The sequence below is a fragment of the Podarcis vaucheri genome (genome assembly GCF_965113315.1).
Source record: "Podarcis vaucheri genome assembly, chromosome: 7".
Taxonomy (NCBI): Eukaryota; Metazoa; Chordata; class Lepidosauria; order Squamata; family Lacertidae; genus Podarcis; species Podarcis vaucheri.
In genome coordinates, this window is record NC_138765.1 from 32517840 (window position 1) to 32577083 (window position 59244).

Below are 59244 nucleotides of genomic sequence, written 5' to 3' on the forward strand. Positions count from 1 at the left end.
AACATTCTCCAACTAGTGCATATCTCCAGATGCTTGTAAGCATTTATTAAGAAACCACTACACTGCCCTTGACCTAAAAAATGTCAGAGGCATTTACAACAAAATAAGGCGATATAAAACATAGTATGAAATAATATTTAAAACATTCATAATGAAAATTACATATTTATCAACTTAATTTTAAAGCGATTTGATCCATTAGCTCCGAAAAGCCTGATAAAAATGAGGCTTTTTTTTAACCTGGTGTCTGAATGACATCTGAATGACCAAATTTTGTGGAGGTGATGGGACGCACAATCAGGTTGCTGCCACTGCCAGGAAGCTGAGGGCCACCAAGAGACTGTGTACTCTCTGGCCTCCCAGAGAGAAGAACATGATGGGAAGTGGGGAGACCAGCCTGGCTCCATCCACGGGAGGCAAAGCTGCAGCTACTCCAACCCTGACTTTCCTCTTCCCTGTTTATACAGGGATGTCATTTTTGCATGGTGGTGTTTAAATCGGGAGCCTACAAGCAGGGCCTCCTCACTCACAATTCAATCTATGCCTAAAATTCAAATTGCAGGTGTTATTATAAGGAAATAATAATAATAATAATAATAATAATAATAATAATAATAATAATAATAATAATAGCAGCTGCCTGTCTTGGGGTAACTGAAGCGAGCAAACCCGCTCTTTCGGGATAGTTTTATTCGGACTTTATCCTCTTTCGTGCCTTCAACAGAGGTAAGCTAACAAGAGGAGGAATGAAGGAACAAACATGGCCCTATTCAGGGTGGGAGGAAAACGCACAAGGTAGAAGTTAAGCCTCTCCGCTAAGCCTCCTAGCTGTCCATGGCGGAGGCGTCTCCCTCCCGCCCCTCAGGGCTCCCTTCCTCCTCAGGACCTGCCGCCGCCCCCTCGACTCCCCCCACCGCCATTACCATTTTCTTGCTTTCCGCGCCCCCGCGGCTGCCCTGCCGCGCCATTCTGCCTCCTCCGCTGTTGTCGGTCTCCTCAGCCCGGCGGTTTGCGAAAAACGGGCCGCGGCGATCGGTACGACAATCCTCAGAGGGGGAAGGAAACCGCCCGGCCTTGACTTTTAAGTCGACGCCGCTCCTCCCACCCTGGGAACAGAACTACTACCCCCAAGGTGCACCGCGCGGACGCCCTGTTCCCGTTTCTCTCGCGCGGCATGCCGGGAAGCTAGAGGCTTCGCGCAAAACTACAGTACACTGTATTTAGACGGTTGCGTTTGGCAAAGGGCGGTTTGATTCCCTACCCAGCATGCTTTGGAGAAGGCCCGGGAGACGACGCTGTACTACAGCTCCCAGCATGCTCCTGTAGCCGCTTTGCAAAATGCCATATAGCCGTGCTCGGTTACCAATGTGAAGCTGAGCAGTAGAAAAACGGGACGCGTAGAGCGGCTCCACATTTCGCAGACGTAAGAAAAGATGTAGAGTAAACCATGTTATTTTCTCGACGGGTCATTTGCGGGTTAAATGGGAGAATCAGTGTTTTTTTTCCTGGGGGCAGAACAAAGGTCATAGTCATAGACATCAATAGAGAAAGACAAGATTTTAGCTTCCCTGTGCTCAGACAGCAGAGTATCCACCTAGAAACTAAAATAAGAACGAATAATTTTCTAGGTCGAGCAAAAATGTGATTTTGGAATAGTTGTTGGAGTTTTTTTAGGAATATTTTTTTTTAAAAAATTAAATCCTAAAATACTACTATTATTGGTAACACTATCACAACATGGTGATGATTTCGCCACTCTTAGAAATCACTGATACAATGTTGCTACTAACCTGTGACTTAAGTATTAAATAAATATGAGTGGGTGGGGACTTAAAGCACTGAGAAGGAAGTGTCCTGCTTATGTTGATTCCCATGCCAAATAAAATACTTAATGCATTCAAGACCAACAACAACCATGAAACAAGGACAGTTTGCTGCCCTTTTCATAACACCCAACACCAGGTGACGACCTTGTTCTGTCTTAATGTGGAGATGGGAAACCTGTGGCCCTCCAGATATGGCTGGACCACAATTTCCTTTACCCCTTGCCATAGTGCATTGCCTTGTTTGTTTAGTCGTGTCCGACTCTTCGTGACCCCATGGACCAGAGCACGCCAGGCACTCCTGTCTTCCACTGCCTCCCACAGTTTGGTCAAACTCATGCTGGTAGTTTCGAGAATACTGTCCAACCATCTCGTCCTCTATTGTCCCCTTCTCCTAGTGCCCTCAATCTTATCAGCATCAGGGTCTTTTCTAGGGAGTCTTCTCTTCTCATGAGGTGGCCAAAGTATTGGAGCCTCAGCTTCAGGATCTGTCCTTCCAGTGAGCACTCAGGGCTGATTTCCTTCAGAATGGAGAGGTTTGATCTTCTTGCAGTCCATGGGACTCTCAAGAGTCTCCTCCAGCACCATAATTCAAAAGCATCAATTCTTCGGCGATCAGCCATCTTTATGGTGCAAATCTCACTTTCATACATCACTACCGGGGAAAATATATTTAACTATACAGACCTTTGTTGGCAAGGTGATGTCTTTGCTTTTTAAGATGCTGTCTAGGTTTGTCATCACTTTTCTCCCAAGAAGCAGGTGCCTTTTAATTTCGTGGCTGCTGTCACCATCTACAGTGATCATGGAGCCCAAGAAAGTAAAATCTCTCACTGCCTCCATTTCTTCCCCTTCTATTTGCCAGGAGGTGATGGGCCCAGTGCCCATGATCTTAGTTTTTTTGATGTTGAGCTTCAGATCATATTTTGCACTCTCTTCTTTCACCCTCATTAAAAGGTTCTTTAAATCCTCCTCAATTTCTGCCATTCAGGTTGTGTCATCTGCATATCTGAGGTTGTTGATATTTCTTCTGGCAATCTTAATTCCAGCTTCAGATTCATCCAGTCCAGCCTTTCGCATGATGAATTCTGCATATAAGTTAAATAAGCAGGGAGACAATATACAGCCTTGTCATACTCCTTTCCTAATTTTGAACTAATCAGTTTTTCCATATCCAGTTCTAACTGTAGCTTCTTGTCTCACATAGAGATTTGTCAGGAGACAGATGAGGTGATCAGGCACTCCCATTTATTTAAGAACTTGCCATAGTTTGCTGTGGTTGATACAGTCAAATGCTTTTGCATAGTCAATGAAGCAGAAGTAGATGTTTTTCTTGAACTCTCTAGCTTTCTCCATAATCCAGCGCATGTTTTCAATTTGGTCTCTGGTTCCTCTGCCCCTTCGAAATCCAGCTTGCACTTCTGGAAGTTCTCGGTCTACATACTGCTTAAGCCTGCCTTGTAGAATTTTAAGCATAACCTTGCTAGTGTGTGAAATGAGTGCAATTGTGCGGTAGTTGGAGCATTCTTTGGCACTGCCCTTCTTTGGGATTGGGATTGTAGTGAAGTTGGGAAATCTTGGTGTGTCGGGTGCTGGTTCACATGGGAGTGAGGCATTGTGGAAGAGATAAAACTGTGGCTTTCTGGGGAATGGGTGTTTGGTCTCTTTAAATGTAAAGCTCCCTGTCTCTAGAGGTGTGAGTCAATTACATCTTGACTCTAGGCAGGATGAGATGTTATCTGATTTGTACACCCTGGTACTTTGCCTGGGGGCGTTTGACCAGTGCAAGGACTCTTGACTAATCTCTGTGTTTTGAACTATTGTTGCTGTGTGAGTATGGTTTTACTTAATTATATTTTACAATGTTTTTATTTTTTTGTCTGTAACCTAAGAAATGTGCAACTTTTTGAGTGGCTTTTTCAATAAACTTGGAAAGGGCTTTTTGACTTTGTGCCTTTGCTCGAAGCTAAACTGGTGCTTACCTTTTGGACACCTACCTGTTGAATTTCTGTCTGTGTCACGGTAAAGTTACTCAGGGCTGGGCAAACCCGGTAAATATCGAAGGGGGGGGGGTTCTCCTTCTTGAACCCCATTCGAGGGTGGCCCAGGAAAGGAGTGGTGGCAGCTCTACCGTTTGGCTTGTGATTTGAACACCTAGTATTCTCTCCCCCTTCCTGGCCAAGTCCTGCCAGTGTCTAAGAGGAATGGGGGGGGGGAGTGGATAGCCCTGCTTACTACAGGGATGTAGACTGATCTTCTCCAGTCCTCTGGCCACTGCTGATTTTTCCAAACTTGCTGGCATATTGAATGTAGCACCTTAACAGCATCATCTCTGAAAATTTTAAATAGTTCAGCTGGAATATCATCACTTCCACTGGCCTTGTTATTAGCAGTGCTTTCTAAGGCCCATTTGACTTCACTCTCCAGGATGTCTGGCTCAAGGTCAGCAACCACACTACCTGGGGTATACGAGACATCCATTTCTTTCTGGTATAGTTCCTCTGTGTATTCTTGCCACCTCTTCTTGGTGTCTTCTGCTTCTGTTAGGTCCTTACTCCAGTGTAAACAAGAAATGTGGATCCTATTGCCCTTGCTTACTTTTCCATCTGTATGATGAGATCATATGGCTTCAATTCCCAACATGGCTCACAAAGTTAAGTCTCAGTCTGATCTAACTTCAGTCCAGAGGTGGGAGCTGTTTTCTGTGAAATCTGCCTTGGAGGGAACATAGTCCTAAAGAAAGCAGGCCTATATTAAATATACTAAGGACATTGTAACAACATTTTCTGTTATAGGATCTTCTTTTTTCTGGGTAATCTTGGACCACTAAAAGCCATAATGCATTTCTTTTCTAAATGGCACATTTGTTTGTTATTCTCCCCCCCCCTAAAATTTATTTATTTTAAAAATAGTTAAGAAAAATACTGTGGGGTTTTTAAGGGCCAAGAAGAAGCAGAATGTTTGTAGCGTATGATACAATACGTGGTGTGACATCGGTGCAGCTCTGCCAACTAATAATGGAAGTTGAGGAGGAGGAGAGGCAAATCACATTGACTGTTTGTTTAATTTAACCCTAAGTGAAACTGATATCATTGAAACATACTATTTCACAGTACATAATTTACTTTATGAATTTTGCTGCCTCTGAATGTCATGATGGGCTTAGGTAGTTTTAAAAGTGGATTAGATGACTAAATAGAGAATAGATCTACCAGTGGCTACTAGTCATAAGGTCTCTGTCAAATAGCAGTTGCTGGGGAGCAGGAGTAAGCTATTGCCTTCATGCTCTGCTTCTGGGCTTTCCTGGGCTATATGATTGGCTACTGTAAGAAATAGGATGTTATGGTCATGGTTTGCATGCAAATGATCCCAGGTTCAATCCTTGACATCTTCTGTCTGAAACTCTGGAAACCACTGCCAGTCAGTATAGTACTGAGCTAGATGCAGGGCCAGCCATACCATTAGACAAACTGAATTAGCCGCCTCAGACAGCTTCTTTTGGATGTCATAATAGGGGCAGCAAATTGTCAGTTGTTTAATTTCTTATTATTGTAGTTGTACTCCCAAGGAGGGTGATAGGCACTTGTGGGGAGCTCTGCCTCAGGTGCCAAAATTCCTTGACTGGCCTCAGATGTTATGCACCATGAGCTGGAGGGGGAGGCATGGAGAACCATTTGCCGCTCGGCCTCAGGCAGCAAAATGTATTGGGTCTGTCCTGACTAGATGAATTTGTGGGCCAAATTAGTGTAAGGCAGCTTCCTGTACTCCTGCCTATTAAACAGGAGCAGAGTCTCCTTTCCCGTGAAAGGTGTATCTGTGCCAGTGGGGCTTATTTGGGAGGAGCAAAGGATTTTGTAGTGACAGAGAAAAGAACAGAATTCCTTAAACCCAAGTGATACCTCTTTTTTACACTCTCGTACTTTCCCAAGTGGTTGATACTTCAACTGTGTGCTTTTCTTAAGAGGAGAAACTTATTTCTTAATATTTAGTGCTGAGTCAAAAAAATAAATCCCATGATTTCCCCCATCCCCAACCATTCTCCATCACAATGGACATTAGACTAAGTCCAGTCTTTATTGAGCATTTTTTCTGATTTAAGTTATATAACGTTCATTCAAAATTCATTCTGATTTGATTGTGTGATGGTTAATCATCCCAGTTAATAGTTCATCTCACACTTTCAGTTCTTCCTCATCACTGTTCTAATTGCAACATTCCTTTAAAAGGGGGCAGGACGGGATTTACAGGAGCACTGTAATCCACTTTAATTATACTAACCCAAATCCATCCTGCAAAAGATGGACAGTCTGAAGGCAACCCTAGAGAGGGGCCTGCTTTGCATAATCACGAGCAAATTTATGACACCTCCTTGCTGCTTTCAAGGAAAGCTATCACAAGCATTTGATGGGTGACATTTGCCATAGTCTTCTGTGACAGCTGTTTGGCACGACAGGGGCACAACTGTCTCCTATAGATAGGAAAGGCAGAGCTGCCTCTATTAATAAAGTGTGGTGGTGTGAGGTTGCAAATTCATCCCATGGCTTTGATAACCTCAGAGCAAGGCCTCGCACCCGAGGACGCATGTATCAGAGCAGAGACAGGAGATGGGTGCCAGAGGGGCAGAAGGCTGTGTGTTTACTTCATACCACAGCCGTCCAAAATCTGCATCCAAAACAAGTTTAATTTTGCGAGCCGGTGTGGTGTAGTGGTTAGTGAGTTGGACTAGGGCCTAGGAAGACCAGGGTTCAAATCCCAACTCAGCCATCTAAATGATTCAATCACACTCATCTCCAAATGTGACTAGGAGAGAACAATGACTGCAGTTCTGGAGAGCTGCTGCCACCAGATTGGTAGATCTGCGGAGCTAGATGGACCAATACAGAGCTGCCATTTTGTTATGGCAAGAGGGAGACTGGTTTGGCTCCTTCCCTTTCCTGGTGTTAGCTCAGTTGCTCTTATGCCTGTTTTCCCTCTGCTTTCCTTTCCATTTTCCTTTTGTTTCATGCCTACTACGTAGATTGTGAGCCTGCAGATAGGAACCGTCTTATCTTTTAAAATTGTAGATGATGAGGATAGTGATTAGAGGAGTTGTTGTTCATAAGACCGTTCAAGTCCAAAGTTGGGTAATTACCCAACTATCCCTCTGCCTTTCTGGGTGACTGAAAAGCTGAACAGAAAAACTATCTTGCCAGTCCCCTAGATGAGGGGCCCACCCCAAACGGCACTTCATAGCTGCGCTTTAAGCTGCAATTGGTGCTTATACTGAACGGATACTCTTGACTCCCAAATGTTTAACTTGGGGGATTTCTGTTTATCACTGGATTTAACCCAGGATACTTTAGGGCTTTGCAAATCAACAATGGCTCACCTTTTTCTCTTGTGCAGCCAAGGAATGTTCCCTGGTCTTTGAAGAGTGGCAGAAGGCTGCAATACCACCATTAATATAGCCAAGGGGCCTTGCTGTTACATGGGGGGGAAATGTTTCTCTGTAATTTATGGGGCTTTTAAAATAGGTGGGGTCCTTTTTGTGCTTGACGAAAACAGCATAAGGAAGAAGGAATGCCAAATCAATGCATACCCTCCCCTTCTCCTCCAAAATAAATGAGTGGGATTGAAAACATAATGAGAATTTCCAGAGATGGGGGTGATGGGTGAGTTCCTCCTCTCTGTCAGTTTCCTCTGGGGAAGGGAGAGCTGAAGGGGATAATGGCATAAATGGGGGTGAACACTATAGAGAAAACACAGATGCAACTTGGTTTTTGCTGATGCTGCAAATAGCATTTAAATATATCTATGTATATCAGATTAGTTTGGTTGGGAATGGATTTTGGATTGGTTTTGTTAGTGTAGTTACATTATCCACACATCACAGCGGCAAGCAAGACTTTGAGCCACTCTGGTCTCATTTCTGTGGTATTTTTAATCGTCAGTCCAATACAGAGAACTGTCAAACAGGTAAAGAAGTACAGTGGTACCTTGGTTTAAGAACAGCTTAGTTTATGAACAATAACGCTGCAAACCCTGAAGTAGGTGTTTTGGTTTGTGAACTTTGCCTTGGAATAAGAACATGTTTCGCTTCCTGTTGAGTGTGTTCCATTTGTAAATTGAGTCCCCCACTGCTATGGGAAAGTACGCCTTGGTTTAAGAACACTTTGGTTTAAGAACGGACTTCTGGAACAGATTAAGTTCATAAACCAATGTACCACTGTACTTTCTTTCCTACGCTTGCCTTTTGCTGCTATGCTCAGAAGCTGTGAAGTTTAGGAGTTTAAAATATAAACTGCTATTCTCACAAAACTACAAAATGATACATTTTAAAATGACCATCGCCCAGCTGTAATGATATAAAAGAATATGGAAAATTGGATTTTTAAATAGGCAAAAATTTAATGTTATAATATATTAAGATCAAGGATCAGGATAATAAGGAGGGAAAGAAATTGCTGAATTAATTAACTGAATTGGAATACAAAAAAGGGAGGCATGAGGAGGTCAGGGAAACAAGGATATGAATGTAAGGTATGGAAAGGTTGAGCTTTTCTTTTTCTTTTTTTATCTGTGTACTTATTCTGTATTTTTCTTGTATTTTTATTTTTGTCTTTTATTCTTGTATTTTTCGTTTCTATGCAATTCCTTTGTCTGAAACTTTAATAAATATTTATTAAAAAATAAAATAAAATGACCATCACCACAGGTGAACTCTCCTTTGCTCAAGCAAAGATGGTCTTGGCTTTGTTCTCTCCCAGCTTGTAATGATAGTGCACAAGTGCTGGTGGTGGTCCAGACAAACCTTGTTGCGTTGTCCCCTGGGAATTACGTATTGATCTGAGCACCAACGATGGAAGAAAAATTCAACTGCCTTCCCCCTCAAAACATATATGGGAGCTAGAGAGGCTTTTAGATGTGGATGAGTGGCAGCAACCGAGAGAAGTAATAAGGAGAATTAACTTATTGTAAACATTACAGAATGTGCCCCTTCCAGCTTCTTTTCGTGGCCCTTTTGACTCTCCTCTGGACATACCTATCGCCAGCCCTGCTTCACACCGTCCTTTATTGCTTTTTACCTGGCTGGAAGGTGTCCTTGAGCTCTGATAAAGACTTGCTTGGTGGATGGAGGGCAGAGAGGGGTGTGTATAAAAAGTAGCCTAGTGTACAAAGGTAACTTTTACATCCATTGCTGGGAATCAGAAAGGGGGGGGGGGCTGTTTGGCCACTATGAGAACAAGAAGCTGAATTAGATGGGCCACTAGCAGCAGGGCTCTCCTTACATTTCTCTTGAGAAAAGAAAAATGAATAAGCTGATGAACATACCACACACAAATGATAATGCAGTGCTAATTCATATACATATGGCAGGCAGCCCACCTTGAAGTGTTGAGGAGGGAGAAGAGTGATGGCTGAGTCAGTAACTGGTTTCCACACCTGCCATTTCTGCACTGCAACTGGGCTCACCTCACAGCTGAATGGCGTGCCCTGACCTCTCTCTTTTTTGCTCCAGCTGCCGCCATTCCTTTTCTTGTTCTCCCCCATGCAGCCATTTGGAACTTTAGCTGGAAACTGTCAGCCTGACGGATGGCTCTTAGGGCTTTTGTTTTCCTTTTTACGCAGGTGGAAGCCTTTCTTTCTCACCTGCAGAAAATGCTGACAGTAAAACTGCAGTTTCCATTGTGGGTGAGGAACAGGCCAAAGCACGTTGACTCTGGTTCCTTTTGGCCAAGCTCAGGCTCCAAGGGTCTCGTCAAGTTATGGATATGCCAGAAGTCCTGGCTTCTCATCTAAGCAGCTGCGGGGGGCAAGGGGGGAAGCAGCTAGATCCCCCCAGCAGACTTCTGGAGTTTTCCATGCGCTACGTGTTGGCCATCCATTACTTCATAGCCATTCCTGCTGTCTGGCACAGAGAAAAAGCAGATGGCAAGGAACTGTGGCACTGTCAGATCCGATCAGACCCAGCTGGTGTTTTTACCCAGAGTTGGGGGGGGGGTGGATGTGATCTGGATTACATCCCAACCTGCAATGACCGTATCTGCATTGCGTGCAGAAGGTCTTAAGTTCAAACCCTGACATCTCCAGGTAGGGCTGTGAAGGGAGCACTGCCTGAAACACAGGAGAACCACTGCCAGTCAGTGTAGACAATGCCTGTCTCTCTTTCTGCATCCATTTTGTGTTATGCCACTCCATGGCAGCCATTTTGGGACTGGTGCCATGGCACTTTCTCAAAATTCCGAATGTGCCCACTGGCCTAGGAAAGCTGGTGACCCCTGCTGAACAGTCTAACATACTATTTCCATATCTTCCATATCAGCCAGCTCTGAGCCTTGAACCTTCCTGGATCACTGCTAGATGCAAGGTTCATGACAAAAATAGCCTCCCATTGGCTTCGTTGGGGGCAGTGTGAGGAGGTTAGTCCATGGGCCAGGGGCAGATCCCCCCTGGACCACATCTAGCCCATGGGCTGGAAGTTCCCCATCTCGGCTCTTACCATTATACTCGGACTCCAATGTTTGGCTGGCAGCAGCTTCCTCCAGCTCCACACCCGTGTAGAAGTGAAGCCAGAACAACAATTGCTTGAGATTGTGATCACAGCGACTGTTGTAAAAACCAAGCAGTCATTCCAGAGATGTATCCAAATTCAAACCTGTATTTCAGCCAAAATCTATTCATCATAACCAGAGTCACTTTCCAAACTGAGAGTGGAAGCCTGAATGTATAGAAACTATATGTTTAATGTACATGACATAATCCCCCAAGTTGGCAATCAGTTTCAGTTTCCAGAAAAGACTTGGATATTATCCTGCTTGAGCATGAAAGATTATCCTCACGTCCGTGTTCTTCTGGACCGTGGATTGGCATCTGTGGTGTGCTGGAGTTCGTTAGAGATGATAGTACAAAGTCTTCCAGCAGGAGAGTCTGACCTGGTGAGAAAAAAGACTTTGTTTACCCCTTGGAGGCAGAGAGATGGGGGAGGGGGGCTGCAAAAGCCCTTTTAATCATGCATTCATCATGATTTGCATTCATGTTGGTATTGGAGCAGCTACACACGATTCCACTTTCAGGACACTTTGGTGGCATCCAAACACGTATAAAAACCATTCTAAAAATTCTTTTTTAAAAAGCGTTTTAAAAAATGGATTGAATTTTCCATAAGGCTCACCATCGCCATCTAGTGTCACATTGTATATTGCACTTAAATGTTTTATTTGCAGCTGTATAGCTGAGTCCTTTGTACCTGCAAAAGTGTGGTGGACATACTCCTTTGTTTCCAATCAATGCATCACCTGCAAATTCCTGCTGAAATCCTGTACCTTTTTACACAATAAATGTTCTGGCTTATTTCTGAACCTGTTTTTGTTGCGCTACAGGGTAATTCTTGGGCCTGGAGGCGGCTTCTAGACCAAGCATCTGTTCTGTGGCAGATTCTTTTCCAAATGTTCACAGACTGTACGTTCAGCCCGGATAAGGAGCCTTGCAATTTAAAATGCTCTAGAGCTGGACAGAAATATTACTCCCGATGACCTCTAAATCAGAGTGATTATGCTAGCCAAAATATTTGTGTTTCAGGGATATTAATGAGCATAGCCACACACACAAACATCTCGCAAAATTTAAAATATGCAAGGGGCCAGTGATCCGGATGAACTATTTTGCAAGATATTTCTCAGGAGGAGGGGGAATAAAGGGCAGAATGGGCTGTTTAAAACAAGACTCTTGACCACTTAAAGGAATACTAGCTTATTAACTGTATACCCTTGAACCATCTCCATTTTACATAAATTTCATACTCCCAAAGCCTCAGCAAAAATACTTTTTTTTAATATATTGAAGGAAATGTGCGAAGCAAGGAGGCGACATTACAGAGGTATATAAAATTATGCATAGTATGAAGAAAGTAGATACAGAAATGTATTTCTCTTTCATAATACTAGAACTCCAAGATAACTAATAAGGCTGAACAGGGAAGCTGGACTATATGGGTCTCTGAGGTCCTTTATATTAAATGGAAGAAAATGCCATTTTAAAGTCTGTTTTCAAAGATGGACTTCAGTTTCATTTAATATCCCAAACTTTTGGGGGCCTACAACATTTCCCAGACTTTGGCCCAAGATGAAGTGACATAAAGACAGGATGTCCAAAGTGGGGGGGGGGGGGGGAGAGAGAAAGAGGCACATTGAATATGTAAGAAACAAATTCACCTGGGCAGAGATCCAAGTCAGAAAATATTGTTGCACGCCACCCCAGTCTCTGAGTGGTGCAAGATTCCAGGGGTTCCAAGCACTTACCCAAGGTTCAGTTTCTGTTGAATGAGGGATACCAGAGACTGTGGTGTCTTTATGCTATATGGTTTATTTACGCATACAGTGGACGCTCGGGTTGTGAACGTGATCCATGCGGGATGCACGTTCGCAACCCACAGCGTTCACAACCTGCAGTGGCGCACTTGCGCATGCGCAGGTTGCGATTCAGTGCTTCTGCGCATGCACAAAGTGCAATATAGCACTTCTGTGCGTGTGTGACCACCGAAACCCGGAAGTAACCCGTTCTGGTACTTCTGGGTTTCGGTGGTCCATAACCCAAAAAAATGCTACCTGAAGCATCTGTAACCCGAGGTATGACTGTATATGTAGCCTGAGCCTACGTTGGAGGGGCTCACAGCATTAACACCCTAAGAGGGTCTTGATTCTCTCATAGCCACAGCCTTGGATTCGAACAGAAATCAGACATGTCTCTCCCTCTCAGGCTTCTGCCTGCAGCCTGCTTCTAACTTCTAGTCCTCTCACACCCCTCAACTCTGGCTTTTGTCCTTCCAACTACTAGCCAGTTGAGGGAGGGGAGCCCACCTATTTTCCCTCTGGCACAGAGCTACTTCCTTCATTACCTTAACAACCTGTACCTAGGGGCCATTACCAAGAAGATTGCCTGGCTATCCCAACAATTGAATCCTTTTTGGATCCAGGAATTAGAAGGGACTCGGGAGGGATGCGGGTGGTGGGAGGGACAAGGGTGGCGCTGTGGGTTAAACCACAGAGTCTAGGACTTGCCCATCAGAAGGTCGGCAGTTCGAATCCCCGTTACGGGGTGAGCTCCCGTTGCTCGGTCCCTGCTCTTGCCAACCTAGCAGTTTGAAAGCAAGTGCAAGTAGATAAATAGATACTGCTCCAGCGGGAAGGTAAACGGCCTTTCCGTGCGCTGCTCTGGTTCGCCAGAAGCAGCTTAGTCATGCTGGCCACATGACCCGGAAGCTGTATGCCAGCTCCCTCGGCCGATAAAGCGAGATGAGCGCCGCAACCCCAGAGTCGGTCACGACTGGACCTAATGGTCAGGGGTCCCTTTACCTTTACAGGCATGCAGCCTAACCCCCCATCCCCAAACTCACAACAACGTAGAGCTGGGAATCAAATCCGCCTTCCCCCCTTCGAAATCACATCATGCCAAATTCCTTCTTCTTATGCCAGGAGGCCCCCAACATAGCTGGAACTCTGAAGCAGGAAGCGCTGGGACTTTGTTATTAGATGGAAGATGACTAGATAAAACACTGAACTCCTCTAAGAGGCTCCTACAGCCACAGTTAATGACTTATTTTCGCCCCACCCGACTCCACATTTCTCCTGTCAGCAATTCTATGTGAAACTGCACCATGTTAGCAATTCTCATCCCAAAAAACACTAGGGGTGTGCACAGGCCCCAGGCTTCACTTTTAAAAAAAAATTCTATATGTTTATTCTTTGCTCTGTAGTTTGGGTTCTGAGCCATTGTGTCAAAATGAAACCCCGTGTTCCCTCTTCACTCTTTATGCAGTTCTAAAAACTCTTATAACGTTTTCCCCCATTTGGCAGAAACAGATGAAATTTGCCAGCACAATAACTCCTCCAGAGTGGATTAAGGCTGCCAAATTGCAGACAAATAAGCTCAGAGACTTTTGTGAGGGGAATTAAAGTGATTTACTTTACTCCATGATCCATATTAGGTCAATGCTTTTATTAGGCCAAGTAAAACACCAAAATCGATGTTAGTTTCACATTTTTGAGGGGAGCAGGGTTTGTTTGTTGCACTTTCTTTTTCTAAAATAATGAAGGGTGGCTGAGTAGCTTGTATATTTAAATATATATGTATTTGCAGCTTCCTGCTGGCTGTCTTGACTTTCCACGTACTTTTTTTTAGTGTTGGGAGAGGATGCCCTTCAGTAGGCATTATAGGTAAAAATATACTTAGTACTGCCTGGGGTGTGATTGTCCGCTAACAGTGATTAGGTGTTCTGGAGTATTTTTTTTCCTCCCATGCAGAGCTGCAGATTATTATTTTTTAAGTTAAATTAAACTTTTAACTTAAAAAAAGCCACAAACTCCTCTGCTGCTCTGCTTTAACAAATGAAAATTTTTAAAAAATCACCAGAACTCTTTAGTGCATCAAAGCCTATTGACCTAGAGCACTGGTTTTTCACCTTTGGGAGGGGTTCACGAGCCCTTTCAAGAATCTGATTAAAGCTATGGACCCCCTCCTTAGAAAAATGCAGATACAAAATATTGCATACATTTTATTTTATTACATGGGTTGCACCCAGTTTATGGGTGCCTAATAATGGATGCCCTAGGGTTAAAAATTCCGGAACCAGAGTAAAGGAACATAGGCATAGAAGAACACAGAGAGGCAGCACAGAGAAAAGTGAGGAGTACAGAACAACAGCCGCATGAGGCTTTGTGTGGGCACATTGTTGACACTGTGGTTTGATTCGGAAAGGGGAAAAATAACTGTGGTTTGCCTTGTTGTCCAGTCCCAACACAGAGTGGTTGCACCCCCCCCCCAGCAAACACTGGTATCCACTGTGTTTTGTGGAGGCTAAGGACATAGATGTACAGTGGTACCTCAGGTTACATATGCTTCAGGTTAAATACGCTTCAGGTTACAGACTCTGCTAACCCAGAAATAGTGCTTCAGGTTAAGAACTTTGCTTCAGGATAAGAACAGAAATCGTGCTCCGGCGGCGCAGCAGCAGCAGGAGGCCCCATTAGCTAAAGTGGTGCTTCAGGTTAAGAACAGTTTCAGGTTAAGAACGGACCTCCGGAACGAATTAAGTACTTAACCAGAGGTACCACTGTAATTACTATCATGGGCACTACCCAATAGATCACCCTTCACCAGGCCTTCCGTCACATTAAGTGCTGACAAATATTATTATTATTATTATTATTATTTTATTTTATTTTATGGGGGAAGGCAATAAATAAGTCTGTTAGGTACTTCAGGAGCTCTAACCAGGAATCCCATGGCAAGTAAGTCTACCAGGACCCACTGACAGGAGGGGACCCATCATAGGTCCTTTCACCCAAGACCCTTTCAGTCCTTAAGCCCCACCCACAGAGAAACCAATTACAGTCTGAAATGTGCATCCTCTTGCTCGGAAATTGGCATGTTTTACAGGTTTCGTGTGCACTGACACAAACAAAGGAACCTCTTCCATTTGGTCTAGCTTTTCCCCATCTTATTTTGGATGCAGGAGGCTGGGATTCCTCAGACCAGACCTATGCAGGCAAGTGACGCTCAAACTGGTCATTCAGAGTTTCTTTAGTGACATGTAGAAGGGACCAACCAGCATTTATGCAACTGGGAACGTGCAGGGATATAGAGAAGTTGTTGTGTTTAGAAAAGAATAAGAGAAAAGGGAGATACCGTAAATCACAATCTGTGTGGGATTCCATGGAATGGAGCCATAAACATTTATTGGAACAAATACACTCCTAATTACCCTTGTAGGCTAGAGCAGTAGATCTTCCCGAAACACAGTTTTAAAAAATGTTTGGGATTCTACTCAGAATGTCTCATCAAATGAAACTGATTTGTAAAAAATGTTACTAGAAAAGAGAGAGAGAGAGATTGCACATACTTTTGTAAACCAAGAAAATCTTTAATAAAAATACATTTAAAAAAAGAAAAAAGAAAGGGCAGTTTTGGAGAACAGGTTTCGAGTAAGAAAAAAGGGTTGGGATGTTAAAGGGAAGTCCTACGTCTAGACAAAGCAGATGTGACGGGTATGTTTTGCAGTGGCTGTTGAATGTGAGTTGTGGACCATGCAGCTGCTGGGTAAAATCAACTGTGAGGTCTCAGGTGACCTGCCAGGGCTATTTTAAGGATTAAGGGAATATATGTATGTTAGGTGAGCTAGCCTTAAATGGGGTTTAAACTTGGATTTATTATGGACCCCCTCTAGCTGGGACATGGCCTGAAACAGGCTATCTTTGCTCAATGTGTGATGTAAGTACAGTGGTACCTCTGGATGCGAACGGGATCCGTTCCGGAGCCCCGTTTGCATCCTGAGTAGAATGAAAGACATGACTGCGCGGGTCGCATTTTGCCGCTTCCGTGCAAGTGCGTGACATCATTTTGAGCGTCTGCGCATGCATGAGCGGTGATTCCCAGAAGTAACGTGCTCCGTTACTTCCAAGTTGACATGGAGCGTAACTTGAAAACGCTCAACCTGAAGCACATTTAACCCAAGTTATGACTGTACAACTGTAGGGGACATGGGTGGCGCTGTGGGTTAAACCACAGAGCCTAGAACTTGCCGATCAGAAGGTTGGCGGTTCGAATCCCCACAACGGGGTGAGCTCCCGTTGCTCGGTCCCTGCTCCTGCCAACCTAGCAGTTCGAAAGCACATCAAAGTGCAAGTAGATAAATAGGTACCGCTCCGGTGGGAAGGTAAACGGCGTTTCCGTGCGCTGCTCTGGTTCGCCAGAAGCGGCTTAGTCATGCTGGCCACGTGACCCGGAAGCTGTACGCCGGCTCCCTCGGCCAATAAAGCGAGATGAGTGCCGCAACCCCAGAGTCGGTCACGACTGGACCTAATGGTCAGGGGTCCCTTTACCTTTACCTATGACTGTACAGCATCCCTGGGAGATAGCCATCCAGCCTCTGCTTAAATACCTCAGGGAAGGAGAACCCCCTTTAGCCATTTGTTAACAGCCCCTTGCTATCAAGAACATTCCCCTAATGTTTTGCTTCAATCTGCTTCCCTGATGTTTAGGGTTTATGTTTTTGTCATGGCGCATGCACCTATTACGAAGGCTAAACATTAATGCTAAGTTCTCCCATGCCAATTGTCCCTGCTTTGGGGAAATTTTCTTCCTGAGCTCCTGCTTTATCACTGAAGCAGGATTTCTTGTGCAGTCATATCCCAGGTGCCAATTTTGGAAACAGAAATTCTTGTTTCTTTCTCTTATCCAGCTGGATGGCAGAGGGGGTGGTTGTGGGCAGGAGTGTGCTGGAGAAAAGCAGAGCGATCCAAGCGCAATTGACTTTGGAGTGTACATTCTTGCGGTGTAATTATCTCATCAGAAGTGGAGCTTGACTCAGTGAGCAGAGAGACAAAGCATCTTTAAATGAAGCCAGGCTGTGTTCCAAAAACCTGTAGGGGGGCAAGAGAGGAGGGAGATGGTGGGAGGGTTTAAAAAATCATAATAATAAAACTTCCTGCAGTGGTCAGGAGGACGTGAGCCAGGGATTGGAGAAGCAATTGACGGGGCTTCCCTGCGTGCAGACACGGAGTGCCTGAAGGCTGTCTCCTATCACACTTCTTCAGAGGAAGGTGCAATAGGTCACAGCGTGGGACTGAAGGAGCTCAGATACACAGGGAAGCTTTCTGAGGCAGGACTGGAATATGAGGAGCTGGGGAGCACTGGCATATCTCTTCTTCTTCCCTGTTTGGACAGGGGTGAATCCAGTGGTTCTAGGACTTGGCCCCCATGTGAAGGGGAAGGATGCTCCTGCAAGGCACCTCCAGCACCAGCTGCAGCATGGCTCCTGCACCTACACTTTCCTGTTGCCAGAGCTTGGGGGCTGTGACTCGCCTGCTGCCGAATACCAGGTTTCCAACTCACTCCAGAGGGATGCTCCCTCCCTAGCCGAGGCCAAGTGGCCAGTAAAGAGGCTTCAGCAGCTGGAAAACATCATGGAAAATAACACCCAGTGGCTACAGAAGGTAAGACCAGGGGCTTGGATCTGCAAGGGACTGTCATGTCCTCCTAGGCTGTGCATACAGCATACATTCAAAGCACATCCCACCACCTTAAGAATTCCGAGAACTGTAGTTTGTTGAGGGTGCTGGGAATTATAGCCCTGTAAGAGGGTAAACTACATTTTCCAGGGTCCTTTGTGTGTGCTTTAAATATATGGTGTATATATGGCCTTAGATCAGTGGTTCCCAACCTTTTTTTGGCCATTACTCACCTAAGTATGTCTAAAATCCTGATTCCCTCCACACACCCCATGACATAGAATTCTTATTATTCAAAAAGTGAACTCCTGTTCACGTGGAGGAAGCCTAAAAGGCAGTTAACTGTTAATAACTCATTATGGGGTTTCTGGATAGCCTCCCATCCAGGCACTGACTGGACCCAGATCTACTTTGCTTCAGGAAGGTTGCAGCATCATACCTCCAGCCCCCTTGTGCAACAGAATCCGGGGAGATCTGTATAAGTCATCTGAAGATCCACAAAGAACACAGTCAGGTGGTGAGATCTCCTGTACAAGCTCCATTAGCATTAATGAATGCTGCATAAGAGACTGGGCATAGCTGAGTGTGGTGTGAACATGCACCTAGAGTGTCACAATGTGACTAAAAGACTGAGTTGTGAACTGGAAAATCTCTTTGAATCTTGCTTTTGCCTTGAACTGGGAATGGGTGAATCCGTCAGTTTCAGTTTCTCTAGGTTTATCATTTTTTCACTCTTAAGTTCAGTTCTCTACAGTTTATGATTTTTTTTAAAAAGGCAGTATGAATATTCACCAGCATTTTAGTATTTCTCTTAATATGCACATCTTTGTGTCCAATTTTGCCAAATAAATACGTTTTTTATGAAGCAACTTCCCCTAATATAACACATTTTTATGCATACTTTACTCTTCAGCCATGGATCCACAGGCAGGTCACAAAGCCACACCAGGTGGGTCACAGCAAAGCTGTTGATGCCCTGTTGGATTCTAGCTTAGGCTGACCAAAGAAGCAATACGTGCATGTCTGGGCTAGAACACATTCTTCTGATCAGATGCTTTTTGTCAATTTCCACAAGTGCTGCAATGTGGCAAGAGAAAGGCAGAATATCTATCATCTATCTATCTATCTATCTATCTATCTATTGATCTATTGCTATCTTTCTGTCACACTGTGGGGCTAGTTTTCATTTAGTAGCAATGCTAAGGTAATATGTATATTGCTCTGTGATTTTCCATTTTAGGGTTAAACAGCATGCATTATTAGCACAATTAAGTCTAAATCAAAAGTATAAATGTGAACGCTTCACCTACAAAGCAACCTGCTGATCAAGGTACCGGAGCATACTAGGTATTCCCCCGCCCCCAGTCAGTTGGCAACCCTAATCTAAAACAGTGGCGGATGTGACTCAGGAATACGCAGTAAGATGACCACAGTGACTCCTCTGCTTGTAACCTCATCCAACATTTTAACGATTAATCAAGAGCAGGCAGTTTCCCCACAGTGAATGTGCATGTGCCTCTGTCATTTTCAAATTGCTTTATTGCTGCTCTTGTTCTTAAAATAACAGTGCAACTGGCTTTTCAGCTATGCACATGCAGAACAGTGGTGGGGAAGAAGAATGACAGATGCAAAAAGTGTGGGGGGGAGGGGGCAATGTACTTTAGGAATGCATTGCATATACTGCTCTTTTTCCAGCCTAGCATTTTGATATGCATGTGGACATTTTCATGACTCTGTAATTATATCATTTGAAATACACTCTCTTGAAAGTTCTCAGTACAGGCCCGGTAACTAGAAAGTGACCGTCCGGTGGCATTAATATCCTTAGATACCCATGTGGCAGTTGCTCTCCCTGCCAGAATACTATTTCCCTTTGCTTTAGCTGTTTGAGGGCAGCAGGCGGAAGATGCTTTCTTCAGGATGAGACACAGGCTTAGGATGGAAGAGTGGTTACACATGAGCATTCCACATGGAGGTATCTATCAGCTATGGAGACCCGATTGCATGCATTGAGTTGACCCTGAGGTCTACAACCATCATATTTCTTTAAGAAGGGGGCAGGGAAGGGTGAAACGATTGTTGTATGATTCTGTCACGGCTGGCCCACTCATGAGGCAAGGTGAGGCGACTGCTTTGGGCAGCAGGATTCACAGGGGCAACAGATCCAGCCTCCAAGGAACGCATTGCCTGCTGCTACAATGGTAGAACCAACAGCTACAGTGTACTCCTTGGAGGCTGGATCTGCTGTGTCATCAGCAGCCCGCACCCCAATTCCACCTCTACAGCAGCCTCTTTGGGTATCCTAGGGATTGCATGCACTTAGCGTGAGGTTGATTTGATTCCCCCCTTGTTCCCAAAATAGATCTTTATCCCCCCCGCCATGTTCATCCACGCCATATTCCCTGATGGGGTGAGCATTTTGTGGTTTGCCTCGGGTGCCAAAATGTCTTTAGCCAGCCCTGGATTTTGCTCTGGCGATACCCCATTGACAAGCGAAAGTTAAGATAGTCTGTGGGACCCTTAGCAAATCTGGGTCCAGACAGCTCCCTAGCTGCGCCCCCTTCACAACCTCTGGTGACTAGCCTGCTAATTACAAGTTTTTGGTCGGGCAGTCTTGTTTCCAAAGGACTCTACTTCCTGCCCTGTTTTATTTTGTGACACTCAGAACAATCTGTCCGCCCTATAATTCCTGCCCATTAGCCAGCACTGCAGTAACCAGGGATGCAGCCTTTAACTATAGAAATGAGAGAGCTTTGGGGGCCTTATTAGACAATGCTCTTAAAAACATTTGAAGGTTCCCGTTCTCTGGGGTTTATTGGAAAAGTTTTCCTCTTCATCAGGAAATCTTCTAGAATCAGTAGGAGGTTAGAGATAAAACAAATGTATTTGGGGGAGATATTCTGGACTGAATCATGTACCTTGGCCATGTATGTTTCTAAGTTGTGTAGGAGGAACTGCTTTCACTGGAGATAAATTTTATTTGCTACCTGAAAAAAGGAGCATGTTGTCATTTTAACATTCATTTTGACAGGTTTGAATGATAGGTTGCCTTTCTGTATGCTGCTCACCTCTTCTCAGTTCTGGCAATATTGCTTTACACCTAACATAGCAGTGCCTTGACTCCAGCTCCCATCAGCCTCAGCCAGAACAGTCAGGGATGATAGGAGCTGTAGTCTAACAGCATCTGTTGGGCCACAGCTTCTCTTCTGTTAAGAGGTGGGATCTGGATCAGCAATTCCTCAGCCAATCTAAAACCGTACCTATGGAAGGATCCTGACTTTCATTCCACCAGCACTAAACTGGGTCTGGAAGCTAATAGGAAAAAGTGCAGATGAGCCACAATAGGAAGGCTGCAGTCCATTGGTCTGCAAAGAGCTCCAAAAGGCTCTCCAAACTAAGGGTTTATCCACACATCTGTTCATCCTGTAAGTTATTCTGTTTGTCCCGTGATTTCTGCTCATGGGTCCAAGAGGTTTCAGTTTTGTCCCTCTGTTTTCCCGGGGAAAACCCCCTGTTTACTGCTGGACCAGAACAAATACCATTCCACAGAAAACGCATTGACATCTGTTACAATTCAGCAGTAGACAGCAGGTTTTCCTGGGGAAAGCAGTGGGGCAAAAAACCTCACTAAGATTTCTGGTCTTGTGCCTAGAAATCACGTGACAAACTAAAGTGTGGATGAGCCCTAATGAGCAACAAAATGGCAAATTAATGTTCAGTGTAGGTGTAAAATGATGCTCATATCTCACCCTTTTAGAATATACGGCATACAATTCTAGTTGCCTCATCTCAAAAGGAGGTAAGGAAGTAGAAAATATAAGCTAAAAGATCAGGGAATTAAGAATATATTTTGTATGAGATGAGAGAAGGCTAATGTATTTGGGGTTTTTTAATTGCAGGGGCAGACAACTGAGAGGCAACACAATAGAGGTTGACTGAATTATGGAATAGGTTGTATGAAGAAAGGGAAGAAGAAGAAGAAGTTTGCAATAATAGGAAGTCCAGGGTGGGGGGCGAATCTGGTGGGATGATCATGTTTGTACATGTGTTGGCCAAATCATCTGCATAAACAGAGAGGAAAGAAAAAAATATTATGCAAAAAGCTTCTGAGAACTGAAAGCCAAATATATATCTCATTGTTTGCAAGGAAACATCTTTTAGTTTTTTAAAAAATCAGACAACCATTGTTGAAAACAAGCCATGGGAAACTGTTTTCATGCTGATGATCTGAAACTGCTGTGCAATCATACACATGTGCTGCTTTTGTTTTGGCAGAGAGGTTTATAGGGTGGTCATGTTGCCGATTATCAGGAACATAGTTTCCAGGTGCCAAAATGTACTTGTAAATATTGGTTGATATTTTACACAATGATTTGAAGAGTGAAGATGTGACATTAATTCTGCACACTTTTCTTATGCAAATAGCAGTAAGTCTGAGTTGGTCCCAGGAATGTGGGGCAAATAAGAAGGGGGAGTTTGACTACACACTTCCTTTAGCGCCACGTTTATAAGCACAGGTCCGGGCTGTCCAGGTCCAGGTCCAAGCGGTTGCTTTTTTGTCTCAGTGAAAACCCACATTTTACCGCTGAATTGGAGTGAACAGCAGTCAGGCTTTCCACAGGACACTTGCCTGCCCTAAGTAATTGCTAGACAAGTTGCTAGACGAAGCTTCAGGTAAATGAAAGAACAGGGGTGAAAATCAAGGACAAATATATAAGCTTAGAAAATTAAGCCCCACATTTTCAGCTATAAACTAAGGTTGGCATAGATCTTCCATTGGTTTTAGGGAAGAAGAAAGCAACCTAGAGGTTGGTCTGCTTCCATTTTTCAGAAGTCATGGTGCATGTGTGATGGAGTATTAAGCCCTCCTCCTAAGTACAAACTTTTATTATCCCCCCCATAAACAGCTGGAGAACTATATCCAGGGTAGTGTGAGAATGGAAACATCTGACAACCACATCAGTGCTGTGCAGAACCACACAGCGGCCATGTTGGAAATTGGCACCAGCCTTCTGAACCAAACGGCTGAGCAGACTCGCAAGCTCACTGATGTAGAGATGCAGGTAAGCTGTGCTGCTATTTAGGGAAGGCAGAGCAGAAAACTCTGAACCCCCTTTTTCTCCACTTCAGATCGCATGTGATTATTTTTTCATGAGCCCTTGTATTTCTTGCCAACGTGGATTCTACAGGCAAGGAGTTGTTACAGACAATTAAATGGGCCATGGAAGTTGGTCCATTAGGAAAAATGGGGCACTGCCCCACCAAGGTCAGTCTGCCTCCAGCCAGCCCCCCACCTCAACACCCCCTTACTCACAACCAGTACAAGAGGTGACACTGGCTGGCTTCTTCCTCCTCAGTGCTGCCTTTGTGAAATTCAGCAAGGTGGATGATGTGGACAAAACCTGAATTAGTTGGCTCCACCCATAATTTGCTCTGGCTCCGCCTACTTTTGCCTCTCTACTTCCCTCCCTCACTGTTGAGCTGCTTGTTTTTCCCTCTACTCTCACCAACCAGGTTTTCACCCAGACCTCGCGGCTAGAAATCCAAGTACTGGAAAACTCCCTTTCTACCAACAAGCTTGAGAAACAGCTGCTGCTGCAGACTCAGGAGATCAGCAAACTTCAAGAGAGGAACAGGTCAGAGCTGTGCTTGCTTCGTGCAGAACAAATCAAGGCAAAGTAATAGAATCCATGCATGTTTGTGTAATTTTACTCTGGTTGCAGAATTTTTGATGTCTAGCTGTCAGGCCTGGCCATGTCATGAGACACACTGAGCAACTTGCCTCAGGTGGCAGACTGGGATGGGCAGCAGCCTCTGCTGGACTGCCAGAATGAGCATGCCCCTTTGCCACTCACTGCTTGCCACTCAAGCTCCCATGATCAGCAGCTGCTTGGCAAGATACTGTTGAAACCTTGCAAGACTTCTTAGCAGTGTCTGCAGTAAGTATCAGCTGATGACACTGTGAGGTGGGGTAGCAGGAGGGTCCTAGGTCGTCTCAGGTGAGAAAGAGCAGGCAAGTTCATATGGGAACAGGTGGTTCTTCATCTATCTTGGTACCAAACCCCTGATCATGTATTTTGTATTTTTCATAGATTGCTAACTACCTTGGGTACACTTTCTAAGACAGAAAGGTGGGGTATGAGTGTTTTAAAGGAAATAATGCAATTAATACTGCTGGCCTGTATGTGGAGGATTCCTATTATCCTTTCCTTTCCCTTCCCTAGCTTCCTAGAGAAGAAGGTCCTGGCTATGGAGGGGAAACGTGAGGAAGAGCTTCAAGGCCTCAGGTCTGAGAAACAGGAGATGCAGAGGTTGCTGTCCAAGCAAGTGGACCTTGTTGGGCATCTGGAACAGCGTCTGGGCGCTGCCCTGGTCAACAACACAGTCCTCCAGAGACAGCAGGCCTCCCTGGCAGAGACTGTGAAGCTCTTGATAGGCTTGGTGTCCCAGTGCAACCGTAAGTAACTGTTTTCCCTGAAGTGATTTTTTCCCCCAGGGCAATCCTGCTCTACTTATTCAGTGCACTTTGGGGCTGGTGTCAAAGGCTGCCATCTGCCAAGGCCCACATCCCAGTAGGGAGCCTGTTGATGTGAGCTCCTGAGACCTGCTGCAGTGAGGAGGCAGACTACCTGAGGGTGGGTGGGTGCGTGGGTGTTGTGTGGGAATCATCCACTGCAGACAAACATCTACAAGGAGATGGCTTCCTATCTGGTTGGCCACTGTGAGAGCAGGATACTGAATGAAATGGGCCTTTGGCCTTATCCAGCAGGGTTTTTCTTATGTTTTTAACTTTCTGAGTCTATGCCTACAAAAATGAATGCATGGACATTTCACAGATTGAAGACGGCTATACTGAAAGCACCTCTTTGTCTGACTCTTGCAGACATTTCTCACGTCCACCCAGAAGAGCAGAAGACATTCAAGGACTGTGCAGCTGCATACAAATCAGGGTTCACCGCCAGTGGCATCTACACACTGCAGTTCCCCAACACTACGGCCACTGCAAAAGTGAGTGCAGGCATCAGGGCCTAGACACACTAAGGATGGGGGCCCTGTGGCCCATCGGATGTTGCCAGACTCTCAACTCCCATCAGCATCACCAACAGTCAGGGATGATGGAAGTTGTAGTCCAGCAACATCTAGAGGAACATCTAGGAAGTGGGTGGTGGATGGTGTTAAGGGATGCTCTGCTACTCCTTTGCACCCATAGATGGACAGTTCCAGGCAAAGATGCTCTTAGGAAGAATTGTGTGCACACCCCTCTGAATTCCCTAGAATGTAGAAATCCTCCCTCCCTCCTGAAGCTCACTTTCCCACAGCACTTTTCTCCACATACCCTCCCTCTTAAACAACAACAACACAACAACCAACCCCCAGGGCTCTGAAACTGGAAGTGAACCTGCACCTGAGAAACTCACAATCTGTGGGTTCTTTGTCCAGCTCTGAATATGAGGTGTTAATGGATGGTGCAGAATTGGAAGAGTTGTTGTCCCTTAGGGCACAGCTGAGGAACCTCAGGCCCAGCTGCAGCTTGTGGACATTTGTGAAGTTTCCCTTCCATTAATGTACGGCACTCCTTGCAGGTCCTCTGTGACATGGAGACCAGTGGAGGCGGCTGGACTGTAATCCAGCACAGGACGGATGGTTCTGTCGACTTTCAGCGCACCTGGAAGGAGTATAAACAGGTAAGGAAGCAGGTGGGCAGAGTAGTTTATCTCTTTTAAGGACCAGAGATGTACTTGAATTTTTTTTTAAAAGAGTTTTTTAAATCTAGCAGAGGCAGGTTCACTTAATTGCTTATGCCTGTGGCAGCTGCTGATACGATCCTGTGCTCTTCCTTATCTCCATGACAAAACCTATTCCAGCACCTATTGCACAGAGAACGAGCCAGACTCCGATGCAGTGAAACCACCTGCACAACTTCTGCAACTACTTTTTTATGTCAGCTCCAATTGTGCAACTAATTTGTATGCCAGATCTGTCTTTTCCCCTTTGAAGTGTCTCCTCCAATTTACTATGCTTATGGCAGCCATCAACATTTCTCATTGTCTTTCAAGTCCTGTCCACTGCTAGCCAGCCAGGGGTGTGTGGGTGTGTCTGTGTGGGTCTGTTCCAGCATAGTGGGGTAAGTGGTCATAAATCTCAGTGGGACTTGCCTAGGACAGCTTTGTAAATAAATTGGTGTTCAAATGGGCCTTCTTCCATTTCTCTGCAACTGTTTGAAGTGTGACTCTACTACTCCCAGTGAGTGGGCAGCAGCAGAGCAAGCCGATCAAGTGCCTGGGGCAGTGTACGTCCAGGGGTGGGGTGAGCCGAGGCAGAATGTTCCGCGGGGCCTCCGAGGAGTCTGCCTGCCTCCTCCCGCTCAGCTGCCCTACAGCCAGCGTGCATAAGCCACTGCGTCTCTCCCAGGAAAGACACATGGTTCGGGTGCACTGCAGGCCCCGCAGTGGGTGCCGCCCGGCATTTTGTCACCCCCCTCAATGGTGACACCCGGGGCGGCCCGCCCCCCACTGCACCCCCCTTCCTCCGCCCCTGGATGGGTAGTTCAGACAACCGTATACATGTAAAGGATCTATCATATGAAAATGTTGGGGCCAGCAGGCAGGGATCGGTAGAGGGGGCTGAAAGCAGAGTTATTTGGATGATGATGAGTAAAATGAAAGTAATATTAAAAATAGGCTAGCCAACACAAAATGACAAATGAAGGTAATAGACAGGACAAAAGGGTAAGAAAAACCCTTTAACGGATAGAAAACCACATTGCCATCCTCAAAATTTGTAAAAAAAAATAAGTCAAAATGGAACAACCCACCCACCCACCCACCCACCAACTCCAGGTCTAAACTATTAAAGTCTAAACTATTAAAATACCAAAAGAATGAGTGGGACTTTCAAGTTGAGGCAAGTTGTGAAGGAGAAAATAAATTACAGCAAGGTGTAATTGCATAAGGTGAACCGAAGAAAAACCTTTGTTTGTTGAGAATACTGGTGCAGCAAGACCCTGGTGGGGTACTTACCTTAAGTTTTACAATTAGTTCTGGGGGGGGGGGAATTGAAGTGATTTGCAGAAATGTCACATTTCTCATTTACTAGCAAGGGTCATTTGCGAGTAGAATGAGAAATGAGCCGATTTTGCACTAGGAAATTCTGAAAGTGAGTGAAATAAAACTTTCCTGCAAGTTCAAACTCTAGTAAGGAGTAGGCTAGTTTCTCACAGAAAATGAGAAGAATAGAACCTGTACGTTTTGCTTCATATCTCAGGTTCTACAAATGCTAGAAACTATTTAAAAAGAAGCAGAGGCAGATTGCAAGTGGTGGCTTCTATCATTAGTAACTACCAAATGGAAACTTCTTGTTTGTTTTGGAGGAACATTTGGTCCTCTGAATCCCTACCTGCAATTTGAAGTGGTACAGTCCTGACACAGGTTCACCACCTTAGTAGAAGCCAACCAGGTTGATTACCAGCTGGGATTCCCCCCCCCCCTGCAATCTCTGCCATACCAGACCAGGCGGGCTCTGTAGCCTCAGTTGAGCCTTTATGTGGTTCATTTGTGAACTGCTTTCCCTAAAATATCTCTAAGCAATTTCAAAGTAAAAGCATGAATAAAAACAGTTAGAAACATTGTCTAAGAGGTGAGACAGTCTTCTGTAACTTCTGTGATGTGCTGTATCAGGGCTCTATTAATCTGTGCTTCCTCTGACATTTCTGTGTTTTTCTTGCAGGGCTTTGGGTCCCCACCTGGAGAGCATTGGCTGGGCAATGATTTCATCCACTTACTCACCACACAAACTTCCTACTACCTTCATGTCAAACTCCAGGACTGGGAAAACAATGAGGCCTATGCCTTATATGACCACTTCCATGTAGGGCCTGAGGAGCATAACTACCGGTGAGGAGCTTATTTCCTTGTGGTGCTAAAATAAGCACCTTATTCAGGCAGGGAACAGGCTCCATGGCTGCTGACTGGCCCTAGTCCATGAAGGTCAGTTGTAATTTCAGGCCTAGCACCGCCACTAGTCCTACTCAGGAAGTGCTCTGGAAAGGTCCAGCCCTGAATCCTACCAAACTTGCTGGACTCCAATTTAAAAATAAAACACAATTTTAAAAACCTCTTGGTGTTATTTCTTGGCGCTAGAACACCAGATTTTCTATTTCAGCCCTCCAACCAAATAATTTATACACAAATGTGCATATTAGGGGCAAGTGTATTTTATTCAAAACTGTATTTTTAAAAAAGTTTATATTAGGTGAAATTTGCACTTAAGATGCTGGTGAATTTTCATGTGGACTAAAATACTAATAATCGCAAACTGTTAAGGAACTGTAGAGAACTGAATTAAGATTGGGGGAAATGAGAAACTGAAACTGTCCTGATTCGTCCATCCCTAGTCACATCTAGTTGGGCCCTAAAACCACAGTGTAGGACTAAGGAAGAGGTTGGGATAAGGGTTTGGGCACACCTTACTAAATGGTCTGCTCTGGACCGAAAGCATTCAGCTCTGTTAACACTGATTTAGAACTACTGAGAGCTGCTGATAGCCATGCAAGTGCATGACCTCAGGTAGGAAAGAGATCTTCCTGGATTGCAGGAAAACAGGGATATACATAGTACAGAGATAAACAAGACGAGCGAACTGCTTGCTTATGACACTGATGGCACAGCCCTACCACATTCAGACTTTTTGAAATAAACATTTCACCTAAAGCCAAGCAAGTATACCTTGTTTCATATTTCAGAGGAGAGGCAACCAACAGAGCATTGTAGCTGACAATGGTACGTCCCCCCTTTTGCCCCTGCAGGCTTTATGTCGGGAGATACAGTGGCACAGCTGGTCGCACGAGCAGCCTTAGTCCCTCAGGGACAGACTTCAGCACCAAGGACGTCGACAACGACAACTGTGCATGCAGGTGTGCACAGATGGCAGGTGGAGGTAATGAGCGGAAGGGGAGGGGAAGTGTGTGCCACACAACTCCTATATTGTGTTGCAAATTCATATGCCTCAGAGCACGGGTGACCAATCTGCTTGGGAAGAGTGACTTGGGGGGGGTTGCTTTAGGGTTTATGGGCAGAGTACCCCAACGTTCCCTGTTCTTTCTCTTTTTCCTCCTCCCTCTGTCTCCAGGCTGGTGGTTTGACGCTTGTGGACCCTCCAACTTAAATGGCATTTATTACCCGCCCAGCCCTGCCATGAACAGGTACAATGGCATGAAGTGGCACTACTGGAAAGGCCCCAGCCACAGTCTGAAGGTGACCACCATGATGATCCGCCCTGTGGATTTCACAGAGGAATAAGAGGAGCTCGCCATGTGGCTGAGATGGACAGGCTCCAGCAAGATCAACTGAAATTCAAATGCAGCGTTGTGTCTCTCTCCAAACTTGTGCAATCTCTAAGGGGGAACTATGGGTGGCTGTACTTTCTGGGAGTCAAAGAACATCACTGTACTTCATACTGGCAGCCACAGGGGGCACTAACCACAGAAGAAGCACCAGGTATATCCCAGATGCATCCTTGCCTGTCCTGTGTATATAAGGAACTCCTTTAAAGTCCAGAATCCTGAGGCTGAAAATGGCTTGACTTTTAACAGGAGGCCTGGGGAGGGTGTGTGTGTGAGAGAGAGCATTTATGGCTTGAAAACATTCAGGTGCTGCAGGAAGAGCTGAGCTAGACTTTCTGGAGTCAGGCAGGAACTTCTTCTGCACTCTCTGTGGCTCCTGGTTTACACCTCCGTGAGCAGGGTAAATTTGGAAAATATGTCCATGTGTACTTAATTCAGTTTGGAGGACAATGCACTCACTGTTTTGTGTGCCTTTAACAGTAGGTTTGAACCTTTCTTACAAACTTGCCCCATGTATGGCTGGCAGATTTCTCAACTTAGTGTTCTATGCAAAATGTTATTGACTCTCGCTGGCAGATGAAGGCAGAAGTTGAAGCGTTTAGTTTTTTCTTATTCCACACTTAACTCTGTTGTGAATTGTGTGCTGATGTGTGAGTATACACACGTATGTAATCTAACAAACAGCTAGACAATGCTAGATTCAAGTGGATTCTGCAGCCTAAGAACATAAGAAGGCTTTGCTGCCTGAGACTGAAGGTCCATCAAGTCCACCAGCCTGTTTCATACAGTGGCCACCTTGGAAACCTGGCAGGCAGGGCATGAAGGCAGACGCCCCCTCCTTTTGCTGTATTCCAGCATGTGATCCTCTTGGCTATACTGCCTCTGGAGTCATATAGCTATGCTCTTTAGTTCCTGATCGGAACCCAAGCAAATTTTGCTGCCTTGTCCTCCAGACCCAACCAATTTAGCTCACTGATGCAAAACAAATAATGGTTTGAAGTAGACACAGTAGCACTGGGGTGGGGAGAGCCCAGGGTCCGAATAGGGATGCAAATCACCTTCTTTTGAGTCAAAGTAGTAAGATGGGGAGAAAACCAGAACCTGAACATAGTGCTGTCACCTCGTTGGACATGTCACTTTGGCAGCCTAGCAGTCCCACCAGCTACCACTGCCAAAGACCTATCTAGTCCATCCAGGATGGTGCTAAGGATAAGAGCAGACCAGTGAGAAAAATCACTATACTTCTACTGTACAGTGATTCCATCCCCAAAGATTTCCATTTGTCCAAAGACTCATTATCACCTTGCTGTACAAAGGCCAATTGTTTGGGAAGCAACCACATGTCTGGAATCAAGTTTCAGCTCTATTCAAACTTCAGTGTATTGTAGAAGTTTGTTCCTATCATAATTTCAATGCTTTAAAAAAAGGAGATTTATTAGAGCCAGTAAAGAGGGTGGAGGAATATAATGGAGGCCAATAAAAATGCTATCAGGTTAGAGATTTGGAGGTTCCTTTAATCTTCATCTGGCGACTAGCAGGCTTGGAGAAAGTATATACAGTATACAGTGATGGGGTTTGATTTTTTTGTGGTGGGGGAAATTGAGTTTGCAGTGTGACGATATGGGGTTCGACTGGTCTTAGACTGTATACTCTAGCTTAAAAGAAATATCTCCTAGCTAATCAGTATTTGATCACTAACCTGTTTTTATCTGCAGGTATATTTTGGGTTGCATTTGCCTAGCTTCTACTCCTCTGAGTAGACCTGTTGAAATTAGTGGGCCTAAGTTAGTCATGCCCATTATTTTCAATGGGTCTATTCTGAGTAGAACTTAGTTGGATACACCCTTTCGTTTGGTTCCGTGGCTTCTTTATGACTGTTGTCATGATTAATTTGGTACGCTGCCTTAATGTCAAATCGAGGGCAGATTTAAATAAATAAATAAAGTAGAATAAAATCAAGGTGGTTGTCTTTTCTTTGAAGGTCTATGTGAAGGTGTCTTTTCTGAGGCTCTACGTGCAGGGAAGTGTAACAATCGTGATGCTAAACCAGAGCAAAGTTCCATCTAGGGCTATAGCCCATCTTTGAGAGAAGCCAGCCAGAGGTCCCTAGGAAGATTACAAGCACAGCGTGATTGTGATGGAATCTCCTATTGTTTGTTCCCAACATCTGGTACTCATATGTACACTGCCTCCCAATATCCCTCGCTATCTTGGCTAAAAGGTTATCCATTCCTTCTTTAAAAAGCCACTTAATAGGCACCACAGACTCCTGTGGCAATTAATTGCATAGAACAAGGGGGGGTACCTCCGGCCCTCTCAATGCTGTCAGACTCCAACTCCCATCAGCCCCAGCCAGCAAGGTCAATTGGGTCAAGGATGGTGGGAGTTGTTGTCCAGCCACATCTGGAAAAGGTCCCCCACCCTCCATAGAGTAATTATGCACCATGTAGTTAGTTGTCTTTCCTTAACTTAGCGTGCTTCTGGACCGGCCTTCCTCAACCTTGAATCCTCAGATGTTGTTGGACTTGGACTGCAACACCCATCATCCCTGACCCATTGCCCTGCTAGCTAGAGATGATGGAACTTGCAGTCCAACAACATCTGGGGACCCCATGGTTGAGAAAGGCTGTTCTAGACTGTCACTATTTGGGGATGGGATTCAGTACAGTTGTGCAATTATAGGTGATTGGGAGGCCTTGCTCAACAAGCCCTCTCCTCTTAAATATAAGGATTTCTGCAGCAAGGAAAGTCATAGAAAAATGCACTGGAAAGTGTGGAATCTAACCTTCACGGAAACAAACCAGGATACTGTAAGTGCTTTGGAATGGGTCATCTGAAAACTTCCTTAGTGTCTAGCATAAAATCACCATGATTCCATTCCACATCTGGTTTTGATGGAAAAACACTGTTATTGTATTATTAATAGGAACGTTATAGTAGTTGTTACAGAATCTAGCTTTAAAAAAACAACAGTCCATCGCCAGTTTCTAGTTTATCTGATCATGGAAATAAATTGGAAAAGGCAAAATATTAAGATTTTGTGACATGCCTGAGAGTATAGCGGGCCCAAGACATTTTACTCCCTAATACAGAACGGAAGCTGGAACCCCAAGCTCGCCCAAGCTAAGGTGCCTAGCACCACAACTGGCCATGTTATTTTGGCACTTGAGGCAGGAAATCCCACAAGCACCTCTTCATTGGAGTAAAAATAAAACAATAATATATTTAAAAACTATTAGCTGCCCTTTACGACACCCAAAATCTGCTGCTTGAGGTGGCTGCCTCACTAATGTGTGTAATGCTGGAGCTAGCCATGCCTCTTGATCTCCATGACTGAAATGATATGCATACATGTCTCAACTCTTCCTTTGAAAAAAATGTTCTATGTGACCATTTCACCTGAAAAAGAATCTTGTGTAACACAGAAACTTGCATTCTGTGGCCTCATTTCTGTTATATATGTAAAATATATTTTGTGTGGAAAAAAATACTAGTAAGAGCCTGGATATGACTTTGTGAACATCAGTTGATTCTATGAAATTAATGATTTCCTCACCCCTGTGAATTTCCCCTCTCAGGTGTTGATTTGCAAATGGATAATTGAGATCAGGTTTCTTGTTTTGTTCTTGAAACTCAGGGCCCCTCCAGACTTGTGGTTTATTGTGGAACATGTCCTGCACATTAACAGTGCACTAGTGGTGCCTTTATTTTGCTCGTTTGGTGATGCTTTCCCCAAACAGCCATTGTTGCTGCCTGGAGATGTTATAGCCAAGCAGAAATTAACCTAAACATTTGTCCTATAAAAACTTACAGGACTTCATCAGGAAGTTATTGGACATGCACTGATTGGAAACAAAGCAGCGGGGCCACCCCTTTGCCTGCCCAAATAGTATTGAAAGTGGGATCACATGTGACACTACCTGATAGCATCACAAGCCGAAACCGTCACACATGTGCAATGAAAACGACGTCTGGATGGGCCCTCATTGGATTTCGGCAAACCAGATTTTTAAAAATTTCGGCATTAAAAATTTTGATGCCAACGATGTCGTGGGACCATCCCACACACACCGACAAAAAAAACCTCAAAGCCTTGCTGGCACGAGGAGCACCCGGCGAAAGCTGGCCAGGTGCTCGCGCGTTCCCAAGAGCCAGTGCATGAGAAACGCGCGCCCTCCGATGGACAGCCGACGGCTACAGGCTGGAGCAGCAGCCCGCGGCACGGAGGGAGGCTGCAAAAGGAGGGAACGGAGAAGTTTTCCCGTTGCAGCTTGCACCGCTTGGGAACAAGTCCTGCAGCCTCCTGAACTACACACCCGGGCCCACAAAGACGCTTCCCGCAGTTCCGCTTGGTCTTTCAGAGACACGGGAAGGGGAGGCCCGGATCCAGTGGCGCCCTTCCAAAAGACCGGAGGGGGGCACAGCCAGGGCAGGATAGGAGCAGGCTGCACCCCACCCTCGGGTTGCGTAGGCTGAAGGAAGCCGCCTGAGCCTGATAAGCGTTTTGCAATCTGCCTGCTGAGAAAAACGGCGCGGGCGGAGGATCTGTCCCCAGATGCGTCTGCACGCCTAGATTTCGGCTTCCAGGGAGAAAGGGGGGCGGAGAGGGCTAGGCGGCGCAGCGGGTGCTTTTACCAGCGCGATCTTGTTTGCCTTTACTTGGAAGAGGGTCCTCCTCGGATTAAGCGGGGTTTACAGGTAAGCGAGTGGGCCAAGGGCTTTTTAAGATACCCCCCAACCCAATAATTATTGCTTTAAGCCTTAACGAGTGTAATGAAATACCGGTATATCTTACAGCCTTTTCTTTTTGACATATGCGGTGATAGTTCGCCACAAGGGACTTGTTGTACAGGGAGTTGTTTTGAGCTAAAACAGCCTGTGCATTAGAGGCGACGCTCAGAGCAACCTTGATCTAGGGCCAGGGACACAGGGTGGTTTGAAGTTTCCTTAGTCAAGATTTGTCTACTCCTTTTCCGCTGTAGAGTTTGAATGATTCCACTGGAAGTTGCCTTTGTGCAAAAAGAACAACTCCTTGAACTGTCACGTGATAGGACCATCAAAGATTTTAAAAATTTGGAAATGAGGTTTCTCAAATTTTGGCTTTATGCTACCAAAATTTCTCAGTTGGTGCATTACCACTGAGTAACCTTTGCTTGCCAATGAAGAAATTTCTGTGCTGCTGCCATTTGGTAGTATATATTTTTGCAAAACAGGTTTTTCAGCACTGACTCTTATGAAAATGACTCTGAGACAACCATCAAACTGTGTTGATGTACCTGTTGGCAAAATGCAAACTCCACCGTCCCACTGGTTCTTGCATAAATGAACTTCATTGTGAATGAAACTATTAAAATAGTTTATTACATCTAACACTGATTAGTGTAACCATATGCTTTTAGAAATACAATCAGATGGTTGGTGTTCTTACAGTCCCATGAACAAAATTGTGTAAATTTGTTAACTACTATAAATATCTCAACAAATTCCACATGAATTTAAGTGAATTTTTGCATGGATGTCTCAAGTAACAATTATAATATAGGCAAATTTGCAGTTAAAATGCATAAAACCGATGGCTGATGAAGACCTTTGGTCATGTGACAATAAACCAATAGGTCACTATACCAAAAAAAGATTGGGAACCACTGGCATATAAGAGTGCAGCCTTCATCTCTTGAGTTTGGGCAGAGTAGGGTTACTGCTCTCCAGAGGACTTTTTTTACTGCTTTTTCTGGGGGAAATGTGCCATTTTTAGGCAGATGAAGGTGATAGAGTACATGGAATTGGCAGAAATGACTGGCAGAATCCGAGATCAGGGAGAAGAGGCGGTGGAAGAAGAATGGAAGAAATACTGTAAAATTAATGAATGTTAAAGGGATGTTGGATTGAAAACAAGCGGTATTGGTAAAAAGATTAACAAGAATATGTAAATATGGATTGATAATGGTGGAAAATATATATTTATAATAGGTTAAGATGCTGAGTAAGGACAAACGACAGAGGGTAAGGACTTGCTGAATTAAATATCTGAACTGGAATACAAAAAGGGAGGTGTGAGGAGGTCAGGAAACTAGTAAATGAAGTATAAGATATGAAATTATTGATTTTTTTTCTTTATTTTTTTTCTTCTTGTTAACTGTTTTCTATTTTCTATTTTCATGTGTTTTGTTTTTGTATTTTTGTAGTTCTTTTTTACTTTATTAGGGTCAATCTTAGTTCTTAAAATTTCAATAAATATTACTTAAAAAAAGAGAAAGAAATGTGCCATTTTTAGAAATGTCTTGGTTTCAGAGAATGTAATCTGTAAAATATGAGCACAGAGCAAGTCACATTTTGTAACTGGAATGACTTCAATGCTGATGACATCTAAAATCAAGATGGTGTGTGGGCACACTCATCTGAGAAGTTTTTTAATTAACGAGTTAATACATTTATTGGCACACACCAGGGGTGCTCCAACATGCTCCAACATGGAGGGGTGCTCCATGGATGCTTTCAGAGCCACACCCAGAGCACAAGGAATGTGCTCTCCCCTGTTGCAGATTGGGGGGATGTGTCCAAGGTGAGTACCTTGTACCTGGATTCTGCCAGTCTGAGACAGAGGCAAGGGAGCACAGCAGGGATGGGGAACGTGATACCCTCTAGATTTGCCCCGCCAAACTCAAGTCTTCCCTTAGCTGTCAGTTTCCTCGTCCTTAGTTTCAGTTTTGCCCTTGTAGAATTCAGCAGGGAGAAGGATGGAGACAAAACAAGACTTAGTTGGCTGCACTTGCCATTGGCTCTGCTGCCACCTACTGTTGGGTTCCCAGCATTCCACCCTACCAGTCCCAGTGGGCACTCACCACCATTTTGTGTTCTCATCCACGATGCCATTCAAGGAAAAGGGGTCCTTCTTTGGAGGGTGTGATTGTTGTCCTTGGTGGTGCTCATATTTGTTTCCTCTCTCCTGTACCGAAAGCGATGGCCTTTCTCCACATCATCGTCCTATTGCTGGTGGCTGGGCTGTGCATGGGCCAGGACTTCCCCTTCAGGGACCCCACATTGCCTTGGGAGGAGCGGCTGGACGACCTGGTTAACAGGCTGACATTGGATGAGATGATACTGCAGGTACAAGAAACACTTTTTGACCATTTGACAGAGGTGGCAGGGCAGAACAGGTGTGGAGAGGCCTGGCAAAGGGCATCAAAGCTGCAGGAAGGGAGGAGGGCTGGTTTGGAATTATAAGGAACATCAGACTCCTGCTGGATGGATCAAGGGACCATTGAGTCCTGCATCTTCCTTCTCATAATGGCCAACAGATGCTTCCAGGAAGTCCATAAGCCGGTATTTAAGGCACTAGCTCTACCCTCCTACAGCACACAATGGACACTGTGGTCTAAACCACTGAGCCTAGGGCTTGCCAGTCAGAAGGTCGGCAGTTCAAATCCCGCAACGTGGTGAGCTCCCGTTGTTTGGTCCCTGCTTCTGCCAACCTAGCGGTTTGAAAGCACATCAAAGTGCAAGTAGATAAATAGGTACCGCTCCGGCGGGAAGGTAAACGGCGTTTCCGTGCGCTGCTCTGGTTCTCCAGAAGCGGCTTAGTCATGCTGGCCACATGACCCGGAAAAACTGTCTGCGGACAAACGTCAGCTCCCTCAGCCAGTAAAGTGAGATCCCAGAGTCCCAGAGATCCCAGAGTCGTCCATGACTGGACCTTAAGGTCAAGGGTACCTTTACCTTTTTACCTGCAGCACACACAATAACTAGGATTTAGTTGTGTACTCTCTTAGAACATGGAGGTTCTTCTTAGATCTCATGGCCAATTGCAATGAAATAGAAAGCCTGGATAGCTCAGCTGGCTAGAATGTGCTGCTGATAATGCTCAGGTTGCAGGTTCAATCCCTGTATGAGACAGTTGCATATACCAGCATTGCAAAGGGTTGGACTAGATGATCCTCAGGGTACCTTCCAACTCTACAATCCAACGTGATAGAAATCTATAAAACTATGCATAGTGTGGAGCAAATGGGTAGATAAAAAGGTTTTCCTCCTTCTCTCTTAACACAGACAAAAGGAAGTACTTCTTCACACAACACATAACTATGAAACTCGCTCCCACAAGGTGTAGTGATTAATGGCCAACGACTTGTATGACTTTTAAAAAGGGTTGCACAAATTCACAGAGAATAGGGCTATCAGTGGCTCCTTAACCATGTTGGAGTTCTGAATGCTAGTTGCTGGAAACCACAGGAGGAAAGAGTGCTGTTGCACTCAGGTCCTGCTTGTGGGTTTCCCAGAGGCTCTTCTTATCGGCCACATCCCCTGGCAGGCAGACCCATTATGTAATTGGTGGGATGTAGTAAGGCATGTAATCCTTAATCCAATGGAATGGGCCCTTCAGCTCCTCTGCACTCCACATTTTTATGGAAGGGCCACATTTGGCCCCAGGACCTGAGGTTTCCTACCCTTGCGATGCATCTTTACTTGAGAGTAAGTCTAATTGGATTCAGTTGGACTTACTTCTGAGTAAACATGCATGGGAGTGGGCTGTAAATGTTGCAAGCCTCGTTAATTAATTTGGAATAACAACCGCCTTATGATTGCCTTAGCATAGACAGAATAGATTCCCTGCTTCTCTCACAAGTGTGGGTTGAAAGGAGGGAGGAAAATCTACCACTTTTTAGAAGTATTTAGAAGTATTTAATATGCACTCAGTGGTCTAGTGGGAGTTGCCATCCCAATGCACAAAGGAATCAGCCCTTTGGGATTCCCTGAGCTGTAAGCTTAGTGCCACCTCATTGCAAAACAAAGACCGGGTACGGAAGAGTTCTGAGGGGCTGCCTCATCTGCTGACTGGTGCTGTGGCTTGTTCACCCACAGATGGCAAGAGGAGGGGCAAAGGGCAACAACCCAGCGCCGGCCATTAAACGACTGGGCATTGGGCCCTACAGCTGGAACACGGAGTGCCTGCGTGGAGACGTTGGGGCCCCAGGATGGGCAACTGCTTTCCCCCAGGCCCTGGGCTTGGCTGCCTCCTTCAGGTATGGCTGCTGTTGAAAGGTGGGTCTTGGCTGTGGCTTCTCCTAGGTTCCCCTTGATTCCCTTTCAACCTATTCTACTAGTGCCCCGTTTTGGCCCCAACAGAGTTGCTGGGACTCTGTCCCCTGGGAGGGCCCACTAGGGCTTTGCCAAGGTCCTGCCTTGTTGAGTGCCAGACAACCATGAGCCACCATTTTACATTTCCCAGTGTGATTTGTAGGAACTTACCCCATTATACTGATGAAATTAGGCAAGCACCTTTCTGGCATTGTTTCTATCACCTCATAAAAATGTTTTTGTTTTTCCAAGCCCACTCAGATTTCCAAAGCTAACGTGCATTTTAACCTGTGATTTTCTTTTGCGATCCTTTATATTTTTAACAATTGATCTTATTGATATTTGGAATTACTTTTAGATCAGCTTGTTTTTTAACTTTTGACTTTCCTAGATCATTTTAATGTATTTTTAAATGTTTTCTGTAAACTGCTTAGAGGTTTTGACATCTGAGCGGTAGAGAAATGTTTATTTTATTTTAAAAAATAAAATAAAATAAAAATCACTCTCTGAGGGATTTTTTTTTTTTAAATTTAAAATGGCAGTTGCCTAGCATGTGGAGGGGCCCCTTGAGTGCAGGAAGGGACCCTAGAAAAAGTAACATACCAAGGGTTCCTTCAGCCCTGGAGCCAGTCCTGGCCTCGTTTTCCATTTCAGCTGCCTGAAAATTACAGTTCTAATTATTAGAAATGGTTGCTGATTTAAGAGAAGCAATTCTGCTTGGTTGCCAGCTGTCTCCCGCCCCCCCCCCCCCGAAGTAAGGTTCCTGAATGACACAAAGGCCTGTCAAATGGCAACCTGGCTTCCATTTCTGTCAGTTGCAAGAGGCAGCGTCATTTTTTCCAGAGAACTGAAGTTTATTTGAAAGAGGAATCGCTTCTTGAGATGTGTGCACACATTCCCTCGTCACCTCTAGTAAACGGGTTTTGTATAATTTCAAAAGCCATGTGTATCAGAGGCTGAAGAAGGAATAAAGAAATACGTGTGCCTCTTGAAAACCAGATTCAACCCTCTGAAAAAAATATTTTCTAGCCTCACTGAAGTAGTCAATCTATTCCAAGTCTCCTGAAGTGCCTCAGCCCAGACATAGGTTTACCCCACCCCCATCCCAGCCTCTGCCTTCAGCTTCAATAACAACTTGCTAGATCAAAATGTCCTTTTTGACTTCCTCTCCACTGCTGCTTCTCTTTGCTGACAGCCCTGAGCTCATCTACCGCGTGGCCAATGCCACGGCCACTGAGGTCCGTGCCAAACACAACTACTTCATCTCCGTTGGTAACTATGACGACCACACTGGCCTGAGCTGCTTCAGCCCCATGTTAAACATTATGAGGCACCCACTGTGGGGCAGAAACCAGGTATGAATGGTTTAGGAAATGGGGACTCCACAGGTGGGAGGATACAGAGGGATGGGTAGACCTGTTCATTTCAGTTTCTCATTTTCTGCTCTTAAGTTCAATGCTCCACATTTCCACATTTGTGATTTCCCTTCTAAAAAGTCCTCACAGTAATTCATCAACATTTTAGTGTGGATTTATCCTAATACGAGCATTTTTGCAAAGCAACTTTCCCCAGCACAATGCCTTTTTTGTATGCTGTTTTCACAAATACAAGCATTTCTATGCACACTTTACACTAATATGTGCATGTTTGAACACATTTCTTAGCTGGAAAAACTGCACTTCAAAATTCAGGAAAGAACAAATTTCAAAGGATGGTTGTGTTTCAGTTCTTTTCTTGTTTCAGAAAGTGCAAATTAAGTAGGACTGTCTTTAAATGAAAACTGAATCTCATTTATTCCCCATCCATAGTGGTTCCTAAAGTGGGCAATAAGAGCCAAATACGGATTATTGGGGAACACATGACCTGTTTCTGGTCAAAGGTGTTACTCCTATTACCAAGCTTGGAGTATTGGGATGGCTATTTTTTCTTAGATATTTTCATATTCTATTTATTATTTACTTAATTTTGTAAGAATAAAAATGCAGGAATATGAAAAAACATGAGAAAATATGAGGAAAATGCTGCTTGTTTTAAAATATTTTACCAAAATATTCCAGTACCATCAGGTACAGTGGTACCTCGGGTTAAGTACTTAATTCGTTCCGGAGGTCCGTATTTAACCTGAAACTGTTCTTAACCTGAAGCACCACTTTAGCTAATGGGGCCTCCCGCTGCCGCTGCGCCGCCGGAGCACGATTTCTGTTCTCATCCTGAAGCAAAGTTCTTAATCTGAAGCACTATTTCTGGGTTAGCAGAGTCTGTAACCTGAAGCGTATGTAACCCGAGGTACCACTGTATATGAAAAATGTAAATCTGACAAACAAAAGGGTTTTGTAACAGAAATCTCTCGATTCAAATCCGAGATAGTAAACTCTAAAAGAAAAACCCTCTCCAAAGCATACTGACTCCTCCTTGACTGGGAAGTCAAGGAGGAGGAGGTCACTGCAGCCATGGTTAGGTGGTCACAGGACTTTGGGTATTCAATAACCATTCCACAGTGGGGAAATTTGTGGAAGAATAATTGGAAATTCACAAACTGTTATACTCTAAAAGAAAACTTCCTATAAATGCAACACCGATGGTATCTAACACCTTGGGAATTGTCAAAGATGTACAAAAATGACCCCAGTAATTGCTGGAAGTGTGGAGATAAATCAGGCACTTTCTACCATATGTGGTGGCTATGCAAAAAAATCCAGGCATTTTGGAATGGTATCCACTTAGAAATACAAAAAATAATAAAGACTTCCTTTAAGAGAAAACCAGAAGCTTACCTCCTGGGGATCAAGGATTTGGATATCCCACAAAAAATGAAGAGTACCGTATTTTTCGCCCTATAGGACGCACTTTTCCCCCTCCAAAAATGAAAGGGAAATGTGTGTGCGTTTTTTGGGGCGAATGCAGGCTTTCGCTTCAGGAAGCTCTCCATAAGCCTTGGGAGCCTGTGGGAGTTCCCGTCAGGCTCCCTAGGCTTGCGGATAGCAGCCTGCATCTCGAAGCCTTCGGTTCCCTGACCTGGTTTGGAGGCTGGCGGCGGGGAGAAGCGCGCTTCTCCCTGCCGCCAGCCCCACCAGCTCAGGGGACAGCGGGGAGGCGGAACGCCGCCATCCCGCTGTTCCCCGACCTGGTTTGGGCTTCAGGCAGATATCCGCAAGGCATGGGAGTCCGGCAGGAAGTCACGCCGGTCTCCCAAGGCTTGCGGAGAGCTGCCTGTTCAGGGGGCTGGGGTCAGGGGAAGCTCCGAATTCCCCCCCAGCCCTGCGCCTGGGGGGGGAATAATTCCCCCCCTTTATTTCCCCCCCCCCAAAAAAAAACTAGGTGCGTCCTATGGGGCGAAAAATACAGTATATTTTTATATGCTACAGTGGCAGCAAGAGTCCTTATCGCTACAAAGTGGAAGAGTGGTGAAATCCCTTCTGTTCATGAATGGATCCAAAAGTTAACGGATTATGCAGAGTTAGATAGTTTATCAGAAAAAATAAAGAACAAACCAAAACAGGAATCATCTCAAAATTGGAAGTCTTTAAAGTTTATTTGAAAAACAATTACAGTAGTTTAAATTCTGTTGCAGCATTTGAATAACTTTAGTAGTAGATTTAAGAAAGATCTGAAACCTTAGATAAATCAATAATTAGTTAATCAGTTAATTTAAGACAAAAACGTGTATGGGCAACAAAAAATTAATAATTGAAATAAGGAATGGGCTGGAGGTTGGGTCTATAGTCCAAGGAACAGTTTTTGGTTTATTGATTTGTAATTAATATTGTCCTTATCATGGTTTGTTTTGTATTTCTTGTCTTGTTTTTTTTCTTTTTTGGTGTATCAATAAAAAATATTTTTTAAAAAAACCAAAATTCATGTACAGTGGTACCTCGGGTTACAGACTCCACTAACCCGGAAGCAGTACCTCGAGTTAAGAACTTTACCTCAGGATGAGAACAGAAATCATGCGGCGGCAACGTGGCAGCAGCAGGAGGCCCTGTTAGCTAAAGTGATACCTCAGATTAAGAACGGTTGCAGGTTAAGAACGGACCTCCGGAATGAATTACGTTCGTAACCAGAGGTACCATTGTACTGCTTAAAATATAGACACCAAACTATGTACGGTTCAAAAACAATATAGCAAAAATAAAATACAAACTAAATAGAACATCCTAAATCAGTAATACAATACACTAACTGGGTCACACCGCAGGAGAAACTTGTGTAAGTAAAGAGGTCTAAATAAGTGGCTAAGATGTAATGCTGTTGGCATTTATCTAATTTCCAAAGGGAGGGAATGACTGTGGCTCTCTCACCAGAAGTACTAGACAGCAGGTTCCTTTGTGGTGATGAAAGGTGTGGACACCAGGAACTGAGAGAAGGGGGAGGAAGAGGGACGTGTCACAGAGAACGGGCATGACCTAAGTCTCTGTCTGTCTGTTTATTCTTCAGGAGACTTACGGAGAGGATCCATTCTTGACCAGGGAGCTGGGTGTGGCTTTTGTGACAGGGCTGCAGGGTGACCACCCCCGCTATATCAAGGCCAGCGCTGGCTGCAAGCACTTTTCCGTCCATGGGGGCCCCGAGAACATCCCTGAGCCCCGTTATTCCTTCGATGCCAAGGTCAGTATGACTGGCAGGTTGGGAGCTGGGAGGTGGCAAGGGCTGAATGGAGGAGGTTTCCTTGTCCTGTGTGCTGGCTCATTCCCTCCCTCTCCCTGCCTCCGCCATCATCATTATCATTTATTTGTATGCCGCCTTTCCATAGTAAACTATGCTCAAGGCAGCTCACAACACGAAGAAAGTTACATACAGTGGGCCTGCCACTGATGCACAATTTGTTTTTACGATTGTAGCCTTAGGCTCAGGGCTGAAAAATAAATAAATGGAGTGAGGGGAAACCCGCTACAGAGTTTGTAGAGCTCTGCGCCTTGTTTTGCAGCCTCTGGGAAGGATGTGTGAGGCTTCCAGGACCCTCGTACAACCTTCCCAAAGGCCGGTGAGTGAGGCAGAGGGCAAGGCCCACTCTGGACAGATAAGGGTGGGGAGGTTCGGGGGGGGGGGGTTCCTGCCTTTGCACATGGACCCCGGAACAGAACCCTCACATAAGTGGTGGGCTCACTCAACTCACTAAGTTACAAGTTATAACAAAATTGAGATAATCAATTGATTAATGAAAGCATCTCATTAAGAAATACAGTGGTGTCCCGCAAGATGAATGCCTCGCAAGACGAAAAACTCGCTAGACGAAAGGGTTTTGCGGTTTTTGAGCTGCTTCACAAGACGAATTTCTCTATGGGCTTGCTTCGCAAGACGAAAACGTCTTGCAAATTTGTTTCCTTTTTCTTAACACCGTTAATACAGTTGCGACTTGACTTCGAGGAGCAACTCATAGAACGCGGTGTGGTATCCTTTTTTGAGGTTTTTGAAGACTTTGGTGATTTTTGAAGCTTTTCCAAAACTTTTCCGACACTGTGCTTCGCAAGACGAAAAAATTCGCTAGACGAAAAAACTCGCGGAACAAATTAATTTCGTCTTGCGAGGCACCACTGTATCCAATTCAGTTAAGCTTTTAATTCATAATAAGAGTCATAATAAGAATAATAAGAATTCATAATAAGAATCATAGAATTGGAAGGGACCACAAGGGTCATCTAGTCCAACACCCTGCAATGCAGAAATATTTTGCCCAACGTGGAGCTCAAACCCACGGCCCTTAGTTTAAGAGCCTCATATACAAAAACTTGAATCACAAAAGCAGCAAAAATAATGCACCACTGAAATTAAATATTGGCTCCAAAATCTTGAATCCCCTAAACCTCCCTTCCAAACTATTGCTGCTTTGTGAGTGGGATTCAATCACATACCACATACACTGGGAGAGCGGTGGACTCGTAATCTGGTGAAATGGGTTCGCGTCTCCGCTCCTCCACATGCAGCTGCTGGGTGACCTTGGGCTAGTCACACTTCTCTGAAGTCTCTCAGCCCCACTCACCTCACAGAGTGTTTGTTGTGGGGGAGGAAGGGAAAGGAGAATGTTAGCCGCTTTGAGATTAATTAGGGTAGTGATAAAGCGGGATATCAAATCCAAACTCTTTTTCTTCTACCAGCAAATTTGGGTTGTGCAATAGAAGTTGATTTGGTCTCTTGCACAACAAACAGCAGTGGGGTCTGTTCCCCCACTGCTGCTCCTGAGCCCCATAGAATCATAGAGTTGGAAGAGACCACAAGGGCCATCGAGTCCAACCCCCTGCCAAGCAGGAAACACAATCAGAGCACTCCTGACATATGGTTGTCAAGCCTCTGCTTAAAGACCTCCAAAGAAGGAGACTCCACCACACTCCTTGGCAGCAAATTCCACTGTCAAACAGCTCTTACTATCCCCCTCTGCTGGCGGGCAAGGCTATGTGTTACATGCAGATTGCTCTGCACTCCCTAAATTATCCTGCTGCCTTCTGATACAGTAAAGGGTGTTGTTGTGTTGCCAGTGTTCAACTAAGATTCAGCAGCCAGTCTTGTTGACTTCTCTACACAGAATGGGGAGAAAGACGCCATCTTGTTCTTTGCTTCAGGCGGCAAAATGTCTCGGGCTAACCCTATTTCTAGGTGTCCTGGAATTTTGCCAACAATGCTTGGGGTGGCGGTGGTGGTATGCCAGGAGGGAATGATATCTGTGCTCTGTACCAGGTGGAGGAGCGTGACTGGCGCATGACCTTCCTGCCTCAGTTTGAGGCCTGCGTACGGGCTGGAACTTTCAGCTTCATGTGCAGCTATAACAGGTATGTCTGGGTTCTCTCCCTAACTTTCGGATGGCAATGGGACATTAGGCTTCAATCCTGATCCCAGTTAACCTGAGAGTGAGCCCCCATTAAATTCAGTAGGATGTTCTTCTGAGTAGACATTGTTAGGCTTGTGGCCCCCAAGGTTTCTCCCAACTGAATGTGGCTGGAAAAGTTTCCCACCCCTGTGCTAAAATTACGTGGTTCGTCATTAGAGCAGGGGGCATACCAACAATGTTTGCAACGCTTTTGAGCCTGATAGCTTTCTTTCTCGCCTGTGCCAGGATTAATGGAATCCCCGCCTGCGCTAACAAGAACCTACTAACAGACATCCTGCGTGGAGAATGGGGCTTCCAGGGCTATGTGGTGAGCGATGAGGGAGCTGTGGAACTGTTATGGCTTGGTCACAACTATACCCACAGCTTACTGGAGTCTGCCATAGGTGAGCACTACCCAGCATTGACGTCCGGCTCTCAGCCCAGAGTGGGAATCTCCCCATAATGAGGACGGGGTGAGAAATTAGATCCAGTTTGCACTTTAATGAGAACATAACCCATTTTGTAGGTCTTGGACCAATAACATGAATCAAAACACAATTATCTTTCAGAACCCACAGTTGTCTTAATTTTGCAACGCAGTTCTCCAATCAGACAGTTGGCATCTGTCTGTCTTGGGAGCCAATGAAGGAGTATTGTGTACGAAAAGGATTATATATGGGGAATGTGTGGATAAAAGTCTATATATTAGTGAAAATAACATACACAGAAATGCATTATATCAGGACGTGGCTTGCAAAATGGTGTACGCTACTCAAAGCTGCATACCAGAATGGGTATATCTTATTAGTAATTAGAAACTTTAGTCTGAATGTAGAGCACAAAGCAATCTATTATGTATTACCGTGATTAATATTTTTGTCCCATTCTTCTGCTTGTAACGCATCCAGAGGTGCTTATGTTTAAAAAAGATACAATGCAGTTAAGTTCAGCTGAGGAAAAGTTGTGTCTCTGAACTCTTGGACTATAATGATCCCAATTCTCTACCTCTCCTGCTGCAGCTTCTGTGAATGCCGGATGCAACCTGGAAGTTTCATACGGGATGGTGAACAATTCTTTCACATTTATAGGCCAGGCTGTTGCCAAAGGCAACATCTCCTTGGAAGTAAGTGGTTCCACCCAAGGGGAACAAGGAGTGGGAAAAGGTGGGTCATTGGATGCAGTTATTAGTGACCATCCAATTGCAGCTCATGCATGCCAAAATGTGAAATCATCCTATTTCCTAAAGAATATCCTACAGATATAGACAATGGCGCCTGAGGAGCATATTCCCTGTGTGAACATTTTAGTTATTTAGTTAAGATATTTAAATATTGTGTCTCCAAGTAATTTCCATAAAAGTAATACAAAATACAAAACAGATTAAAACATCGGAAAATAGAAAAATTAGAACATTATCCATAGTGCCTCCCCAAAAGACTCTTACCTCTTGCTCCAGAGAGATCTGGTGCTTGCTGGATGTTTTAGACTAAGCTCCCATCAGCCCCATTCAACCATCCCTTATTTGGCGGGAAAGTCCCTTATCCCAGCACTGTGTCCCACTGCTGTCCCTTATTGATGCTGTCCCTTAAATTTCCCGGCTTTCAAAGGAAGCAGCTCCTCTCCCTCCCTGCCTGCCGGCCAGGGAGGAGGAAGGCTCCAGCTGTGTTGCTCACCCAATAAGGAGTCTAAGAAAGACTGGGGGGTGGAGCTTGCATGCCTTGTGCCGATCAAATCGGCCGCATTGCCTGGCGACTCGCCTTTGCTCAGTGCTTCCCAGCGGAGAGGTGACGGTGGTTTTCCTTGCTGCATCCCCTTTGCCGGGTTGCTGCGCTGTGGGAACCACCGCTTGAGGCTTCGTTTGGCTGTTGGCTGGGCTTTCTGCCTTTGGCTCAGAGGGGCTCAGAAGTTGAACATACCTGTGCTCGGAAAATCCCTTATTTTGGCTGCTGATCCCTTATTTTTGAGGCTGCTGGTCCCTTATTTTCAAATCTGTAAGTTGACAGCTATGGCCCCAGCCAGCATGGCCAATGGTTAGGGATGATGGGAGTTGTATCCCTAAACACCTGGAGGGCACAAGCTTGGCTGTTCCAGAGAGCAGTATTGACACCAGCAGGTTCAAATTTTGGGAAATAGGTTTCCTGACAGTACAAGGTGTTCAATAGTGGGACAGTGTGTTAGAAGGGAGTGGACTTCTGTTATTAATAGTTTGTTTTTTTTAAAGCAGAAGCTGTATGACTACCTTTTAGGGATGCTGTTAAAAGGGTGTTGCTATAGATGCCCTTTGAGATCCCTACAACATTTTTAGCAGTCTGTGGTTTGAGGCTTTTCCTCCCCTTATACACATTCTGCTTCTGTTCCGCTCCTAACTCTGAGACCAATACATAACAAAGAGGAAATGATAGTAAATAATAATGTTAATACAATACATGATATAGCTACTAATATTTCCTCTGTCCCTGATCTCAGTAGTATTTGAAGCAGAGAATATAGCCACACCAAAAAGATAGCTCTAACATACTAATTCACCAATCAGTTTCTTTAATTAACTTGTAAAATACAATCCTAGCAACTGTCTTCGCAGCAGGATTTATTTGTGTATTTTATTAATAGCCTCAATCAAATGTTCCTTTGCAGTAATCTGAAATAAATCCATCTGGTCCATTTACTTACTATATTTGATGTTTTCTAATGGCTTGGTTTTCCTCAGTATTTTGCTTCTCTCCATGTGTAATTGCTGTAGGCTTAAAACCTTTTGGGATCTTAAGAGCTGTGTATGTTTCTATAATATTCTACAAGCTCTTCAGTTATATATGACATTGCGGAAGGGGAGGTGAGTGAGGCTTGGCTGACACGGTTTCACGGGAAAGGTGGGGAGGTTCTCCACCTTTCCCTAGAAGTCTGTGGGAGTGAAGATCTTTCACCCATCTCCATCCTTCCATTACACTGCTGCTTCACTAGCCAGCTCTGTGCCTCCCCTCCCTCCTACTATCTCCTGCAGACGATCAGAGCCAGTGTCCGCCCACTTTTCCGCACCCGCTTGCGCCTGGGTGAGTTTGACCCGCCAACCATGAACCCCTACAATGCCCTGGGACTGGAGGACGTGCAGACGGAGACCCACCACCAGCTGGCTCTTGAAGCTGCCATTCAGTCCTTTGTCCTGCTAAAAAACCAGCGTGGGATCCTACCTCTTAAGGCCCCAGATGTGTTGAGGAAGAACTTTGCAGTAAGTGTTCACCATGGAGGGGTGTGATGGGGAGGGCATCTCATCCCTTGCTCATTCTCCAGAGTTGCATCACCTCTGGCAACACTGGAACAGGGCAGACTGCAACAGAGAAACTAAATGCAGAACTCAGTATTGAAAGATTAAACGATTAATTTACTGCATTCTGTCCTTTGCATGCATTAAAGTTTCTGTTTCAAACCCTTCCATCTCTAGCTGAAGGGTGGAGAGAGACACTTGTCCCAAGTCCTTGAGGAATTGCTGCCAGTCCTGTGCTCGGTGGACCTGAGTGCAACTGCACTGTCCCCACTTGTGATTTCCAGCAATTGGCTGGAATGGCAGTGACCATTTTCTGTTTTTCACATTAGGTCTCAACTGCTACATGTTGAGACACAACAAGTGCCCACTATTTGCACATTCTATTCCAGCACTTTCCCAGCTGGATAAAGGGGTGTTTTCCATGAGTGTCTACCTTGTGTGGTCTTAGTTCAGTTTTAAATCCATTTGCGCTCTCTCTCTCTCTCTCTCTCTCTCTGTGTGTGTTTGTGTGTTTAATTATCTTCAATGTACATCACCTTGAAACTGTTGCTTGGAATGTGATGAATAACTTAATAATGTTGCATGGCCCCTGGTCCTCCCACTCTCTGAATCATCTGAATCCCATTGTGGCCCCTAATTTCTTCTTGGCAGGTGGTTGGACCCTTTGCCGACAACCCTAGGGTTCTCTTTGGGAACTACGCTCCAGTCCCAGAGCCTCAGTACATCTATACACCCAGGTAAGTCCTGAAGAAACCTCTCCTCCCTCCTGATCCATCCTTGGAAGGCATTCCTGGTAGGATGCTGGACCAGCTGTATCTTCATTTAAATTGAATCTACACCCTAGAGTTGGCCTTACTTTTTGCATGCAGAGTAGGGCCATCTTTGCCAGACAGATTCTGCAACAGACAAGAAATTACGAGAGTTTTCAAAAGGGACTGAAGTCCTTCAGGCCGAGGACATGCTGGGTGCCAGACCCATAACTGCCCTTTAAGTAGGGCTGTCTCATACACACATCCTTGTTTGATGCAAGGTTGGCTCCCTCGGCCAATAAAGCAAGATGAGCGCTGCAACCCCAGAACCGTCCGCGACTGGGCCTAACGGTCAGGGGTCCCTTTACCTTTACCAAGGATAGAATAGTTGCTGTTCCAGAGCTCAGAATGGCTCATTGCATTTCCCATCCTTGAGGTTCTGACTTGCTTAGTTTTGCCAGTAGAATCACATCATGTGCATTTCAGAGTCAGAACCTCTCTCTGGAAATGAGAATAAGATCATAACCGTTCATACATTTGTTTTTTCATAACTATCTGGACTTCCTCGCATCTCCCTTTCCTGCGTTCTTGAGAAAAAAATTATGAACAGCAATTTATTACCTTATTTCAATTCTTATTTTCTAATTCTCATATTATGCCTCAAACTTTGGGTATTTTTATCAAATGCTTAGCTGCTTGGTCTGATCTTATTCTTATTCTATGTCTATGTTTTCGTCTGTTTATGTTTTCTTTGTTTACTACTTTTTGGTGACGGTATTTTATATGTCTGGTGATTTTCTTTTGTTAAAAAAGAACCTCTCTCTGGAAATGAAGCTTTGAGCATTCCTACACCCAGCACTCTGCTTTCCCCCTCCCACACCGGGCACTTATTTTCCATTTTCAATCACTTCCCTCTTCTACCTTTGCTTCAAAACAAAAAAACCCAACCCTTAGTGTCAAGGCCAGCTCTTGGAAGCCAAACACTCTATTGAAAAGAAGCAAATACACTCTCATCAATGCAGTGAATTGTAGCCACAGGATTTGGATGTGCATGGTCCAAAAGTCCAAGAAGCCACTGCCACCCCGGGATGCCAGACACAGCCCACCACCCTGTATGGTGCCCTGCTGGGTCTCCATAACCCAGCTGGCTTCTGTTGCCTACTCAGGGCAGTAAATACATGGTGAGGTGTATGTGTGCGTGTAAGGTTGGATGGGGTTAAGTTCCAGGCAGATCCCACTATGTGGCTGGTTTGGTTTTGCAGTCCATGGGTCATGCAGGCCAAATCCAGATATTTTTTGGCAGGGAACAAATACATTTCCAGTGTTTGTCCTTAAGAAACTCAGAGATGTTCTCATCTCCACCTGGTGCAGGAGGGGCCTGGCAACAATTGCGGCGAATGTCACCTTTGCCGCCGGATGTACCTTTCCCACGTGCAGCACCTATATGCCAGCCCAAGTGAAGGCTGCGGTAGAAGCAGCAGACATCGTGGTTGTGTGCCTGGGTACAGGTAAGCCCCACATCTGGTGAAGAAAAAGGGTAAGAACAGCACCATGCTTTTCCCTACGGTGCAACGTTCACTTCACATATTAAGTAGTGAGACCCAGGAGACCATCTGCTTGCTTGCAGCACTGCAGGCACTGATTCTTTAATTTTAATTCTCTGTATCACAGGGTGAGAAATCCATGTGCATTTTTATATACATACAAATGCATCCATGTCCACACACCTTGTGGTTATTTTCCTCTGTGCAGTCAAGTACATATAAAGCCCCTTCCATGCCTTAGTCAGTAAAGAGGCCTCCCCAAATTCAAGGACTGCATGGATTGCGCTGCTCCTGACCTCACACAACTTCCTTGGCCCAACCTCTGTCGGCATCTGCAAAAGGAAACCTTTTTGCAATGGACCTATTTGCAAGATGACAACCTGTGCAATTGGAGTTGAATGGCAGGAAAAGCCGTGTGCATAGAGGTCTATGTGCAGGCATGTGCAGGCTTCTCTATGTGTGCACAGTGCACAGACATGGGTGGGTGGGATTCTGGGGAAACTTCAGCCAGCGGCAGGGCCAGCCTTATGGGTTCACAATCATTGGTTCTCATGGAACTCCCTTGAGGCGACAGCAGGGAGCACAGATGTTATGGTCAGTGGTGATGGGAGCTGTGGTCCACCAGCATGCAGACCTCAAGCCACTCCCATCAGTGGAGCCTGGCTTCTCAGTAAGACTGATGGACATCTTCTTTTGCTTTTGGAGAGTGGTACTTTGCCATTTCTCAAACTTTTGGAAAGGAGATTTTCAGAGAGGAGCCTCCTTGGTTTGTTTAGGATGAGGACAAGAGGGAAGGGAGTGGGTGGGCTCTTTTAACATGCCTTCTAAATCCCTCTGCCCAGGAATGGATCTGGAGACAGAAACCAAAGACCGGAAGGACTTAGCCTTGCCTGGCCACCAGCTGGAACTCCTTCAGGATGCTGTGGCCTGGGGTAAGCTTGATGTTTTTGCCCCGGGGGAGACTACATGAGGAAGGGGGATGCCAAAGGCACTTGGTTGCACCAAACACTATAGAAGGTGGGGCCTGCAGGTAACCCACAGCAAGCAGCCAATCTAAACTCTTCTGTGGCTCATGGGCAGTTGTGAAATTGAGGTGTTTGGTGATGGTGGTGGGGCTCCCTTGGCAACTGTTTAGATTTACCCTTAGGAAGCTGCCAATGTTGAGTCAGGCATTGGTCCATCTAGCTCAGGGTTGTCCACATCAAGGGCTGCATTCCTTCTGGGATAATCAGTTGGGGGCCACATGCTGTCAGTGGACAGGGTCAAAGGCATCAGTGGGTGAGGCCCAGAGCCAAATGAGGACAGGGCATGCCCCATTTGCATCTCTCTACCTGCTGCCTTCTTCTCTCCTTCTTCTTTCCCAACCAGCAGGCTCTGGGGTAGGGAGGAATTGCTCTCACCAGAGATCTCAACTGATAACTTGCAGAAGTCTTTTGAAAGTAGGCCGTATGTTCCCCGAGAGCTATTGACACTCACTGCTGGCTGCTCCCAGAGAGCTTCCTGGCTGAATAAGGATTTGAACCTTGGACTTGAAGTTCCACGCTCTCCAGAGTGTTGGGTTATGGCTCATTAATGAGTGTTTGCATGCATGGCATTGATTTGGCCTGTTTATTAATTGCTTAGGGCTTTGATTTCAGCTGCTGGACGTCCAGTGATTCTGCTGCTGTTCAACGCAGGCCCGCTTGACGTGAGCTGGGCCAAGGCACAGGACAGTGTGGGAGTGATCTTAGCCTGTTTCTACCCAGCTCAGGCTACTGGCCTGGCTCTTGCCAAGGTGTTGGTGGGAGCTAAAGGGGCAAATCCTGCTGGCCGACTCCCTGCTACGTGGCCTGCAGGCATGCACCAGGTAAGACTAGGATGCCCAGAAATTTGTAGGTAAGACAATCCCTGCCCCCACAGACTTTCAGTTTAACAGACATGAGATATAAGAAAAAAGGGGTGGAGAGGGAGGAGGAGGAAAGCAAGGTCAGGCACCAGTTCTTAAAGCAGGAATGGGGGTTTGGCTCCATGGGCTAGATCCATATCAGTATTAGCCAAGTATTATGACATCACATGATAGACAGGTGGGTTGTCCCACTCACCTGTCAAAATCCCTTGTGGGGTTCCCACCCTCCCACCAGCCAGCTGGTTTGTGGGTCCTTGGGAACCACAGCACAAGGGGCCTTGCTCAACATTTTGGGAACCACAGTGCACTGGGATGGCAAAGCACTTTTTTGTCCCGTCCTGTGGAGAAAGGAAAGAAGCCTGCATTTTATAGGCTTTATTTGCCATGCACCTGTACCCTGAGCAAAATTTAACCCTCATTTGTCAGCCTACAAGTGGGTTTACATTCTGCTGCATTGGCTGCAGGTGTGTATTCCTTCCTGGCATCCAATGAAATATGGGCATGTTTTAAGGGTGTACGTGAACCTGAGCCTTGCAAGCAGGAACTGAGCAGGAAAAGCAAATAGCATTGTGGATTTTGGAGGACATGTTAGCTAAGACCCTTTACAGGCACCATGGGAATTACTGGCAAGCACACTGGTGTCCACAGGTGCCGCACTGGTGACTCCTGAGCTAAGATATACTCCTTGCTATTGGTTGTACCTTGTGCATTTCCCACCATGTGCCTCCTCATTCAGACTGGCTTGGCCCATGGGCTTCTTCCCATCCTGTTCACTCATTTGTGGCCGTTACCACAGGTTCCACCAATGGAGAATTACACGATGGTTGGACGGACATATCGCTACTATGGGGACGAGGCTCCGCTGTACCCCTTTGGCTATGGGCTCTCGTTTACCACCTTCCAATACAGCGACCTGGTGCTAGGTGCCAATGTCGTGCCCATTTGTGGTAACCTCAGCATCTCTGCAGTAGTGAAGAACATGGGCTCCAGGGATGGTGAAGAGGTGAGACAACATGTGTGTATTTGCCCACAAACTGGGATAGCAGGGAGAAGAGGGAGGAATTCAACCACTGCCATAGCGCTATGGCAATCATTCCATCAGTGCAAGCTTTTTCAGATGGAAAAAACCCCCCTCCCCTCCGTTTGGAACAATCCACCCTCTCCTCCTCCTGCTGTTCTGGGGGTTCTCCTGATGTGCCCGAAGCCAATTTTCGGGTGGGGGAGGAAAGCCATACCATGCTAATGTATGTATTTCTGCTTAACGGGACTAGGTAGTTGAATTCCTCCCAAATATATATATATAATTGATTTTCATGAGAAAACAATACAACAACAATATAGAAGTTAACAGAAGAGCAAGCAGTTGAAAAGCTTTTGAGGATACCTAAAGCAGAAGACTTTAGAGTCCAAATGACAGAGGATAGAGGCCACTTCAGCCAGTGTTCCACCATCTCAGGAAGGCAGACAAATGATGGAGACCTTGTATATGCCCTTTAACGTATTCCAGAAGTGAGCTCCAAGTAGCAGAAAAGTCAAATGGTTTTGCCTTTGGGCAGTTTTATGCTGAAAGTCAATTTTTCTGCAAGTGGAATATGCAAAAGTCTCTGAAGCCATTGCTCAAACGTTTAGCTGACTGCCAGCTTCCAGGTTTTTGCAATTTCTCGGTGAGCAGACAGTAACAGGAAATATATTAATGCGGTATGCCCCCATGCATCATTGCCATCTATCCTGCCCAATATTTTAATGGGGAGCTTGAACCAATGATATCTAGGGCTAAGCATAGAAAATGGAATCTACATCCATTTAAAAAAGCAAGTTTCTAGCCCTTACGGCTGTGAAGATATGGTTGAAGTGTGTGAAATTCCTGCTGTGATCTTGGAAGCCAGGGAGATTTCTGAGCATGAGCCTGAAATTGGTTCCTGTTCCCTGCCCCAAGTGCACTTGCAGCTCCTTACTGAACAGCAGGAGCCAGGAAGCGCCTTCAGCCACTTTGGCTTGATGAGATTGGGATGGATCTTCTGAGGTCAGTGTTGCTCTTCCTTACAATAAGCAGAAGTAGAATAAACCATGCAAGAGAATCTATGTCAAAATGCATCATTTTATATAGGCCATGTATTTCAGATCTGGAACTAGTGGGTGAGGTTTGGAGAAGAGGGTGTTTTGGTGTCCTTGTCTCAGGGTAGATGGGACATTATCCCCATGCATCTGCCTTTTGTAGTTTGCAGTTCAGGCTACTTCCAAACAGTGCTGCTGCCTCCACCACCAACACATGCAGGGGTGAAAACTCCTAGAAGAGCCTTGGGGTTTTCTCCTCCTAACAGTTCCTTCCTTCTGCAGGTGGTACAGCTCTACCTCCGCTGGGGAGGGGCATCCGTGCCAGTGCCACGCTGGCAGCTGGTTGGCTTCCACCGTGTTCCAGTGCCTGTGGGACGTGCCGTGAAAGTACCCTTCCAGTTAGACTTCAGCCAGAGAGCCATCTGGGCTGGGGAGTGGCGCCTGGAGCCTGGCACTTTCACCCTTTTTGTTGGGGGGCAGCAGCCCTTCCAAGAAACCCGGGCCCCTTCTAACACCCTGCAAGCTGATTTTACAGTCTCGGGGAAGGCCAGCCGCACCATCCAATGCTAGTCATCGGAACTGATAAGGGAGGAGGCCCCTGAAAGGCAAAAGGGCATCTCACTGTCAGGCCATGTATATATGAGATGGGTTTCTGCATTAAGTAAAATGTGCAGGAGGAGGGAGAGACTGTGAGGCCCTATGAACTGTGGGAGAGGGTAATATCCCTCTGGATATACGCCAGCCTTGTTTTTGTGGCCTGGGCGGCAAGAACTGTTTTCGGTGGAGCACTGGTGAGGCTGGGGCTGATCTGGAGAAGAAGGTTCTGGGATAACAGAAGGTTGTTCTCTGAAAGGATGATTACAGTTTGCTTTTTAAAGTCATTGATCATGTCTTCAGCTAGCTTTGCTAAAACTGAATAAGCAATAAAGGGCTCAAATAGCAGCAAGCGGAGGATGCTTGAAAGATCCTTGTTTTGGTCTGATCTCATGTGTCACAGGCACCTGGAGGTGGGGTTTGGGGCACTTACATCCATTGGAACTGGTAGGGCAGAAAGCAGGAAAGCCAGCAGTTTTTCTTCTTTGGCGATCACTCATAGCCGAGTAAGATTGTTTTCCATGAACATGGTCTTAGCGGTGTGTCCGTAAGTGACTGTGGAGGCCAATTCTGGATCCACACATCCTTCCACAGTGGGGACATAGGTTTCTGAGCAGGAGTTGATCATGGTGAGGGTTTGCCAAATGTGCCTTTCTTTTAGCTTGTTTCTCCCTTTTGTCTTGAGTTTGAGTGTCTTCCAGAGCTAGTTATGGGCAGAGCCAGGTAATTCTAGTTTTGTCCCCATCCTCCTCCTTGCTGAGTTCTGCAAGGGCAACAGACTAAGGAGGAGGAAGCTGACAGGCAGTGCCAACCCTTGAGCTGGGTGCAGGTAAGAAGAGAGGCAAGTGGGGGCTGGCTGTGGGCAGACTGTGGGGCAATGCCCCTTTCACCCTAACTGAGCAGCCTCCATTGAGAGGTGGGCCATGTCTCTGCTTTTAGTCTCCCTAGGGAACTGTCCCCCTCCCTCTCTCCTTATCACTCAGCATGCGGATACTCAGCATCCTCATCCAGCCACAACCCCCAGGATTCTTTTGTTGAAGCCATGGCAGTTAAAACAGTGTAAAAAAGTTATCCCCCCATAAATTGACTGTTGCACATATGAGGCTGTCCGTATATGATGCCAGGCCACAGGTCTCGCTGGGGAGCATCAATTCTCAGTCTCTGTTACCTGAGATCCTTTAAGCTGGAGGCAGGGGAGGTTGAACCTGGAATCATCAGCATAGAAAGCAGATGCTCTGCCAATGAGCTATGGTGGCTCTTCCCTTCTGCCAGGCATCTGTTTAAAAATGGTGTGCGTCAGAGCACAGTTGACCTGTACCATGCCACTTCTTGTTTTCTTAGTTCTTCTCTCAACCATCAGCGCTTTGCTAATTTTGTCCAAGGTAATCAAGAGCTTTTGGGTTGGGGCTCATAGCAGTCCCCACTTCTCCGCTTTCTCTTCCACTGTGAAATATCATTGCAATGTGACCGTGAGTCCACCAGGTGGAGGCTTTGCACATGTTTCCACCACCTTCCCACTCATCATGAGGTTATGAGGCTAGCTAGCTGCTCTGCTTTCTGGAGGACCACGTGGCGTATGTTTGTCTAGGAACAATCCTCATCCCTACAATGTCTATGGCCAGTTTCCATCTTCATCTACAAATTCCTTTTGCCTCTGGAGTTCACAGCTGGGAAAGGTGGGAGGCTAAGGGCTCCCCCAGACTAGTGGGTTTCTTTCTTTCTTTCTTTCTTTCTTTCTTTCTTTCTTTCTTTCTTTCTTTTTTGCAGGTGTCATGGATGCAATAGTAGTGGTGGATTTACACTGGACCACCCACACATCATTCAGCTTTATTTGTTGTTCTGCGATACTTCCCCAATGTTACTACGTTATTGCTGTTTGGAGGGGTACTCTTCACTACAGTGCAACAAGTGGACAGCACACATACCCTGAACATTTGCAGGATGCAGTGATGAGGAAAGAAGCAATATAACTGGCCCAAAACTTTTGTAGGCGCAAACCGTATTGAAAGTGGGAATTGTGTATAACTGCCCAGATACCATCCTGAGTACATATCATGCAAGCATGCACAATAAAAGGTTTGGCCAGAGGGGCTTTAATTTTACCTATGCAAGATGGACCAGATTTGGCCTAAATTGCTGACACCTGGCCTAAAAGGTGGTGAACTGGCTTTCCCAGTTCTGATGGTTAAGTGAGGCTGAGGGATCAAGATTTTGCCCAAGTCGGTGACTTAGACCAGGAATCAAGTCCAGCTACCGGTAGATTGCCTTTTTTAGCTGCCCAAATTAAGACCCAAACTGGCTTGAGCATATACAAAAATTAAGGCAGCAATCTTCTTTACGCCTTAACTAGGTGATGAAAGATACTGATCCTTGGTAAGAGGGGAATTGGGAGAACTTGAGAGGTTCTCAAATGTTTGGGACAATGTTGACTATTCAAGCCAGCAGATTCATTCATCTTTTTGTTTCACTATGTTGCTGGATTCTTGGGGTCCTTCTCCAAGGAATATTAAAGCATCGTTTGGATCCTCAAAGGGAGATGGTGAGTAGGAGGGCAACATCCATCTTCAAGCCCAAGAGGTGAAACTACTTCTGCCAATAAATAAATGTTTTGTTCTTTGGACACTGAACCAGCCAAACTGCACAAGCTAGTGAAATGGAGTGCGGAAAAGCAATGATATTTTTAAGGGTGTCTGGGAAGCAGTGTGGAATTCAGTAGGGAGTACCCCCAGACTCCCTTAGTGAGCCAGGGATGACTGATGCATTGCTCCAAAAGGATGGGTTTACTTCTAAGGGCTGATTCCCCTTATATAAGGTATGTAGGTGTGAGGTAGCTTGGAAGTAGGATCACGCCAGATGCCTTCCTGGAGAGAAACTGCTACGGGAAGAGTGATGATGTCACATGAAGGTGTAGCAAGCTACTTGAAAAATAACTGGTGTGTGTGCGTGTTGGCATGTTTTTGTAAAGATTCCTGGGAGGTGAGGTTGATGATGCAACATGCCACATTGCACACACATCAGGTCACCAACATCAGGGTTAGAGGGCAGGCTTCACTCTCTCTCTCTCCACAACCAACAGTGGAATTAATGGGAGCCATGTGCTTGTATGCAAGGAAGTGGAATGGGCTGGACAAGATATAAAGACTTACTTGAAAATAGAACCCCAAGGTGGTTGTCACCGATGGAGGTAAAGACCCTGAAAAAGCTCAATATGGAGGCCAAGTGGCCGAAATATTGGGAAATTTTGGAGCAAGAAGAAGACAAATTGAAATTGCAGAGTTTTGAGAAACTAAAAGATAAAGTGCGAGACTGGCTTCATTATTATCAAATAAGAGAGGCTTATAATTTAGATAAAAATATTGGCTTCCAGGTGGAAAAATTAAAGTTGGAAACAGAACTGTTAGATCCTAAAACAAAGATACTTTCAAGAATGTATAACTTGCTGTTAAAATGGAACACTCAGGACGAGACGGTTAAATCTGCTATGATTAAATGGGCACAGGACGTTGGACATAACATTATGTTTGCTGACGGAATAGTTGTGGACCACAGGTATAAAATTTACGGCATGTAATGCTCTAAGAGAGAATATTATGAAAATACATAGAATCATAGAATCATAGAGTTGGAAGAGACCACAAGGGCCATCGAGTCCAACCCCCTGCCAAGCAGGAAACATGACCCCAGTCAAGCTTGCAAAAATCTATCATTTGCTCGATAACAAATGTTGGAAATGTAAAGAAACTGCAGGTACATTCTTTCACCTTTGGTGGACGTGCCCAAGGATTAAGGCTTTCTGGGAGATGATTTATAATGAATTAAAAAAGGTATTTAAAGATACCTTCTTGAAGAAACCAGAGGCCTTCCTCCTGGGCATAGTCGGCCAATTGGTGCTAAAGAAGGATAGAACATTCTTTATGTATGCAACAACAGCAGCAAGAATACTTATTGCAAAGTATTGGAAGACACAAGATCTACCCACTCTGGAAGAATGGCAGATGAAGGTGATGGACTACATGGAATTGGCGGAAATGACTGGCAGAATCCGAGACCAGGGAGAAGAGTCGGTGGAAGAAGATTGGAAGAAATTCAAAGACTATTTACAGAAATATTGCAAAATTAATGAATGTTAAAATGATG

The 59244-nt window shown here is 45.2% G+C and overlaps 3 protein-coding genes across 3 annotated transcripts in view; 2 read left to right on the plus strand and 1 right to left on the minus strand.

The window, feature by feature from the left end:
• TRAPPC3 (trafficking protein particle complex subunit 3) overlaps positions 1-1172 on the minus strand; it is an 11924-nt gene extending 10752 nt beyond the window's left edge. Inside the window, exon 1 of the mRNA XM_082230780.1 lies at positions 924-1172. Coding sequence (XP_082086906.1) covers positions 924-968 — 45 coding nt within the window. The 5' untranslated portion in view covers positions 969-1172. The remainder of the gene's footprint in view (positions 1-923) is intronic.
• An 8891-nt stretch (positions 1173-10063) lies between these two features.
• Positions 10064-29856, plus strand: LOC309536633 (angiopoietin-2-like). The gene is made up of 11 exons (XM_082230775.1): positions 10064-10738; positions 11183-11261; positions 17523-17791; positions 22714-22869; positions 23321-23442; positions 24031-24263; positions 24690-24814; positions 25390-25491; positions 27533-27699; positions 28611-28741; positions 28934-29856. The coding sequence occupies exons 1-11, from the start codon at positions 10526-10528 to the stop codon at positions 29101-29103; spliced, it is 1767 nt and encodes a 588-aa protein (XP_082086901.1). The 5' UTR covers positions 10064-10525; the 3' UTR covers positions 29104-29856.
• A 3499-nt stretch (positions 29857-33355) lies between these two features.
• On the plus strand, positions 33356-55464 carry LOC309536631 (uncharacterized protein). Its single transcript, XM_082230770.1, has 15 exons — positions 33356-33845; positions 36106-36254; positions 38007-38167; positions 39418-39577; positions 42657-42827; positions 44892-44983; positions 45268-45425; positions 46041-46144; positions 48020-48244; positions 48932-49017; positions 50401-50537; positions 51416-51505; positions 52211-52419; positions 53255-53461; positions 54796-55464. The coding sequence occupies exons 2-15, from the start codon at positions 36108-36110 to the stop codon at positions 55081-55083; spliced, it is 2235 nt and encodes a 744-aa protein (XP_082086896.1). The 5' UTR covers positions 33356-33845; positions 36106-36107; the 3' UTR covers positions 55084-55464.
• The last annotated feature ends 3780 nt before the right edge of the window (positions 55465-59244 follow it).

What these genes read in the sequence shown, in the direction of transcription:
- LOC309536633 (XM_082230775.1), top strand. Translation starts at nt 10,526, where the DNA reads ATGTATAGAAACTATATGTTTAATGTACATGACATAATCCCCCAAGTT. An exon ending in TTTCCAAATGTTCACAGACT is followed by an intron (nt 11,262 to 17,522) that starts GTACGTTCAGCC and finishes CTGTTTGGACAG; the next exon opens with GGGTGAATCCAGTGGTTCTA. An exon ending in CTTGGTGTCCCAGTGCAACC is followed by an intron (nt 24,264 to 24,689) that starts GTAAGTAACTGT and finishes TGACTCTTGCAG; the next exon opens with ACATTTCTCACGTCCACCCA.
- LOC309536631 (XM_082230770.1), top strand. Translation starts at nt 36,108, where the DNA reads ATGGCCTTTCTCCACATCATCGTCCTATTGCTGGTGGCTGGGCTGTGC. An exon ending in GGCTTGGCTGCCTCCTTCAG is followed by an intron (nt 38,168 to 39,417) that starts GTATGGCTGCTG and finishes CTTTGCTGACAG; the next exon opens with CCCTGAGCTCATCTACCGCG. An exon ending in TGTTGAGGAAGAACTTTGCA is followed by an intron (nt 48,245 to 48,931) that starts GTAAGTGTTCAC and finishes TCTTCTTGGCAG; the next exon opens with GTGGTTGGACCCTTTGCCGA.